At 44.1% G+C, this 72,089-nt stretch overlaps 2 protein-coding genes across 2 annotated transcripts; one reads left to right on the top strand and one right to left on the bottom strand.

Moving 5' to 3' along the window:
- The first annotated feature begins 31,164 nt into the window (after window positions 1-31,164).
- On the top strand, window positions 31,165-34,170 carry Fzd8 (frizzled class receptor 8). The gene has a single exon (XM_085681962.2). It carries the CDS (start codon window positions 31,209-31,211, stop codon window positions 33,261-33,263), a length of 2,055 nt encoding a protein of 684 aa, XP_085538088.1. The 5' UTR covers window positions 31,165-31,208; the 3' UTR covers window positions 33,264-34,170.
- A 20,181-nt stretch (window positions 34,171-54,351) lies between these two features.
- Window positions 54,352-56,974, bottom strand: Gjd4 (gap junction protein delta 4). The gene is made up of 2 exons (XM_048450126.3): window positions 56,911-56,974; window positions 54,352-55,364 (listed from the first exon to the last, which is right to left on the bottom strand). The coding sequence occupies exons 1-2, from the start codon at window positions 56,972-56,974 to the stop codon at window positions 54,352-54,354; spliced, it is 1,077 nt and encodes a 358-aa protein (XP_048306083.1).
- Window positions 56,975-72,089: the final 15,115 nt, after the last annotated feature.

The raw sequence follows: 72,089 nt of genomic DNA, 5'->3' as shown, positions 1-72,089 counted from the left end.
AATCAGTTTATCCCAACTCTAACACTGCAGGTATTCCCTGAATGTTATAAATGTGTAAATATTTAAGGCTGCAAATCTAAAGCAGTAAATGTGTTATACCGTTTTCACTGCTGACATTCAGCAGATACCCATTACACACTCATTTTCATAAAGAGATATAGACATAAATATATGAATAAGTTGGATTAAAAAGCATATAAACCCATGAGTACATTAGGTACATAAGTTTTTACTCTTTCAAGAGGAGACCGTTTGTGCGTGCCCAAATGTCAGATTTCAGCACTTGCCAGTAACACAGGATAATGATTAACTTAATGTTTTCCCTGTGTGTTGACTCTGAAGTGACTTTTGATGAGCATACAGCAAAGTATCTGTTTTGTTTGTTTCAGAAAAGGATTGGGAATGTATTCTGTCACTTAATCCTCCATTATCAGGGTCTGGTTTTTTCAGCAATCTATGGACATAGTTAAACACTACCTTAAATTTTTTAATATTCTAAATTATTTAAAATTTAAAATTATTTTAATATATGCCTCTGTGTGTGTGCACATGCATGCATGCACGCATGCATGCATACACACACATGTATGTATGGTCATTCATGTGAGAGTGTGGCATTGGTATGTTCCACAGAATGCATAAAAGGTCAATTTTAGATACCATCTCTCGCCTTCTGCCTCACTTGAGACAGGATCTGTCTGTTGTTCATCTCTCCATAAATCACAGTCTTCTGGGAAGTCTCCTGTACCTGCCTCCTGTCTTGCCAAAGGAGCTCTGGGATAACAATTGTGTACTGACACATCTGACTTTACAAGGGTGCTAAAAATCCAAACTCGGGTCCTTAATGCTTACATAGCAAACGCTTTACCCATTGACTCATCTGCCCACATAACTGTATTTTGAATTGTGTTTTGAACTGATCAAAACTACAGCTTTAAGACAACAAAATGGCCAAAAACTATAGCTTTATTCCCAATACACTTAATTGGGAATAATAATAAGCTTATAATAAGCATCACACTGATGAGATTTGCACATGACTTTAAAACACATCAACACAATCATTTTGAGAACACAACAAACAACAAAAAGAAAGAGGAAGATAAATACTCAGCAGTTATGGTCCTGGTTCAATAAGTTGAATGTGTTTCAAAACTAATTGCCATTACAGAGAGAATATATGATAAAGCGAGAAGACTGTCACCAAACAGTAATTGAATAAACAATGATTGTTAAAACAGGTATTGTGGAAGCTCATATTTTTGCTAATGAATAAGCTGGTTTCCTATGAGCTGCCTGTGTGGATAGTTAAGTGACTTCTGGAATCTCATGATAGGAGGCCTCAGTTCATCTCTGAGTATATGGGTTGTGCATGATACTTTATACATACATACATAAACAGTTATATGTACCCAAACTTTATGAAAATTATGTTTGACTGCATATAAGTGTTCTATAAAAATAGATTTGGTGATAAGCGTGGTGGGGAAGATTCTGAAAAGATGGTTCAGCAGTTAAGAGCACACACCACTCTTTCAGAAAACCTGAATTTTGCTCCCAGCACACAACAACCTATAACTCCAGATCCAATACCCTTCTCTGATTTTGTGAGCATTGCACTCGTGTGTATGCACACACATGCTCACAAAAACACATACACGCACACACATACAACTAAAAATAGAAATAGATCTTTAGAAAAAGAATGGCTGTTTTCTCCATGAGAATAGAAATAAAAGCTTTGTTTGAACTATATTATTGTCTTACTCTGGATTCTATGTAAGGAAAGTACATACATGACATCCACACTCGTGAACACATAAAAAGCTGCACGAAAACATGAGGGGAAAGTCCAGGGCTGAAGCCTTTGGCCACAAATCATAAAAGCTATCTCCTTTGTCTGGAAAACTAGAGATTGGTCTGTGTAAACAGTGCTGAACCCGCACTCCAGGCAGGGCTCCTTTCCTCGCTTGTATAATTCAAGTGACACAGAGTCATGCTAAAAGCTTTTCCTCCCGTCAGAGTAGCACGAATGTAAACAGTGGGAAAGGCCCGTCGGTGGGTTTAATCTAAACAAACAAAAAAAATTAAGAATTCAGCCTTGTTTTACTTTTCCCCAGAAGATAGACTCATAATTAAACTTTTCACCTTTCCAAATTATTCAGGCTGTACCCTGCAGAGTAGGTGGTTTTCACTCCAGACATTTTGACTATGACAGTGGAGGAAGCAGAAGTCTCTCTGTGAGTAGAATTTACAGCTAAATTTAACCAGGCATATTTTAATAAGATTAGCATATCTTTGTCTTTCAACACTAAGTACCTTACAATTAACTGAATTTAGACAGCATGTTGTTTCATCAGAAGTGGAATTTGAAGCCTTCATTTCCATATTTATTGATGTCGTATGTGGGGGTAAATCTGAGAAAAAGTAACTATGTCTACCCTGGACAAACCTCAAGTACACAATGGTTGATATTTCTAGGGAGCTCCAGCAGACACAGCAGCTTCCAGACAGGTCACCATGACTTTTTCTGGGGAGAGATCAAGGTAAGAATGTCTTTGCACAACTGTGGGTAGTCGACCAGTCAATATCAAGACTTAACAGAACTGTGTCAGCTCCTCCTAGAAATGTCTAGAATGAAAAGATCTTTTAGCGCTTGCTGTATTTCTTGTTACAATAACCAGTTGAAAACTGCCAAAGTAAACAAATCAGTAGATCTTGCATTCAAAGAATTTAAATGTAGCCAAGGATCCCTAAAGGACATCTCAGAAACAGGCTTTTGTTTTGCTTTGTTTGCCTGTGTGTGTGTGTGTGTGTGTGTGTGTGTGTGTGTGTGTGTGTGTATCTTCTCCCACCATGTGAATTCCAGGGATTGAACTCTGGTCCTCAACCTTGGTAGCAGGCTCCTTTACCCATATAACAATTCATTGGACCCAGAAACATGTGTTAATAGACCATAGAACTCAGTTCCCAGAGACCAGAAAAGATGACCCTTTTCCATCATGGAAAGAAGTTATTCAGTGAGGATCATGTGCACGTAGGTATTGCCTTCTGCGAACTACCTTGGAGTGGGGGAAAACTAACTTGGCAAATCTGTCAGTTCCTCACTAGCTGTGAGTACAGTCATGGTTCCCTGAAAGGATGGACACTGTTTGCTAAAGGAAATGAAAGACAGTCTGGAGGGATGGCTCAGTCATTAAAGGCTAGCCTTACAACCAAAAATATAAGGAAATAAAAGACAAAGCCCCACATATGGATTTGTCTTTATTGGCCCAATACTAAGAGGGCACATAGAAATCTCCCTCCCTTTCCCCCCAGAGCTAATTAGCAGTGTGCTGTGGCTAAATAAACCCAGAAGGATGTAAGTGGAAGTGAGGAGATTAGAAGGAACTGAAAGCTCTCACTCATAAATACCTGGGTCAACAATACAGCACACAAGATGGTGAAAGGAGTGTAGAGAATTCAAAACCAGTGTTTCTTACTGACAGGAAAGTATTGGAAGGTATAAAGAAAGTATTTTATATGTTACACACACACACACACACACACACACACACACACATATATATGAAGTAGTTTGAGAAATTCTTTCTTGGCCTTACTTAGGCAGAATGTCTGTCAGGACAAATGCTTTGTTTTCTGCTGCTACCAAAACCACAGTGCTACTACATGAGAATCATACCTCAGTATGCATCTCCTGCAAACAGTATTGCCCAACCCCATAACCCAAGCCCTCCCGCTTGGAAATCACTTATAGATCCCTATGACCTTCCCCAGATTTCTGATAATCTGCAGCAGGAACTAGCTCTACAGAAGGTTTGGTCCATTGCTCAGAGACTGCAACTAACCCTAGCTGAGCTGGGAGCACTTCTGATACCCCGTTCACACGTTAACGCTAAGTGGCTCCAAGACTGAACCCCAAGCTCTAGGCAAATTGCAGTAACAGCAGAGATGCAAATGCCCACCCAACGAAGACAAGACATATGTTCGTACCAGAAACACTACCAGTGTCCAAATCCAGATACCTAAATACCATTGCAAGTACACAAACAACTCAGATAATATATTTCCCCCAAAAGTCGTGTTCCTTGAGAGAAGAAACTTCTATGGCACACAAGACAATGATTTCAAAATAGAAATTAGAAATACCTTTAAGGGACAAAAGAACACCAATAAACAGGACCAGAAAGAACTGCCCCATGTCATGAAATAGTCAAAACACGAAATACTCAGAACAAAGAAAGAACATCAGAAGCAGCAAGAGGAAAGAGTAAGTCACAAATGAAATCAAGCCCGTGAGAATTTTCAATGGATACTTTGAAAGCAAGAAAGGATTTGATAGATGGTCTATGAATTGCAAAAGATTACAGACTATAGCCAAGACAACTATAATCAACAAAACTATCGGTCCTGATTGAAGGATAAAGAAAAACTTTCCATGATAAATTTAAAGAGATTTAGGACCATTGAGCCAGGCCAGCAGAGGACCATGAAAGGAATATGTCAGACTAAAGAAAGTAATAAGCATCTCCAAGATGTAACAGTGAAAAATAAATAACTATGTTAGGACTGAACCATGGTTAAACAAATGAAGACCAAGAAAAACCATAAAATCAGCAAAACATCAGGAATCAGTACATGCCTTTCAGTAATAACTGAACATCAGTGGTCTAACTCACTAGCCAAAAGGTGCAAACTAGCAAAATAAATTTAAAAAACAAGATCTGTCACCTTTATTGGCTCAAAAAAACATAGCTCACCTCCAAAGATGGAAGTGACCATAGGGTGAAAAGGTGAGCAAAGGTCTGCCAGACAGGGGCCAGGAAACAAAGAGAAGTGGCTATTCTAAAAACCCCCTCCCCAAAGAAGTAATCATGATCAGAGCACAAAATAATGAAACGGAAATTAAAAACTCAAGGAAACAATGAAGCAAAAAGTTGATTCTTTGTCCATATTAACAAGAGCATCAAATTCTTAGAATAATTAGTAAAAAGAAAGAGAAGATTAAAATAAAAATTAGAGACAAGAAGATATTACAACAGACACCAGTAAAATCCAGAAAATGAAAATTATATACTTCCAAAATTCTTATTCCATCAAACTGAAAAAGAAAATCTAAAAGAAATGAATGATTTCTTAATGCATGACATTCCAAAGTTAAACTAAGAAGAATGTTTTTTTAAAAATTACGCAGAAACAATACAAGCAGTAAGATTTAATCAGCAATAAAAAAATCCCCCAAATCAAAAAGCAAAAAACAAAAACAAAAATAAAAAAAACAGGTAAAAAGAAGAATGAGAAATAATGGAATAAGAAGGTTTAAGTATGGTGGGGTTGGAAGAACAGGGTAGAGGAAGGAGTATGGGAAGGGATAACTAACAATAAAGATCTCTGAAACAATCATATGGAAACCCACTACTATGGGAGCTTCCTAAAATACATGTATATAAAAAACTTTAAGTGGAGGTAAACTACAGCAGTGGGACAATGCCTCTACTAGATACCATATGCCACCAAACAAAAATCCCAGTGCTGGGCTTGAGCTACCACCTTTTGGGTTGCTGATCAGTGGCATTCAATAGACCACCTAAATATTATAAAGCATTGACATTGCTCTTTGATACCAACCAGAAATTGATGATAAACCTATTGCTAAAGTTATCACATACTCGAATCATAGGCAATGAAGAAATCAAGCTGGTACTGACCTGTAAACCTCACCCCTACTGGCTAGCTTTCACAGTGTTGCAAGTGCATGCTACTACAGGGGTGTAAATCTGTGAGCAGTCTTACCCAGCACCCACCAGGGAAATAGTGGTAGGGATGGTATGGTAGGAACCGCTTATGATTGGATGTAAGGCCAGCTCCACAAGACAGAACTCATATTTGGAACTTTTATTCAAGAACCCATGGCTAGGTATATCATAGACTCTAGGAAGGAGCCTACTACTATTATTCTGCTAAATGAACGTCGCATTAATCAACCTCCTAAGCACTTATCTTTATGCCCACAGAGTAGCACTTCTCTCAGCCCTCATCAAGAACGTTGTCACTGTTGCTTATTTGTTTGTTTTTGCATCGGATGATTATTATCAAAGATACCCAATACCCCAGCCAATCAAAGTGCACAGAATTAGGATCTGTGGAGCGCTGAGCCCTAAATGGACCATCTATATTATATCCCCTTCTCCCAAGGCTTGGGAATCATCATGCAAGAGAGGATGGAAACTTAAGAGTCGGGGTAAAGAACAACTACAGCAAAGTGGTGCTGCCCACATGGTACAGGGGTGTTGCCCACACGGTACAGGGGTGTTGCCCACACGGTACAGGGGTGTTGCCCACACGAATTCACAGTGACTGTGACTGCATGCGCAAGACCTGCACAAAATTAAGCTAGCCAAAATTCCACCATGGATGAGAGCGGGGATCACATAGTACCAGCCTGAACTGAGGAGCTATTGTAAATTGATAACTTCAAGGAGAGTGAGAGTCAGTTTTCTTCAGAGATGTGGCCCCTGAGATGCCACCCATGACCCTAACAGATAGCTCTACACTCATGGGCAGCACCAAGTAGACACTGTGGGGAGGAATTTCAGGTGATAGATTTTATAAAAATACATTATATATATTGTCTTGGCCAGTGTTCTACTGCTGTAAAGAGATACCATGTCCACAGGAACAACTCTGATAAAAGAGAGCATTTAGTTGTGGCTTGCTTTCATTCAGAGGTTTAGTCCATTATCGCCATGACAAGAAGCTTGGCGGCACACTGGCAGACATGGTGCTGAAGAGACAGCCGAGAGTTCTACACGCAGATCAGCAGGCCCCAGGAAGAGTGAGAAACTGGGCCTGGCTTGAGCATTTGAAGCCCCAAAGTCCACACCCAGTGACTCACTTCCTCCAACAAAGCCTCAGCTACTCCAGCAAGGTCTCCTATAGCTATTACACCTCCTAATCCCTGTCAAGTAGTACCACTCCCTAGTGACCAAGCATTCAAATCTGTGAGCCTATGGGAGCCATTTTCATCCACATCACCACAGACATGTATGCGAACCTCAAATAATGTAACATGACCGGCCGGCTTGTTGGGGTTTCTGTCCCACCCAGTACCCCAACAAGCCAGCAAGTCCCAAGGAAAATCACACGGAGTCTACATTAGGTTATAAACTGATTGACCCATTAGGTCAGGCTTCTTATTAGCCCTTGTAACTTATATTAACCCATTATTCTGATCTATGTTAGCCACATGGCTCTGTACCTTTCTCAGCTGGGCAAGTTACATGCTGCCTCTTCTGTGGTCTGCGCAGGAGTAGCCGAGGAACCTCCCTGCTTCCCAGAATTCACCTGTTCTCATTGCATCACCTCTACTTCCTGTCTGGTTTTCCTGCCTATACTGCCTGCCTGGCCAATCAGCGTTTTATTAAAATATGATTGACAGAATACAGACAATTCTCCCGCATCAAAATAATAAAAAAAATATAAACAGTAGGAAAAGAGAGTGCAAAGACTTTAAACCTGCAGCTTGTACATGGAAGTGGGCATTTTGGGGCTTCAAAAGCTTTTACATTAAATTTGGCATAGTGGTTTTAGATCTTCCCTTTGAAATATCGATATAGTAATATACTGTATATAAGCACATTAGCAGGACACAGATACCCAGTATCACAAAGCCAAGATCACTGTGCTGGTGTCATTAGGCCTTTCTGAAATGCACAGCTCTGCTAAACCTTTTGCTGTCCATGCTTGTTTCTATTTTGACTTCAACAATGAAGCCCTTCTTGCGTTCTCTAAATGACATGGACATAGCAAAGAGATAACTTGGGTATTTTTCCTGGCATTATCCCCTTCCCACAGAACCACGAAATGTTGGTACAAACATAAAGATAATAATTAAACTGTCAGTCAGTTCCCATATTGAAATTTTTGAAAGATAAAGGTTTAGACTGGAATGAACAGGAGCAATGATTTTATATGCATTTGTGTGAACCTCAAAATTACAGCCCAGGAGAATCTAAGTTTTTCAAAAAAAGGAGGTTGATGACAAACTCAAGCCGTATTAAAACTATTTGGGGGGAAGGGTACCACACCATTTGGCATGGTGTTAGCAGACAGGACTGATGCTGAACACATTTGAATTCTACTGGTTGGCCTTTTAGATCTCTCACTGGCTAGACTAAATGTTGTATTTTTACTGGTGTCAATCCCAGAAGCCTACACTTACTGGGATCTACTTTACTGAAAACTCTTTCAAGCTGTGTGTGTAACTAAAGCATGTATCTCCATGCTTAAGTGTAATACAGTCTCCAGTTAAAGTAAAGCCTGAAACTAGAGCCTGAGAATTGAACCAAGTTCTTCCTTTTCTTTAGTTTGAATTCAAATTTCATTTAAGCACATGATATGTATTGTATTTATTTTTGCAAAACTATACCAAAAAAATTCAAACAGGTTTTAGCAGTCACTCAACCCAGAACTTTTCTTTTTGTTTTGTTTTGTTTCGTTTTGTTTTGTTTTGTTTTGTTTTGTTTTTGTGAAAGGCTCTTACTATGTAACCTTGGCTGCCCTGGTACTCACTGTATAAACCACACTGGTCTCAAATTTACAGGAATCCTCCTGACTCTGCTTCCCAAATTCTGGGATTAGAGGTGTGTGTTCCCATACCCAACTTAATCCAGCACCTTCTAAGAAGGAACTGCTGATAATGCATCCACTGGTCCTTGCCCTTGCATGAAACTGTGTGCCCGGGAACCTGGAGTCATTCAAGTTTTGTACATGTTTTGGGATCTATGGAATGTGCTGACTCCAGACTGGATTTTTTTCACTTGAAGAAAAAAGTCAGACTAGAGAGATCAGATTAGAGAGATGGCTTAATAGTTGAGAGCACACATTACTCTCCCAGAGGACCATAGTTCAAGTCCCAACACCACATTAGGCAGTTAACAACTATCTGCAGCTCCAGCTCCAGGTGACTCCAACCCCTGTAGGCATTTATATGCACATACCTACACACACACAAACACACACACACATTAAAAATATTTTTAAAGTCTTTATAGGACCTATGCAGGAGCCCCTCCTGTTCTACTTTATGTGCTCAGGAACACAGGTATTTTGTTGTAGTTGCTATGGATCCTCATCAACACATGATAGCAGTTTCTACAATTAAGAGAAACACTAACATAAACCTTGCATATGATACTTCTTTCCCCCCCCCTCCCTTCTCTTCCTTCTCTTTATTCCTATTTATTGCTATTTTTAAAGATTCATTGATTTTGCTATGTTGTGTATATGAGTGTTTCATTTGCATATATATGTTTGTGTGTGTGTGTGTGTATCACATATGTGTCTGGTGCCTTTGTTGGTCAAAAGAGAACACTGGATGCCCTGGAATCACAGATAGTTGTGAACTATCATGTCGGTCCTTGGAATCAAACCTTGGTCTTCTGCAAGAGTAACATGTGCCTTTACCCACTGATACAATGCCTTTTTCTTTTCTGACACAGTTTCATAACTGTGCATCTCAGGGTGACTTCCAACATGACGAGTATTTGAGAGTGACCTTCAGAGCCTCCTGCCTCCACCTCCAAATGCTTGGATTACAATCATGTGCCACGGCACCCAGTTCATGCAGTACTGGGAACTAGACCAGGGTTTTGTGCATGTTAGGCAAATTTCCTACCAATTAACTGCATCACCAGCCTACCTCCTTGTCTATGTCCAACACACAACAGTCAATATGTGCAAGGAAGGATCCACTGATATAGACATCTAAGAATATATATTTTATGTCATGTTGCAGGAGAAGAGTGGCCAAGGAATGTTCTCTATAGCTAAGCATACACCCATTAACTCAGCTTTCTAGTTGTCCCAGCCAGTCAGTCAGTTTTCTGGTCTTAGCCTTGCCTGTGAGTCATGAGCAAGGACATGCCAAGTAGAAGCCTGCGAGGTGCCTGTGTGCTTCTTGTCTCCTCTTGCTGCTCTCAGAAGGCTGGTCCTGTGTGTGCAGAATCCAGTCCAATCTATAAAACAAGAGCCGCTGGAGCAGAGAACCAAGCCTAACAACACCCACTGCAAGCAAATGAAGGCACACTCTGTAATGGTCCGTCCTGTCCCTTTAAGAGACAAGCCCCACCCACTCCACCCCCAAAGTCACCCAGGCAATCTGATCTTCCTTCCTTCCCTCACTTCCTTCTGCTTCCAGCCTGAGCTCTCTTCTTCTCTCCTCTCTCTCTCTCTCTCTCTCTCTCTCTCTCTCTCTCTCTCTCTCTCTTTCTCTACTCTTTCCCCTTCTCCCCTTCTTCCCATTCCATTTCCCCTTCATAACCCACTAAATAAATATCTAACCTCACTCCACATAGCGTGCCTTTCCATCTCTGTCTCTCACCTGCAGCAGTTCCTCATGGAACTGGCTGACCTGTCAAGGTATCTCACCCCCATATGGCTTCCTGCCTGGGACCCACTGCCCCTCGTGGTCCGCTGTCCACTACCACCACTCAGGGACCTACAGTGTTCTATTTTTACCATTACACACTCCGTTCCTCAGCTGAACTGGTCTGAACTGCTCAGCTCACTCATAACAATGTAAGGCATGAGAAGTTTTATGCTTTGTTATGTTTTTAAATGGAAGTTGTCTGTTATACATTAATGCCTTAGCTGAAGTAGAGAGTCAAGCCGGATTCACCCCATAGTATCACAGCAAGCGGCTGTAAGAGGGTCAGTACCCTTAACATCATGTCAGGAAGAAATCCGCAGGTGACTCCCTCGAACATGAAAAAAACAAATGTTGCCAGACAACAGATAGACCCAAGAGTGTTCTGTTTTCTACAAACTGTAGAATTCTTCTTGCCTCTTAGAACAATTTTCCTGCCCTCGCCCGAGCTACAAACCAGTGCCTCTCAAGTGTATTGGCCACAGCTACCCTAGGAGGAGCACTTGACATAAGCAATGGGGAACAACTTCTGAGACCAAAGGAAACTTCTAGCTACAGTCTGTCTATTCATAGTAGGCCCTGGAGCTCAGACCACAGCAGTCACTAGCGGGGACTTCGAGGCTTATGCTAGCACATAGAATTGACAGCCATATTTTACAGGCATCAAGAATTTCATGGAAAAAGAAGTTGAAAAACAAATCAGTAGAGTTTCACTTTTTAATATAGTTCTATCTTAAATATTAATTCAGCAACTACTTTAAATATTTATAAAACATATTGTGAAGAGAAAACCGCAGCATTCTCAGAGAGTCCACAGAGAGACAGAACAAGACAATGCCAAGCATCTATAGAATCTATCCAGCACCTCAAAGGAAAAGACGGAGATGGAACGTGAACCTAAACTCAGAAGTCAGAGAAGTCCCCAGCACCCAGCAGCCAAGGGCTTATTCTACAGTCAGTGGGGAGAAAGACCCTGGAAGAGTTTTTTTTGGGGTTTTTTTTTTTTTTGCCTAAGTAAATAAGAAATGAGAAACACCCTTCCCCTTATTGGAAATGCAACTGGAGGACATTGTGCTAAGTAAAAAAAGCCGGACTCTGACAGTCAAATATCAGCCACTTTTCTCATATGCAAAATCTAGATTTAAATATCTTTAAGAAAATGACAAGTGATCAAAATGCAGAGGACGAATGGCTACCGTGCGGTGCCTGTCCCCACCCTGTGGTGCCTATCCCCACCGTGTGGTGCCTATTCCCAGCTGATACATCTACAAGACAACTGCACCTAAATCTCAGGAATTAATGCAGAAAAAGGGACAAAAAAAAAAAAAGATTGTAAAAGACAGAAGGATAAAGGCTTTGCTGTGAGAAAATAAGTAAGGTGTGTGTGTGTGTGTGTGTGTGTGTGTGTGTGTGTGTGTGTGTGTGTGAAAATATCACAATGATTCCATCATTTTGCATGCTACTAAAAATACTGATTTTTTGTTAAAAAGTCTCTTGGACTGGAGATGCAGTTCTGTTGGTAGAGATACCCAGCACACACAAAGACCTTGGCTCATCCCCAGCCAGCACACAGCTGTAATTTCAGCACTCACGGGGCAGAGTTAGAGAATCAGAAATTCAAGTAACCATCCAATACATAGCGAGTTCAAAACCAGCTTGGGACACATTGCACCTGCCTCAAATAAAGTTGAAGTAGAAATTTTAAATGCGGCGCTAGTCTGAACAGAGAGAATGGATAATGATTTATTTTTAATTAATTTTGTTCTTTGACAACTTCATACATGTGTATGATTTATTCTGATTATCCCCCCTCGTCTCCTTCCCTCCCTGTCAATTCCCCTCCTCATACTTCTAGTCTGGTTTCCAGATTTATGACTTTTTGTTTTGTTTTAGTTTAACCAGAGCCATCGGTATGACCAAACTGAAGGCAGTGACTCCCTTTGCCTTTGTCTGTATCAGCAGCAAATATTTCAGAGTATGAGATAGGGCCTCCCGGAACCCTTCCCCACCCAAGCCGTACTGCTGACAGGTCTATTTTTGTGCAGACCTAGTAAACATTCTTTCCATCTCTTCTTCTGCAGCCTTCTCTGAGCCTTAGAGGGGATGACATAAATGTCTTGTTTAGGTCTGAGCACTCGTACATCACTTGCCATGTATTTTCAGCTTCTTGTAGAGCCGTGAGTCTCTGAATTGACTATTATTCTCAGGAAAGGGAGACTTCTCTTACTGAAATTGAGTATGGTATTTGTCTATAGGTACACATGAAGATAGTTAGAAGACAGTTTGATGCTGTCAATTTAGCTAAACAATATTATTCAATTCCCACCCACCTAGGGCCTATGACTTTGGATTTTGAAGATGTTTATAGTACCTGGTATTGTTTTTCTTCTGTGGGTCAGGCCTCAAATCCAGAAAGAATTTGATATCTTAGTTATTTTTCTTTTTATGAGCATTAGTATTTTGCCTGCGTGTATGTCTGTGTGAGGGTGTTGGATCCCCTGGAACTGGAGTTACAGACAGTTGTGAGTTGTCATGTGGGTGCTCAGAATTGAACCCAAGTCCTTTGGAAGAGTAGTCAATGTTCTTAACCACTAAGCCATCTCTCCAGTCTGTTTTATTTTGTTGTTGTTTTGTTTTGTCTTGCGTTTTCTTAGTTGCTTTTTTAATGCTTCAATAAAACACCGCGCTTATAAAAGAAAGCCTTTAACTGGGCTTACAGTTCCAAGAGTGAGAGTTTATAATCACACAGTAAAGTTATGGCAATAGAAACAGGTGAGAGCTCACATCATCACAAACTGCAAGCAGGAAGCAGAGAGAAAGAGCTCAAAATAGGGCCTTGGGGACCTCAAAACCCACGCTCACCTCATGGGCTGGAGATACGATTTGGGAGTTAGGAGTGCTTGTTGCTCTTACAGAGGACCCGGGTTTCATTCTCAGAACCTGTGTGGTCATTCACAGCCATACTTAATCCCAGTTCCAAGGAATCTGATTCCCACTTCAGACCTCTATGGGCACCATGCACATGCTACATATATGTAGACAAAACGCTCACACAAATATGATCAAATCCAATGAAATATATTTTTTAAAATACCTGCCCCTGGATTCTGGCCCCCATGACCCTTCCCTAGGCCCACACCATCCCAGCTAGTCCCTGGCCTGACTGCTGGGCCCTGTTCCCAACCCCAGAGGACTTCAACCACTGAGGCACAGACCACACCAGCCAGAACCAGTTAGTGACCCTCTTGTTCTGTAGCCCACTGCCTCTCATCTCAGTACCAGCACCACTGCTGGGCCCTGCCCCCAGCTCCAGAGGTACCCCACTGCTCTGATACAGCCCTCACCAGTCGACAAGCAGGTAAGTGACCCGCCCGCCAGCTGGACTGCCTACAACCCCTGGATTCTGCTTCTCTAAAGCCTCCCATCCCATCATCCTCCCTTCTCCACATCTCTAGGAGACTCCAGAGACCCAGGTCCAGTTCACAACAGCTGAGAGAACAGCCCCAGCAGCTTTGCAGAGCTCATGCTAGACCTAGTACCCCAGGAGAAGACTTGGGCTTCACTGGAGGCCAGGCTGTTTCTAGAGACCCAAGAAGACTTCAGCTTTACTGGAGGCAAGGCCAAATCAAGGAACCCAAGGCTCCCCAAACCACCAAGAGACATTCCTACTGGACCCTAATTGCCTGCCACCAGAGCCCTTAGGCACTTAGGCCAGAAGATCAGAGAGGAAACCAAAACTAAGGAACAAAATACCCACCCAACAAAGGCAAATGCAGGAATCAATACCTAGATCTATAATCACCCCAAATCCAGATGCTTAAATGTCAGTGTAAGAACACAGTAAGAGAAAGGGCAATATATCAACACCAGAACTCAAAATCTCTCAAAGAAACTGAGGAAAAGACAAACAAAAAAATTGGGGAAAGTCAACAAATCCCTTAAAGAATGCTAAGAAAAAAACAAACAAACATGAAGAAACAAACAGCAAAAAAGGTAATGGAAATAGAAGCAATAAAGAGAAAAACAGACTGGGGGGATCTGGAAATGGAAAATCTAGAGAAGCAAACAGGAACTACAGATGCAAATATCAACAAAAGAATACAAGAGATGGAAGAATCTCCAGCCTTGGAGATACAATAGAAGAAACAGACTCACCAGTCAAAGAAAATGTTAAATCTAAAACATTCCTAACACAAAACATCCAGTAAATCTGGGCCTGTAATCCCAGCACTCAAAGGGAGATGTAGGGAGATTAAGAATTTAAGGTTATCATCAGTTTTGAGGACATCCTGGGCTACAGCAGATTCTGTCTCAGAAAGAAAAGAAAGGAGAAAAGAAAAGGAAGGGAAAGAGGAAGGAAGGAAGAGAGGTTGGGAAGAAGAGAGAGAGGAACGAAAGGAGGGCAGCTTGCAATAGTGAGTTTGGGTTTTAGAACTGTCAGAAACTGTTGGGACAGTCCCCTAGGCACTGAGACATCTTTAGAAAACCTTGGGATTTGATTCAGTCACCTTGAAGAGCAGCCAGGCAGCACTTGATGAGTTTCAGGGTGAATACGCACTATATTACAGTCATTCTTTCTCTAGGTATCTCCTTAAGGATACTCCTGAAGCTCGGAATGGTGGTTTATTCACAGAGTCCCTGCCATCCTGCCTGTGTGGGTGGGTGAAAAAACTCCTCCTCAGTCATGGAGCAGAGGATTAGGTGTGGAGCACCATGGCAATGTAAACTTTTAGCCACATTAATATTGAATTTATAAAGCTGTCTATTAAATGAGAGGTATGAGATGTCTTGTAAATGTTTCAAAATCTTTTCAAATAATATCACTCAGAGCAGAAAGAGAATCTAACCTAGCATGCCTGAGGCTCTGGGATCTATTCTCAACTCGACAAAGAACCAAGAATAGGGAGGCTGGAGAGATGCTTGCTTCTTTTTTTTCAGAGGACCCAATAAGTCCCCAATACCCAGGACAAGTGACTCACAGTAACTTTTATCTTTAGCTCCAGAGGATGCAATGACCTCTTTTGATCTCTGTGAATACTTGTACATATGTACGTGGACATACAGAGACACATACATACACATAATTCTTACATCATTTAAAAAAGACAAACAAGGATAGAGTTTATGTACAAATAAATATACAAAATTACCCAAAGGTCCAAAAGTATTTGAGATAGAACAACGTCTGGAAAAGGGGGGAGGGGCAGGATTGCAGGATATTGGCCATACTTGTGAAGTTCTATGTTAAGGAAGATAAATATGAAACAACTATGTCAAATGTTTACATATAAATATGACTTGTATAATTTGTTATAATTTCCATGTGTTTGTGACTTTTCAGTTGTTGTGTTTTGCATCCTATATATGTGTGTATTTACAGGAGCACTTACGTGAGTAGTAGTGACCGGAGATAAACCTCAGGTATAATTCCACTTTAGATGCCGTTAACCTTGTACTTTTGAATCTGTGACAGAGTAGGGCAAGGACGAACAGGGACTTTATAAACCCCAAGTTGTAAAACAAGATACAAGGCATCTGATAGACATTTTGTTAAAACTAAAAGCTTTTTGAGCCAATGAAGCTAATATTAGAAAATGTGGCTTTGATTTGCGGGTTGTGCAGCCCCTCATTCTGACTGCAGAACTGAGCAGGCCTATCCTTGGCCACTGGCAGTGCTGTGTCTGGTTCTGAGCAAACAGAACTCCCAGAAGAAGAGCAGAGTAGGCCAATGCACTACCAACGGCTCCTCCCTAAACCACAGCATACCCAGGCTACCATACCAGCAGAGCTGGGAGCTGCCAGGAGCTCATGCCAGTGGAGATGTTTCTTCTAGAAGATGGGTGGAGGCACTCCAAAATTATGTACCCTGTGCTAAACCAGAACCCTCAGCATTGGTTTGTGGTGAGAGATCGGCATTTGTGGGGATTCCTCCAAATAAAACAGCTATGCTATGCCTGGGGATAACTGAGTGTTTTCTGAGACCTCCATGAGGAAGCATATAGAGCAAAGACAGTCTTTCTGACCCAAGAAGCGTATCAGACGCCATGGATGCCACCCAGGCTGATGTGTTCAAAGGTCTGTGCCTTCAGAATAGCTCCACCGTGGTTTCTGAGATTTGTCTCCTAATTTGAACTTAAACTTTGTTGCTTTGTGTATATGCGTTTGTTTGACCTTCAGGGTTTCACTAAAAAAATGAAGTCCTGCTGTGTGCAAGCACTATGGTCTAGAGCTAGCTTCCTGAAGTGTCAGTGGCTTTCATCAAATGGGGTCACTGAACGTCCGAGTTGCCAAAATTTGGCAACATTCTAAGGCTTCTGGTTACACACCCACAAAATCAATCCAAAATCCAACACATAATGAATCTGAGCTGTTTCAGTAGCCCTGGCATAAGATACATCTACAGCAGGGGTCTGCAGTCTTGGTTGTACGCAGCCTCCATGGTTTACACTGTGAGTGCCATCACACCTATCAGCAAATGCCACCTGAAACAATGTTGCTAGGCTTGAGACTACTGTAGTCTATGGATGGCAGGATATTTACTATGTATACAAAGTTTTATGCTCTTATAGAAACAATGGTTTAATCAAGGAAAGCAGCTAACTCTTTCCTACAGCATTCCTCAGCAGGTTAGTATCAAATCAATCAAAATACCTTTGAGTGCATGGTGCTACACAAACAAACAGATCCTTCTCATTAGCATGCAAACTTTCTTCCATCTTTAATAAAAAAAAAGTGTGTGTGTGTGTGTGTGTGTGTGTGTGTATTTACTCATATGTCAATTCACGAGCTACAAGCAGAGAGCACAATAGGAATAGCATGGGTTTTTAAACCTCACAGCCTGCCTCCAGTGACGCATCTCTACCAACAGGACCTCACCTCCATAGCCTCCCCAAACAGTTTTGCCAACTAGGGACCAAGAGTTAAAACATACGAGCCTATGGAGACCATTCTCATTCAAACCACCACCAAACTTTCAAAAAAAAGTGTTTTAATAATCATTTATTCATGATCTGTTGTTATCAGTAAATGCTTGCTGTGTGTGCTCGTTTTATACAGCACTATACTTTGGAGTGAATGAAAATCTCTCCAAAAAAAGGGGTTTACTTGTGAAGAAGTCCTGAGCTAAGGAGTGTTGGTAGACTGTTTCACTTGTAAATCTTGATTTTGCATTTTTGTGTGTTTGTGTGTGTGTGTGCGCGCACGCAAGTACTTTGTACACGTGTACGTGGGTGTGGACACCTTGGGTGTTGTGTTGTCCTCTTTTTTTGTTGTTGTTTGTTTGTTTGTTTGAAACAAGGTCTGTTGCTGGCCTGGAGCTTATCCTGTAGATAAGACTGACTGTCCAGAAAAGCATGGGCTCCTCCTGTTTTTGCTTCCCTACCCTTAGATTACCTGTGGACCACCATGCCTGACTTTTTAGATGTGAGTTCTTGGAATTGAACTCAGACCCTCATGCTTTGTAAGGCAAGCACTTAACCAAGTGTGCCATACCCCCATCCTGACTTCCATATTAATATGCATATGTCCTGTGAGGCTTTGATTGTGTATATATGTCAAGGCAGAGATGGTTAGAGATGACAAAAGACCTGCAATGCAATGCCAGCTGCCAAACCAACATGAACTTCATACCCCCTTTTTCTTATTTGCTTTAACTCTATTCCAGTGTGCACCCTTCTCTGCCTTCTCTATGAGTGCCAAGGCACTCACAAGAAGAATTAGTTACCACTTCATGAATAGGATAATCTGCTGTCTTTAAGACAACTGTGAAAATCCCATTTGTACTGGCAAATTTTATGTCAACTCAACACTGTCTAGAATCATCTGAGAGAAGGAAAATCCAACTGAGACTTGTAGGCAAGCTTGTATGGCATGCTCTTAATTAGTGATTGATGCAGGAGGGTACAACCCATTTAGGGTGGTCCTACCTCTAGGCTAGTGGTCCCAGGTTCTGAGCAAATGATTAGGAACAAGCCAGTAAGCAACACCCCCTCTGTGGCCTCTGCATCAATTTCTGCCTTCGGAATCCTGTCCTGTTTGAATCCCTACCCTAACGCTTTCAGTGATGAACATATGAATGAAATAAATCCTGTCCTCCTGGGTTGCTTTTGGTCATAATGCTTTATCATAGCAATAATAAATCCTGAGAAAGTCTTCTGCTTGCCTGTGTTTGGGTTCAAAATGCAGATTTGGGGTTATTTAAGCAGCAAAACTTGCTAGGAGACTCCTAGGGCAATGCTTAGGGACACGGCAGCCTCCTTATAACTCTGAGGTCAGCACTATAGATACTTTGGAGAGGGTCCTGGAAAAGAAATATGAAGAATCTTAGTCCTTGATGATAGTTTGAAGACAGTACCCACCAACCTGGGAATCTGCCCTATTTCTGTACTTCTTGTTGTTCAAGGCAGCAATTTATATCTTCAGGAGTCCGTGTAAACTGGGATGCCTAGGACTAACTCTGGAATGATGTTTTAGAAATTAGGGTGAAGTCCAGAGCCTGGTACCAAAGAGGCATGCCGTAAGTGAGGGTTCAGGTTACTCTCTTCCAGCCCAGCCTAATGATCTCTCATACTGTCCTCCAGTATGTTAACAACCGAACATGGACCACAGCATATTCCATCCTTGTGTTGGTCACTCTTGTTCTTAAGCATGGTGTCCATTCCCTACAGGAACTATTAGCGGAGAGCTCAGACCTAGCAAGATGCTCTGAGTACAGGCTTCAGGACTCACATGGGGATTCAGGAACAAGGCTCACACTCATCGTTCTGCTGCTATGAATTACATGTTAGAATCCATTCCATTTAATCATTCCTACATTTTCCTTTAATAAGAAAAGACACTGGATGTATAATTTGTATAGATTACCTTCCCACCAAAGTTCTGGTGTCTCATTACTGCAAGGTAACCAAACCCTAACAAAATCCTAATAGAAATGAGTATTTTCAGATTTTTTCAGATAAGGTATAAGGGGAGTCTTTCTGTTCTGTGTCTTTTATAACTGAAGGACAAGGACTGGAGAGATGGCTTGGTGGTTGGGAACACTGACTGCTCTTCCAGAGGACCCAGGTTCAATTCCCAGCACTTACGTGGCAGCTCATAATTGTCTGTGACTCCAAGATCTGACATACATGTAGGCAAGGCACCAATGGGCATGAAATAAAAATAAATTTTAAAAAACTGAAGGGCAAAACCCAAAAAGATCAGAGTGGCAATTATGTCACGTTAAGTATAAGAAGAAGCACATTTTGGTGGGAGTGAGCACCATGTGTGTATGGACGCATGTGGAGGCCACTCTACCTCAGACAGGAGTCACCCACCTTGCTTTTGGAGACAGGGTCTCTCACCGATCAGGAGCTCACCAGTTGGTCTAGGCTGGCTGGTCAGCGAGGCCCAGAGATCCGTGGAGCTCCACCTCCCAAGTTCTGGAATTACAAATGTAAACCACCAAATCAAAATGTGTGTGTGTGTGTGTGTGTGTGTGTGTGTGCGTGCGTGTTGATGGACTGAGCTCAGTCTATAAAGATCCTGACTTTGTAGCCTGAGCTGTCTCCTCAGCCATGGAAAAGGCATACTTTATGACAAGAGCCTAGAGCTCACAAGGATTTCAATGGGAAACAGCATGACTAATAATCAACAAGGTCACCCAAAAAGGTGACACTTTGAATTCTTTCTTTTTAGCCCTCAAAACAACAGATCCTCCTAAAACACACAATGGTGAGACAAGTCTTCCGGTTGGAGACAGTTGCTCACTGAGGCAGGCAGAGGCCCTAAAATGGGGGTGGAATCTTGTAGGAAAGGTAATTCTGCAGGAAAAGCCCGCCCTAGCAAGCCCTCAAGCACATTCTCTGAAGAGACAAGACTCAGTAGCAAGCATCTTCCAAACTAAGGAGACAAGAAGGAAGATGGCCACTGAGTTCAGAAAGCGGATACTGTGCCAAAACCTTTTCCTGAGAACAGAGAGCGATGTAAAATAAGAATATGGATGGGTGGTAGTGCACACCTTTAATCTCAGCACTCAGGAGGCAGAGGCAGGCAGATCTCTGTGAGTTCAAGGTCAGTCTGGTCTACAGAGCGAGTTGCAGGCATATACTCATGAGGACCTGATTTTTATATCCAGGACCCACAGAAAAATCCAAGAGTGCTGGCATATGCCTACACTCTCTGCACTGGGGAAACAAATATCCATGGATCCCTGAAGTTCACTGCCCAGATAGCCTGACCTAATCAATGAGCCCCAAGTCCCAGTAAGAAACCCCCATCTTATGAACCAAGGTGAAGGGCTCCTAAGGCTGATCTCTGACTCCCACATATATGTGTGCACGTGCCCATGCACGCACGAGAACACACGCACACACACACACACACACACACACACACACACACACACACACACACACAGGGAGAGAATAAAATGCATTGAAAATAAAGAAAATTGGTTTGTGGGGTTGGATTGAGCAACAGCCTGGAACACCCATGTGGTTCTCTTGGTTCTGCACACTGCAAAATATTAGAAGCTATTCATTCCTCAGACCTTGAGTTTCTGGAAAACACATAGGTGACAGATAACCGTTCATCTCAGGCAGCACCTCACCCCTGCATACTTCCTGGCTGGGGAATAAGATATTCCTTTTATCACTACCCTACAGAGGAATAGGTAGTGAGGTGGGTCACAACCCAACACTGTATATTCACCCAGGTCCCTCTGCTCCACAAGTCTCTTTGTCCTTTGTCCAGTCCCACCACCCCATAAGCCATCATATTGCTAAAGCAAAGATTTTTTTTTTTTACACAAACACTTCATGCTCATGAGATAAACAACCAGAACCTTCTCAACAGAGTACACCTGCACATGGTTATGGTGAAAAGAGAGATAGGATTTCAGTCTGGCTAATAACATTCTTGGTGCAGAAATGCCTTCAAGGACTTCTGAGCTAAAAGACATCTGGCCATGGACAGCAAAGTGAGACCCAAAGAAGTGTTGGCCTGTGTTGATGGTTGTGGCATGCGTTGGCTTTGAGCAGATACCATGGTTACTACTAGGGCCACCCCACCACCCTTCTCCCAATTAACAAAGTCATATCATTCAAATGATGGCCATGGCCAGGCCAGAGCTCACTAGTGTGGTTTACCACGCCATTCTGGCCCATGAGAAGTGGTATGACGTTAATTTGACTCTTAAAAAAGAGGCCAAGGAACAGCAAGGGCCTCTCCCAGCCTCTGGACAGTAACATGTCCTAATGTCAAACTTGACCTTCAGTCACAGTCACAGGGGAGCCATGAGGAGAACAAACCAAACCCGTGGAGGCTGACAGGGAAGTTATGGAGAGAGTCGGGTCTCAATAGCTCAGGCCAGCAGGATGAACAGCCATCGTCTGGTCGAGATGGGGTGCTTTAGGACCTTTAGGCTTCTTGTTACCGATCATGAGTGGTCACTCCAGGCAACTCAACCAAGGGCACAGACTCAGCCAGGTGCAAACACAAGCAAGTGCTTCTGTCCAGGAAAAGCCACAGCCATCATACGAGCTAGATAAGGCCAGCTTACCTTCAGCCGCTCCCCCACGCACCTGGACCTCGTCTCCCTCAATGACTGAGCAGCAGCCAGGCCTGATTGGACCCTGGTTCAGCCTCTAGGAACATTTACTTGTCTCCTAACATCTTTCCTAGGTGAATGACTCCCCACCAGCTTTGCAGCTGAATATCTACAGTCATTCCACATGAGTTCCATATTAAAAAAAAGTCACAACCACGTGACCCTTAGCACCAGCCTGAGACTGAGTTGGTGGCCCTGTTTGGGAATGCTTAGGAGATATGGCGCTGCTGGAGAAGCAGTTTATTGTGTCCTGCTTCTACTTCAGCTGCCATGGCTGATGCTTGCAGTCTTACTTTCCTGCCACGATGGACTCTTATCCCTCTGGGACCATAAGGCAAATAAACCTTTGCTTCTGCCTTTAGTCATGGTGTTTCATCCCAGCAACAGAAAAAAAAAATAGTTAATGCAAATAGATTTGGCCACATTTCCAGCCTCTTCTGAGATTGTCTGGCCTGGACGTTGTCTTCTCTACATCACACACAGCCTTCTTCAGTCACTTTTCCTTGGCTTGTAACTAGTTTAATACTTTTGTGTCGACATGCAATATCAGGGGATGACCTAATGTCATAGGCAGTGGATGGGCAGCTTAGAAAAAAAAAACCAGAAGACTGTTCCACCAAGGATACTTGATGCTGGCACCACTGAGAGTTTTAAGGTTAGTTCTGTGGCCTCCCAACTGCAAAGGTAAAACCTTATCCCCCTTACCCAGCCCTTCTTTTCAGCAAAAACCACAGGTGCTCATTCAGAAGGACACTGTGGGGCAGTGGGTTTGGTCATCCCAATCAAAGAGAAAGACATAAACCAGGAAGTGGAGCAGCCAAAATACCTGAGTAATCTCTGATAACACATGAAGGGGAAGGTAGCTAAGCCACACTCTGCCCTTTGGTAATTTCTGTAAAAATGTACAAAATAACACGTATTAGATGTTAGCAAGGTAATTCCGCCCCCCGTGTGTGTGTGTGTGTGTGTGTGTGTGTGTGTATTCTTTGGGGGCCCAGCACCCAGCTTCCAAATAAATACATGGAGATTCATTCTTACTTATGAATGCTCAGCCTTTAGTTTGTTTCTAGCCAGCTTTTTGAACATAAATTCCTCTTCTTCTAGATGTTGCCTCTGGTCTTTTTCCCTTTCTTTATTCTATAAGTCTTTCTTCCCTTCTTACTCTGTGGTAGGTTATGTGGCTGGGTGACTGGCTCCTTGCATACTCCTCTTTTCCTCACTCCGAGCTTTTCTCGGTCCCATCTCTGGGGCCTAAATTTGTCCTCCTCCTCTTTCGTCTCTCTCCCTGCAAGCCCCACCTATCCCTCTCCTGCCTTGCTCATGACTGATCAGCTATTTATTTGACCAATCAAGTGTTTTAGGCAGGCAAAGTAACACAGCTTTACAGAGTTAAACAAGCGCACCATAAACGAAAGCAACACATCTTTGTATCATTAAACACATATTCCACAGCATAAACAACTGTAACATATTTTAAACTAAATTTCACTCTCTCTCTCTGTGTGTGTGTGTGTGTGTGTGTGTGTGTGAATGTGTCTACATGTGTGCAGGTGTGTGCCCTTGTTTGCACACATGGTGGAGGCCAGAGATTGATTCCAGGATGCCTTCTTCTTTTCCTTTTATTTGATGAACTCGGATCTTTTTCACTAAACCAGAATCTCAGTATTTTGGCTAGATTGACTGGCCAATGAGTCCCTGTTTCCAATCACTGGGGTTAAAGGCATGTGGCAACATCCAACATAAGGTAATTTTTCCAAGGACAAAATTTAGCTTGTTATTTCTTTCCACTTTCAAAATGTGTTGTTTGAGAATTTCATATATGGATCTGATGTGTTTTACCCAAATCTGCTTCCCATTCTCTCCCTTCCAAGTTGTCTGAATCCCCTACCCATCCTCATACACTCATGTGAAACAGCGCTGTCCGTACATCCGTGGCTGCAGGACAATCCACAGGAACACGGGCAGCAGCCTGTCAGAGGTCACGACTCTCTCCCTTCCCTAACAGCCAACCCATAGCTCCTCAGATATAGGTAAGATTTCATCCAGACAACTCCCACCTATGGTGGTATTTTGGCTGACTGGCTCTTGTGGAGTTCTTGTGCACATAGTCATACCCACTGTGAGTGCATGTGTGTACCAACCCTGCCATGACCAGAAGATACCGTTTCCCAGCAGTTCTCAGCTACCTCTGACTCTTGTGATTGTTCTGGCCACTCTTTTGGGATAATCCCTGAGCCTTGGATAGATCAGGTATTAAATAGATGTTCTATTTCGAGACGAGCACTTCACAGTCTTTTCTTCTCTGCGCCAAGGTGCACCACTGTTTGCAGTGGGTGGCAGTTAATACAGAGCCCACAACTGACCGATCATCGATTTTCAGGAAACCTCAAAAATAGAAGCTTGTTGGTATCAAAGTTTTCTTCAACATTTTGTTTTATTTTTTTCGAGACAGGGTTTCTCTGTGTAACCCTGACTTTCCTGGAACTCCCTCTGTAGACCAAGATGGCCTCAAACTCAGAGAGTCACCTGTCTCTGCCTCCTGAGTGCTGGGATTAAAGCCAAGTGCCATTAGCACCCAGAAACGTATGCCATTCTTAATTCATGACCCTAAGGAAAATATCCAGGACAGTTAGGGCTACTGACCAGTGATGATGCTTAAAAGTTCATTTCTTTGTGTATTGGAGGAAAGGCAGAAAGTAAGCATACATGCTCAGGTGGTGTGTATGTGTGTGTGTTTGCAAGTGTGTTCTGTATGTACTTGCTCCCATGTATGCATATGTGTTTGGAGTTCAATACTGAGTGTCTCCTCAATGTCTCTCCACCTTACATTTTGAGACAATGTCTTTCACCAGTCCTGGAGTTCATCAGTTTAGCTGAGTTGGTTGGCTAGTGACCTTCAGAGATCCACCATCTCTGCTCTCTACTTCCCCTGCCTAGCTTTTATCTGGGTGCCTGGAGATACGTAGTCAGATTTTAATGTTTGTGTAGGAGGTACTTTACCAACTGAGCCATCTCCCCACCTTTCAAATCTCATATTTTAATACATCAAATGTATAGCCGATACTATTAGTGTTCCCCTTTGTCCTTCTTTGTCACCAGATCCCAATGTCACCTAAGACTGGCGTTAACACTCTCAGAGTAGGGTACTCTAAGGAGAAGCAGTTCTGGTTTCAGAGCAGACTTTTTTTTTTTCTAAGGAGATAGGGGCTCCCAGTGCAAGCACTTGTCACAACTCCTGCTCTGGCTGGTGTTATCTCAAGTTTGACAATAAACTCCATGGGAAGCCAACAAGCTGGTGGCAGGCCTGACATCTGTGAATGACTTAAGGAACCAATACTGAGATTTCTCCTTCTGAGTTTACTGAAATCTGAGCTGCCTCTTGGCCAAAGCCAGTTTTCTTAGGTCTTTACAATACCTCAAATCTCCCAAACTAATACTTGGTGCATCTCATACAATGCATCTGGCCAATCTACTGTGAGTGACAAAAAGAATCATTTATTATCTCTTAAGACACATCCTAGAGTGATTGTAAGGTTGCTCGGGGCAGTGCCATCTCTGTTGCAAACATAGCAGGTATATGTAGAGTGAGTGCCAGACCCGAAGTAGTGTGTGTGCCACCCAGAAACTGACGCCCTCTTCACATGGACCTTGTCACACCAGAGACAGTGAGAGTCCTTCCTCTCACAGGACTCTCTCTAGAGGTGAAGAAAGTAGAGGGGAAGAGTTCTTAGTAGATCTTATGAAAATAGAAAAGTTTAAAAAATAAGAGCGCCTTTTATAGGGCTCCACTTCTTTTTATACTAACATGGATCTGCGATCAACGATTTAGAAGAGGGAACATGGATGGTATGAGAAGTCTTTCTGTATGTGTTGCTTTTTTTGGTTAATAAACAAGCTGCTTTTGGCCAATGGCGTAACAGAATATAGCCAGGCTGGAAAAGATAGAGAGAGAGTAGGTGGAGTCAGTGAGAAGCCATGTTGCGCCACTGGAGACAGATATACCGGAACCATGCCAGTAAGCCACAGCCATGTGGAGATACACAGATAATAGAAATGAATTCGTTTAAGATATAAGAGCTAGCTAGAAAATACTCTTAAGCTATTGACAAAACAGTACTGCTAGTAACATAGTTTCTGTGTGATTATTTTTGGTCTGGGCGGCCAGGAAATGAACGAGCAGCCTCTACCAACACATGGTAGAGTCAGAGATTAAGAGTCAGAGATTCTAGTTCATAACTGGTTGGGCCTATATGGCAAGACTGCATAGAACAGCATGGAGTATGTGCTGGAACAGAGTGCCTCACAGTGGTACCGAAAAGAGAGGAGACGACACTGGGGTCTCAATATCCCCTTTTAAGACCACACCCCCAGTGACCTAACTTCCTTTTACCAGGTTCAGTCTCCTAATGCTTCCACTACCTGTCAGTAACATCATGGTAGTGTCCAAATCTTTAATGTGCAGGGGTCTGGGCACACTGAAGACCAAACAACAGCATCTCTGTTCATTTAATCATATGTGAAAGTAAGACCACTTCATTCCAATTTTTCTTCTGCTTATGTCCTTAGAAAGACTGAATTTAAACATACCAAGACTCCTCACTCTTCATATTCTCTAGCAGTATAATGCTTGATCACTCTTCTGAAGGAACATAAGCTTTTAAAAAAAATTGATGTTAGGGATAACCTGAGAAATTTTGTTAGCTATAAAATAAGTTTCCATATACTCTTTGGAACATATCATTTTATTCATATATTTTAGGATCTCTCTTATGTCAGGATTTTCTCGTGTTTTGTTTTACTTTTGTTTTCAAGATGGGGATACTTGTAGCCAGACCTGAGCTCCAACTTGTAACATAGTCGAGGGCGATTTTGAATTTCTGGTCTTCTGACTCCTCTTCCCCCGCGCTGAGACTACAGACAGGAGTGTGTCTAGTATTATGGGTCTGGTGGGTCTAGAGCAACATACATGCTAAGTAAATTATATACATCCAGTCCCTTGTTTCTGTGGCATTGGGGATTGATCACAGCATGCTGAGGAGGCTAGGCAGGTGCTTCACCATGGAGCCACATCCTTATATCCTTTCCCCAGAAATGCTTAGACATCGATCAGACACTCTTGGAAGTCTCCAGAGTGGTCCACATTTCCTAAGCCTTTCTTCTCCAGATGTAGATGTGTGCCTTTTAACTTTGCTATCATGGGATATAAAATACCCCAACTGGCATCCTTAAAGATTCTCAGCTCAATGTGAACATGTGGTTAAAGGGAATTTATTAAGGGCCCCTTCTTTTCTGTCTTTTGTATTTCGACTATGAAATGAGTTCTGCCCCACACTCCCTGCAGTGTTATGTGGACTCACCACAAGATTATTGGGGTCAGCCCTGGACAGAAACCTGCAAAACTATGGGACAAGAGAACCCTTTCTTCTGTAAGTGGGCTGTCTCCTGTTTCTGATATGTATTAAATGGAAACTTCTGCTTTGTTTTGAAGTGCTGGAAATTGACCTGAGGAACTTAAAAACCCTGTCCCCAAACTGCAACCTCAGCAATAGTGGTGGAAAGCTAATGTATTTGTTACTGTGCTGGAGGACATGGAATATAAACTTTCTATTTTCTGTTATTCCTAAAACTGTTTTTACCCCTAAAATAACAGTTGTTGCACTTTTTAAAATTATTGTTTTCTTATACATGTGTGTGTAATGATTTTGATTTCTCTTATTGTGCCTGCCTTTTTATATGTTCACTGGCTCCAGACACTACTCTTCTTACTCTGAAATACTAAGTAGCCCTTTAGTAATATTGTTAAATGCTATTATTGTATTTTCTCAATTAAAAGTAAATTTCCATTCATTTTTTTTACATGTGCCTTGATGTCTCAAATCAGTTGTCTTCAAATAGCCCATGGTTTTGGAAAGTCTGAAGTTTTATCTGCTTGTTATTTCATGTGAACTTAATATTCTTACCCAAACTTTCCACATTCCACATCCTCAAGCTTCATTTTGTCTCTAAAAAAAAATTTAAATGCCAGTCGAAAGCCAAAATCAACGATTTTCAGCCTCAGTTTTCAAATGTCAGTTTGTTTTACCTAACTCTATTCAATTTATATACTGTAATTCTAAACTTCAGTATTTGACATTTCTCTGCTGAAGAAAAACAGTAGAAACTTCGCCAGTAGTGTGGCTTTTGGAAAGTTGGCTCCTCCCACCTGCGGTCTTTGCGCGGGGGTGGGGTGGGGTGGGGGTGTCCTGGCTTCTTGCGCCTGCGCAGTCCTTTGGAGGCGCTGCCTCCGCCTAAGAGCCGGATCCCAGATCCGTGTAGTGCCTGCGCCCATTACGGTGGGGGGCAACCCTGTGGGCACCCTGAAAATGCAGATCTAGGTTTTCCACGTTAGAACTCTCGTACTGGAACTCCAACGAAGGGAATGATCGACTGAAAAGTAAACAATAACAAAGTAAAGGCTTGGCTTTTTCTTCTGGCCCGTTTTCTGCTGAATCAGCTAACTTCGCAGACGCTTTGAATTCTGGATTCTAGAAGAAGTTAGTTCTTGTTTCCAAGAGTGGGAAATGTGTTTTCACTATGTGAAGATGCTAAGTAGATTTCGACTTTAAAATGATAAATAATTTTTTAAAAGATGGTGGGATGTACCTATTAACCCTGCAGTCTCGCATGCGAGGGCAAAATCCTGCTGGAAACCGCAGGGGCGGTATTTCTGCAAACCTACAGAAGGTGCTGTTCCTATGAGCCTGCTGCACTGAGCCGCAGAAAACAGGAGGAAAACAGAGTACTTTAACTTATGATACACCAAGGTCGCTAAGTTTGTTTTGCCACAAGGTTGTTTTTATAAAGTTAACTGCCATCTTCCCCCCACACACACTACCACCACAAGTCCACCCCCAAAACCTGCATGGCCTTGAATGGACCTGCAGTCCGCCTCTGTCTCTACTCCTGCGAAACTTTTGTTCTCTATTTCCACTTGTTCCTGGTATGAAATCGGACAAAGAGCAAAACTCCTGAAACAAAAAGAAAGGAAGGAAAAGAGGAAGGGGGAAGAGGGAAAGAGAAAGACAGGGAAGAGGCAGGGAAGAAGGAAGGGAAGGAGAAAGAGGGAGAGAGGGAGAGAGAGAGAGAGGAAGAGAGAGAGAGAGAGAGAGAGAGAGAGAGAGAGAGAGAGAGAGAGAGAGCCCGCGCAGCCGCCACCGCCACCCTCCTGGCTATCTGAAATGCTTATTCCCGAGATTACAGTAATTACAGCCGCAGCATGAGTTCCATACAAGCGCTAAATGAAACAGCACATCAATTAAAAAATAAACACTCCATTCTAGGAGAAAGACAACCCCCTGGGACGTCCTAACAAGCGTAACTGAACCTGCCAAGCCCTGGCCCCTCGCACCCCCCTCCCTTCTTAAGGTGGAGGCTGAAAGCGCTGGCGGCTGCTGAATGCTCCTCAGATTCTGGGTGTTGAGCGCAGTAAGGTCCCGGCGGCCCCGCTAGGGCGCGGCCCCGCCTCTCACAGCAGAAAAGGAGGCGCTTACAAACACATGTTAAGTTTTTAGATAGGTGGCGCATGGTCTTAAAAGTAGCAAGCGAATTGGGAATGCAGTGGTAGTTGTCAGTGTGTCTGTCTTAGTTTGTGTTTGAAAGGAGGAACTGGGTCCACGTGCTTCATATATTTATATATTTTGTCTCAACCAAAGATCAACCTCCCCAATGACATCAGTTTTGATCATTCCCACTTTCTAGGTAAGGAATTGGGATGCCCCAGCTCACACAGCAATGAACACTTATGTTCTTTGCACAGAGGCAGGGCTCCTAAGCACTCATGGGCTGCCCTTGACCAAACCTGATCATCTAGCCGCAACAGAAGTCGCACTATATTCCCAAATCTCCAAGTCTGAAAAGACCTTGTTATGAGAATCCCAAAAGGGCATCACTCCCCAAATACCCCAGCTCCGTGTCTGTATCAGCCTTGGAGCCCTCCTTGCGCTTCCAAGACCCTCCAGAAACAGCAAGTGTTGTTCATGGACCGAGACTAGCTGGATCTTAACAGGTTCAGAGAGTCACGGGAGGTGCACTCACTGCCAAAACACTGTCACGGTACCCAGGTGCAGACTCGGAGAAATGCGACCTAGATCTCTGAAGCGCAGAGCTCTGTGGAGATAGTCAAGGTAAAAACTCACTCGGCGCGGTCAGTCCCAAGGTGACCAAACTCTCCACCCGCCCAAAGCCAGAAAAGCAGTCGCGTAACTACGGACTTCCTTAAGGAAGGCAGAACCTTGAGAGCGCATAGACTCCGCCCTATCGCCCAGTGATTGGCGATTCCAGAAGGGGGCGGAGATCAAGTACAGGCTGTATAAATATTCATGAGCCGGCCTGGAGGCACAAGCCGACCAAAGCCGGGAAGTTGGGCGAAGGGAGCAGCTCCTGCGGAGGTGGAGGCAGCCGCTGGCGCGGACCACGGCCCTCAGGTGTCCCCTCTGCCTTTTGCTCTGTATTTGTTTTTCGGTCTCGCAAGAAGGCACACCCTGCACACCCTACCCGACTGTGGCCAAAACGCGACGCGGACTTTCGCTGGCGGCAGCTGCAGGAGGACCGACTGGGACCGACGCGGGAGTGAGAAGGCGGCGGCCTGATCAGCGGAGGGCCCGGAACTCTGGCAGTGGCGGTGGAGCCTGGGACGGACATGAACCCTCGGGGCCCGGAGAGGGACCGCTAGGTCTGACCCCAGAAGCGAGCGGCCAGGCACAGCCATCTTGACTGCGGCCCGAAAGGAAACTTGCTGCGCGCCGCCCTCTGAGCCTTCGCTGCTGGGCGCCACGCGAAGTGGCTGGGCGTGCAGGAGGACCTGCGTGAGCTCTGGACGATGAGCCCAGGGGCCACCACCTTGCTCTGGGAGGGCTGAGTGCGACCCGGAGGGCGTAGGACAGACCCTGTGGAACTCTGGCGCGCCTGCGGTCACCCTTGCCCCAGGAGAGGCACTGGGGGGAGGGCCGGACGACTTCTGCCTAGGCTTGCGACCCTGCTGCCACAAACGCTGCCCAGAAAGGGCTAGATTGTTGGCAGATTCTCGGCTCCTCAGGGAGAAGCAGCACAAGACCTGCTGGTCGCCTGCTTTCCCTTTCCTCCGATTTCTCTCTGGGTCCCCTACGGCCCTTCTGCGCGCCGTCTAGAGGAGGAGGACGTGGGGCCGCGGCGCGCAGCATGGAGTGGGGTTACCTGTTGGAAGTGACCTCGCTGCTAGCCGCCTTGGCGCTGCTGCAGCGCTCGAGCGGCGCCGCCGCCGCTTCAGCCAAGGAGCTGGCATGCCAAGAGATCACGGTACCGCTGTGCAAGGGCATCGGTTACAACTACACCTACATGCCCAACCAGTTCAACCACGACACACAAGATGAGGCGGGCCTGGAAGTGCACCAGTTCTGGCCCCTGGTGGAGATCCAGTGCTCCCCCGACCTCAAGTTCTTTCTGTGCAGCATGTACACGCCCATCTGCCTGGAAGACTACAAGAAGCCTCTGCCGCCTTGCCGCTCGGTGTGCGAACGCGCCAAGGCCGGCTGCGCGCCGCTCATGCGCCAGTACGGCTTCGCTTGGCCTGACCGCATGCGCTGCGACCGGCTGCCTGAGCAGGGCAACCCCGACACTCTGTGCATGGACTACAACCGCACCGACCTCACCACTGCCGCGCCCAGCCCACCACGCCGCCTGCCGCCGCCGCCGCCGGGCGAGCAGCCGCCCTCAGGCAGCGGCCACGGCCGTCCGCCAGGGGCCAGGCCCCCACACCGTGGCGGCGGCAGCAGGGGCGGCGGGGACACGGCGGCTGTGCCCCCCTCGCGCGGCGGGAAGGCGAGGCCCCCTAGTGGTGGCGCCGCTCCCTGCGAGCCTGGGTGCCAGTGCCGCGCGCCGATGGTGAGCGTGTCCAACGAACGCCACCCGCTTTACAACCGCGTCAAGACGGGTCAGATCGCCAACTGCGCGCTGCCCTGCCACAACCCCTTCTTCAGTCAGGATGAGCGCGCCTTCACCGTCTTCTGGATCGGCCTGTGGTCGGTGCTCTGCTTCGTCTCCACCTTCGCCACCGTCTCCACCTTCCTCATCGATATGGAGCGCTTCAAGTACCCGGAACGGCCCATCATCTTCCTCTCCGCCTGCTACCTCTTCGTATCGGTCGGCTACCTGGTGCGCCTGGTGGCAGGGCACGAGAAAGTGGCCTGCAGCGGTGGCGCTCCGGGTGCGGGAGGAGCTGGGGGTGCTGGCGGCGCCGCTGCGGCTGGCGCGGGGGCGGCGGGAGCGGGGGCGAGCGGCCCGGGCGCGCGCGGCGAGTACGAGGAGCTGGGAGCAGTGGAGCAGCACGTGCGCTATGAGACCACCGGTCCCGCGCTGTGCACGGTGGTCTTCCTCCTTGTCTATTTCTTTGGTATGGCCAGCTCCATCTGGTGGGTAATCCTGTCGCTCACGTGGTTCCTGGCGGCTGGCATGAAGTGGGGCAACGAGGCCATCGCGGGCTACTCACAGTACTTCCACCTGGCCGCGTGGCTGGTGCCCAGCGTCAAATCCATCGCGGTGTTGGCGCTCAGCTCCGTGGACGGCGACCCGGTGGCGGGCATCTGTTACGTGGGCAACCAGAGCCTAGACAACCTGCGCGGCTTCGTGCTAGCCCCACTGGTCATCTACCTCTTCATTGGCACCATGTTTCTGTTGGCTGGTTTCGTGTCGCTGTTCCGAATCCGCTCTGTCATCAAGCAGCAAGGAGGCCCAACCAAGACGCACAAGCTAGAGAAGCTCATGATCCGCCTGGGCCTCTTCACCGTGCTCTACACGGTGCCTGCCGCCGTCGTTGTCGCCTGCCTTTTCTATGAGCAGCACAACCGTCCTCGCTGGGAGGCCACTCACAACTGCCCATGCCTTCGGGACCTGCAGCCTGACCAAGCGCGCAGGCCGGATTACGCGGTCTTCATGCTCAAGTACTTCATGTGTCTGGTGGTTGGCATCACGTCGGGCGTGTGGGTCTGGTCCGGCAAGACTCTGGAGTCCTGGCGCGCGCTGTGCACCCGCTGCTGCTGGTCCAGCAAGGGCGCAGCAGTAGGCGCGGGAGCCGGAGGCAGCGGCCCGGGGGGCGGCGGTCCCGGGCCCGGTGGGGGTGGGGGACCCGGCGGAGGCGGGGGATCTCTTTACAGCGACGTCAGCACCGGCCTGACGTGGCGATCTGGCACGGCCAGCTCCATGTCTTACCCTAAACAGATGCCATTGTCCCAGGTCTGAACCCTGAGCGGACGCCCAGAAGGGGCGGAGAGGGGTGGGGGATGGGGAGCCCGAGGGCGGCTAAGGGACCCCAGACAGGCCGGGGTTCCCACCCCTTCACCGTGTTGATTGCTATTAGCATGATAATGAACTCTTAATGGTATCCATTAGCCGCTGGGACTTAAATGACTCCCTTAGAACAAAGTACCTGGCATTGAAGCCTCCCAGACCCAGCCCCTCCCCTCCGACGCTCCGGAGCGCCTCCCTGAGGCAACGGTTTCAGTCTGCTAGGAGAGTTGGAACCCTCCTGGGTACCCTGGCTGAGCCTTGAGGTCAAGCTGCAGACTTCACCGGAGGGACGGCTTCACCCTCAACTCCGCCTGCATAAATTCACTCCTCACACCCTGGAGGAGGGACGACTGCTACCTTGTGGGATTGCACGGTTTGGGTATTCTTAATGACCAGGCAGATGCCTTAAATAAACAAGAGATGTCTTAATTATACACCCCAAGTAAATACGGGTTTCTTACATTAGAGGATGTATTTATATAATTATTTGTTAAATTGTAAAAAAAAAGAAAAGAAAAAGTGTAAAATATGTATATATCCAAAGATATACAACGTGTACATTATTTGTAAAAAGTTTAGAGGCTTCCCCTGTAAGAACAAATATAAGTATTCTATTTTGTCAATAAAATGACTTTTGATAAATGATTTAAATACCACCCTGTCCCCCGAGTCTTCTGAACTGTCCCCCTGATGCTTGCTGAGGACATGTGGGGAAATGGACATTTTCTGGCTTGCCATTCTGTACACTGACTTTAGGCATGGACACAATTACCTGTTAATCTCTAGTTCTTAAACTGTTAGCAAAGTAAATGTCATTGTTGAATTGAAATCAAAATCGCGTTTTTGCACCTTCCCCAAAGATGGTGTTTTTCATGGTCTCTCTTTGCTGACCCGTGAGTGACAGCTCATCTTGGCATGTGTGGCGTGAGTGGATGGACAGTTTGCAAAGGCTGCCATTCCACCCAGCCCGTTTATTTGGCTGGTATAATGTCGTTTAATTTGAAACAGCAGCCCTACTTGATTGAGTATCTCCTGTCTGTGATTTTTGAAAGTCCTGACCTTTTACAGACGTGGCCACACTCTAAACTTTGGAGGTTAGTATTTGAAGCCACGGGTCATCTCTACTCTGTAAGTCACTTCACAATCTGGTGTAGCAGGGCAGGTGCTAGCTAACAGATTAAACGAATGGGTTAACTTCTTAATAGCGCTCCGTGCTTGTGTATTCCAAGTGTGCTGCTTTTCCTGGAGAAAAAAGCTATTGTTCCTCTGTCAAGACTAAGCTAATTTATTTGAACAGAAGGCTGTTGAATCAGCAGAAGAATGTGCTGGCAATTGTTGAACTTTTTACCTGTCTGCCCAGTGGCTCCGCACATCATTCCTTTAAGAGGAGCTAAATGAATAGGGTTAATCTGTAGGGAACTTGGTCTTTTGAGTTTGAAAAACTTTGATCTTTTCTCCTCTCCGAATGTGCTGTGTAGTCTGAAGTTTCTTTCCCTGCTGCCTGGCTCCTCTTGGTGCAGACCAATTGGCCACCGCAGAGCCTTACCGCTCGTCCATTAAAGGGATGTGGGACTTTTACTTTAAAAAGGAGAGGGAGAGAGGAGACGAAGACTTGTAACAGTTAGTGAAGACCAGAGGCGCAAGTGCGCGCAGCCTTTTCAGCAGCTTCCCAGGGCTTTGTTAGCCAGCCCGCAGGCAGCTAGGCCTGGGTTGTGCATTGTAGAAAAGGCTCTGAATGCCCCACAGGTGGTCTGTGCACATAATCCCCCAATTTAAAGCGGTTTCCTTTGCTGGACAATTGCATTACAAAACTCCCTTCTTTTTCACTCCTAATTGAACCAATGAACTATTATAAACTACAAGTTTTTCTTTAAAAAAAAAATCCTCAGTAAATTCTATTGACTAAATGTTGGTAAATTTTCTGAACTGGACCTTTCAAACCACTTGCAGGAAATGCTTCTTCAGCAGATATTTTTCAGATAATTTTCTTCTTTAGGCTTTTTTAATTTCTGGAAGATTAGCAATAATTTAAAAGTAATTGGTAAGGTTATATGTTCATATTGAAAAGACAGCCCCAGGTCCCCTATTAACCTGTCAATCAAGATAAACTGGCAGCTACCCTGCTAATAACTGGAGTCCAGCATTGTGGATGGGGAGGGGCCCTGGGTGCCCTTCTTAGCAGTTTGGTTTTCCTTTAGTAACTAAAATTCTGAATTCATAAGAAGATGACTACTTATTTTATCGACCTTCATTGAAGAAGTATTGGTGTTTTATTTTTTAATTTTCTATTCCCTTCCAAAGTCACTATTTGTGTTAACTGGATTTTTTAAAATTAGGATGTAATGTGAATACAAGCTTCAGCTGTCATGCCCATCTTAATTTAAAACATTGGGCACCTTGCCAGCAGTTTTATTCATTGAATAATTGCTGTTTTGTGGCCTAGGTACCTAAATGCACTCCCATCTAACTTACACACTGACTTGAGTGCTCTGTGTGTGTGTGTGTGTGTGTGTGTGTGTGTGTGTGTGTGTGTAAACTGGCCATGAACTCTGCAAATTCAGTAATAAGGTCAAAGTTGAGGGCAGGGCTTTATCATCTGTAGAAAAGAAAAGAGCTAAGAGTTGTTGGTTGACTTGGTTTTTCTGACATAATGGTGTTCTTGGTGATGACTTCCAGCTATGACTTTGGGGAGCTGTCATACTTTGAAGCTCTTAGCACACTCGCTTTCCATGTACACTCATAAAATGCCATATGTGATAACTTTTACAAGATGGCCATAAGTGTACACAACTTAACAAACTTATGAATCAAGAAAAAGCACTGTTTCCCCTCGGGGAACGGTCAGTGGAAAAGGCCCGCTGCTGCAATCAGCAGACTGACTGGGTTCAGGGACTGGCACCGAACCACTGGGCTTTGAAAGCCGAGACATGAATCAAAAGTTGTCAACACCCAAATGATACCCAAAGTTGATTGAGAGGGCAGGAAAAGTAAAGGACCTTTCCAGGCCCATGTGCATTAGACAAAGGACAGGGAAATAGCCCAGAAACCACTGTAAGCTATATAGGCCTGCCCTTAACTACTACATTTAAAAAGTGTTAAGACTTATCAAATCTCTGAGGGTAGGCAATGTGGTTGTTGTGTGCCCAGAAGAGCAAAGTAAATAAAATCTACTGTGATTAACGGCACCAGGAAGCCAAAGCTTGTTGAAGTCACTTGCGGGAGGAATCTTGCTGAATGCTTTTTGGTTTTGCTCTGCAGTAAAGGCAACCTGGAAGTGCTGTAAACAGAAGGTGCGGAAGTTAATAGAAAAACAGAGCCTGCAGCCTCATTTCTAACCGTCCTTGCTGACAGAGCTGTGGGCACCTGCAACACTTCAACATTTGAGGAGAGGAAATCAGGTTGTCTAACTAAGAGGAAATCATACAGAGCCAATTGCAGAACAGGATCAATTTGTGAGAGTCCTGCAAACATTTTGGGGAGGCTCAAGACAAGGGCCAGGAGCCCGTTATTGATTTAAAAGGTTGATGCTATACTGCCATCTTGTGGTACAACAAGGCTTCAGAAACTACAGGCGAGAGCAGTCTGATTTCTTAATTGAAAAGCCATGATGGAGCTGGGGGAAGTGCTAAGCTGTTCCAGGGCTTGCATAGCATGCACAGAGCCCTGGGTTTGACCCCCAGCACTGCATACTATGAATATAGTGGCACATGTCTGTGACCCCATCAGGAGTTCAAAATCATCATCAGCTACTAATAAAGTTTGAAACCAACCTTGGACTAAAGACTCTGAAAAAATAAAATCTTGAGAGTGTTGGTTCTGTTTCTCAGTGGACCTGCACACATTTGTATTCTGAATTCTATAGCCATCTTCTTAAGAAAAACACCCCAGACCTGTGTCAGGGTAAGGCGCCACAAGAGATCCCTGCCACACAGTCACAGTTTTATGAGCCTCAACTGAATTAAATTCTCCTGTGTTGACATCTCAAGAATTAAACTCTAAAAACTACTATTTATTTAACTATTTATTTAAGGAATGGCAATGTATGTAATGTCAGATACATAATGCCCCACTTCCATGGCAAAAGGATACCGTTTTCTTGCTTTGTGACGTGTTTTACAATTTCCTTGGAGAGAAGCAGATCTTCTGGCCCATGGGATGTCCTTCAGAGTCACACAAGGATGCATTCAGTTGTCATCCACCAGGTGTTAGGGAACACACCAAGGAGAGGACTGGAAAAGGAGGCTAGCCGTGGGGTGGGATGGGGTGGGGTGAGCAACTGTTCTGGTTTGCTCTGGCCGCCCAGGAAGGAGGACATACGGGTGACCAGGCCTGTGTGATCCACACACGATGATTTCTTTCCCGATTTTGGGGCCTAACTGATGGCAGCAGAAGGGGGACGACCCATCATCATGGGTCCACAGAACTCAGTGTCTAGGCCTGATTACACAGAAGCTGCAGGGGAAGCAGCCACTCACACATGTGTCAGTGCATATAAAGTCCTGGGGAGATCTCAGTTATGTTTCTGTTACCCTGACAGAAACATCAGGGCCAAGGCAACTCATAAAAGAAAGCATTTGATTGGTGACTCATGGTTCCAGATGATTAGAATCCATGACCATCATGGTAGGGAGTACGGCAGCAGGCAGGCAAGGCACTAGAGCAGAAGCTGAGAGTTCATATCTGATCTGCAGCCACAAGGCAGAAAGAGAGAGAGAAAGAGAGAGAGAGAGAGAGAGAGAGAGAGAGAGAGAGAGAGAGAACTGAGAACAGTGTGGGCATTGGAAACCTCAGAACTCACCCCCAATGACTTCTCCAACAGGGCCACACCTTCTAATCTTTCCCAAATAGTTCCATCACTTAAGCATGGGAGCCGTTCTTGTTCAAATTACCACCGGTCTGACATAGTCCTTGCTGTAGGTTAACAAAAAGTAATTGATGCACTTGTGAAAAATCACTCTATCTCGAGTAAGCTGGGCCTAGACTGTTTGCCCTTCCCATTTCTGTACCTGTTCCCACTGCCCATTCTTCTATCTAAAGTCCACATCTGTGGGCCACCATAACTAAAGAGTCAGGACTCATGGTACCAGCGTATCTCAGAGTCACACACTTTCCACCTGGTCTCTGACAGGCTTGACCCTTGGGTCTTTGGCTGACGGAGGGTACTCTCTGAGTCCTCACAAATCATGTTCACAGCCATCCTGTCATTCCCGATGGAGACTTCACTGGGAAGAAAGGCCAGATACAGAAAAGACTGCCCTAGCCAGCAGAGTCAGGCGCCATGCAGAGAGTGCCTCAGTGGGCCACGGGAGGAAGGCAATAGAGGGTTGGGAGGTGAGGCGGAAGGGCTCTGAAATGCCTGGGAGCCAGTGTGCAGGAAACAGCTGGAGCCGGCGACCACGCAGCAGCACAGGCTATCACCGTGGAAGTGTGCTGAGAGGATAGTGGTCCCTGGGAAGGACGGACACTAAACCAGAGAAAGATGCAGAGCCAGAGAGCAGAGATAAAGAGCCAAGGCCCAGCACAGCTGGGATGAACATGAACTGAAGAGCTAACTGTGCATGACTTTGCACGCTCTGGGACGACCATTGTTTTTATTACTTTATTGAATCCTCCAGAGAATTCTACACTAAGTTAGAAAGCCTGTATCTGCTGCTTTGCTCCCATAAAACCTGTTCCTAATTACACCATGCCCCAGCAGTAGTTCCTATTTCTGTTCACTTGTCAGAAGCCCTTGGAGTAATTTTTTTAACTCCTGAAGCCAGAGCCCATGGTGGTGACACATGCCTATAGTCTCCACAGTCGGGAAATTGAATCAGAGCCTAGGAGGCTCAGAAGACTGAGAACACGGCTGGGGAACTAGCTCAGTTTGTAGACTGTGTGTCTCGCACACACAAAGGTCTGGATTTGATGGCAGCATGTGTCTATAACCCCAGCACTCAGGAGGGAAAGTCAGCGATCATAAGGTAAAGGAATCCTTTCTCAAAACAAACAGAACAAAAAAATACCTTACTGCTGTCCAAGCTGTATCCTAGACCAATAAATTTAGAGATTGATTTTAGGGACTCCATCTGAGAATTAAACATTTTTTTTAAAACTACTGCTGGCAACTCTGATGAAAAATCAATAGATATGATTGAATAAAATAAATATTCATAGTAGAGATTATCAGCTGGTGTGGTGGTACAAGCCCAGCAACCCAGGAAGTAGAGACAGGAGGATCTCCATGGGCTCAAGGCCATCCTGGTCTACTTAGTGAATCCAGGCCAGGTCATACAGTGAGAACCGATCTCAAGAAAAAAACAAGAAAAGGAAAACTAGTGGTACTTAGAATAGTAGTATTTTCCTGTCACTGAGAAGTAATTTTTTATTTATTAGCATGTATTAACAACAATTTATTTCATTGTTGTATTTTCATACATGTAAATAATACATTTTGATCATATTTCTCATGCACACACCTTCCTTACCCCTTTTTGTCTCCTACTTCTAAGAAGTAAATTTTGGGAGAAAACAAGAGTGCCCCCATCTGGTGCAAAGACGGAACTTCGGAACTTTAGGCCTGGCTGTTCACAGAGCAGGCCAGTATTAAAGCCTTTCTCTTCTGTAATAAAACAAAGAATTATGCACACAGGATACACGATTTGTAATTTTTGTTAAGCTTATGAGCCTATGAGTAACATACCATTTTAATATGTTAATTAGTAAATATGTTGCTTAGTAAATCCGTATTTACTGAAACCAGTTCATCTAGACGTGACCACCAGCGCTGTGCCCTGGGAATGACATGACTCTCCAGTACCAGGAACAAACCCTGCAGTGAGTGGGGGGCCTCCCTGTCTCATCTGACATGGAATGTCATCACAGCTTTGTAATTACAGAAAAACATTACGTAAAGTGCAGAAATCCACTCTTTCTCTAGCTCTTCACTGAAGGTCCAGAAAGTGAGGCTTGCTTTTGTAAGCATTTTACTAACTGCATGGCAAGCCTGCTTTCACTTCTCAATTGCTAAACTTCCTCCTAGTTCTGTGGGAGGAAGCCTGGCTACAGAAACCAACCAAGGGGGTGCAGGATTTTTGAGAATCTGCTGATGTCCTACATCAGCAGGCTACAATGACAGCAATTAACTATTTCAAGTCCCTAAAGAGAGGGCCTTAGAAATCTCCAACAAGAGACTCTTCATGATTAATATGACTACAATAGTCTGGACTTTAAATGGTCCCCAAATGCCCACGTGTTAAAGGTCTGATCTCCACTTTAGCACTACTGGGAAGAAGCAAACTACTAAAAATTCTCGAGGTCACTGGGGTGCCTTTTCAGGGGACCATGGGACCCAGTTTGAATGTCTCTTTTCCTTCCCCACTACACGTGAGTGGTTCTGCTCAGTCACAAGTCTCTACCATGACCCACAGCCTCATCACAGGCTCAATGCAACAGGGATGATGTTGACATCTCCAAACTGGGAACCAAACAAACCTTTCTGTATACTGGTTTTAATCAAGTGTGCATTATAGTAACAGAAATTAGACTTAGACAGGTCACAAGTACAGCAATAACGCTGATCTGATCAGTACATATTGTTTGTTACACCATACCCCGTAAATATGTTATGGTTATGTGTCAAATAAGAATATTTTAATAAAAATAAGCACCCATTTGTTTTGTCTGTGCATTTGGGTGTGGAGAGTGGAGGACAGCCTTGGGGGCTCTCAGGCCTTTAAGGAATTTTTTCTTTTTTCTTTTTATTGAAAACAGGGTCTCTCACTAGCCTGAAATTCATGTCATAGGTAAATCGTACAGCAAGTCCAGGGAATCTGAGTAGCTGTGCCCACCTTCCTCCACTTCCTAATGCTTGGATTAGAAGTGCCTGGCTTTTGCTTGGTTGTTATGGTTGCTGTCAAACAGAAAAGAAACAACATTCTAATTGTTGAATAGCACTTTCTTCTGAATAAAAACTTTCCTTCCAGGAGAGAAGGGAAACTTTCACACATTTGAGGGAACAAATAGGATACATTTCCAGCAGTATAAAAAAGGGTAAACAACTGCTTGGGGAGGAGATGCTGACCGGCTGGAGTGCAGCCTGGAAGCTGTGTGGAGAACCTACGGTGGAGCTTCTGTGGTGTCAACAACCAAAAAAAAAAAAAAAAAAAAAGACAAAAAGACTTTATTGAGTCTTTGAAATTGTCACCTCATGCACCCCAATCCAATTCACTTCCCAGTTCCTTTATGTCTGTCCCTCACCTCTGCAGTACACCCTCCTCAAATTAAAGACAAACTGAGCAAAAGACCTACCTCGATCCTCCATCTTTCCAGCACCTCTTCATTCTTCCCAGTGGTATCAGGAGCTGCGGTGTCTCACACAGTCTACCCTTTTGGCCAATTAGCCCCACCCGCAAATGTCCATTGCAACGAATCACTGGTCCGGTTCAAGGCCTCTGGCTTCTGGTACATCACCACCACTGGGCCCTCGCGGAAACTCTTCTCAGATGTGCTGTTGCTGCCCAGAGTCATAGAGGTTCACGGTTATTGTTCCACAGAACCAGTTCCTACAAGCACTCCAGCAGGTCATAGATGGGGCAGATGTTACGGTGGGCCAAGCTAAGGCCCAAGATGAGTCTCGATGGTAGCTGAGCTGGTCAGTCTGGGCCATTCAGAGCCAACTCTCATAGGCTGATGCCATTGGGGCTAGTGAGGGGTGGGGCCATCTCTCCAGAGTTCTGGGCTCAGCTCTCCCTGTGTGCAGGGTGTTGCCAGCTCTTCTGCTGCAGTGTCCAGCAAGGGGCAGGGCCAGCTATCCTAGTGCCAATGAGGGCCAGCGCTGGCTCAGCACAGCCCTCGGATTTCAACACACATGGTTCCTATGACGATACTCCCCTCTCCCCGTGGTAAGCCGGGGTGGCATAGGTGACAAGGCGGGAACAGTGGTGGTGCCACCCTGTAATTCCAGAGTATAGGCAATTCCAAGAGGAGGATGGAGACTTAAAAGCTATTCTGGGTTCCATAGTGAAGCTGGTCTGGGTTTCAGGAGACATTGTCCCAAAAAAAGTCAACAAACACTAACAAAAACCTCACTTGCTGCAAAGATACGTTCACCCTGTTTGTTTGTATGTTTGCTTTGCTTTTTTGCCACAGGGTCTTACTATGTAGCCCCAGGAGACCTGGAACTGGCGTTTCAGTCTCTGCCTGGGATAAAGATGTGAACCACCAAATCTGGTTGCTTTATTTTTATCGCATTTTTTTTTAAGTATAGGATAAATTTTTACAGCTTAGCATTCCTGCTTCTTTTGTGATGCAGGGGCTCCCTGTGTAGCACAGGCTACCCTTGCACTTTGGTGGGCTTGCCTTCACCTGAGTGATGGAGTGGCAGGTGTGCACCATCACACTTCCTCAGGGCTACTTTTAAGAGCTAAGTCCTGTGATATTCACATTTTTGAGGATGGGCTCAATGACCTGTAGGGCCTGTCTACTCTTGCTCCCTGGGGTGCATCTAGAGGACAGTTTTGGTCAGCCAGCTAAGCTTCCTGCTAGTCCCTGTGCTCACTCTGCCATAGCCTGGTGATTTAGCTGTAGGGCATTGCTTCATCTTTGGTATGGTAATTTCCCACCTGCCTGGGAGGAGTTCCTGCGGTGCCAGGTTCTCCCCTGCCTGGAAAGGAATTCCTTTACTGGGGTCCTCGTATATTAGTTCTGCAAAAAGCTGAATAAAGTGGCATTCGGCTGATCTTTTTTCAAATGACCCAGGTCTCTTGTGTGTGTTTCTTTCAATCTCCAGGCCTTTGCCTGGACTCGTGATCTGTATGGAGGCGCCGAGAGGGTAACACAGAATCGGGTGTTACAATGACCAACGTCTTACAAAATGAGACGCTGAGGACACAGGCCGATTGGAAACCACTAGCCCCTTACACACAAAGCCCCAGGACAACCCTCAAGACCACTAAAAAAGAAGGAAAAAAAGCTTAGATAAAGCAAGCTTCCTTAAAACATAGAGAGTTACAGCAAAATGCTGCAGCCTTATCCTGGGCCTGCTACTCCCCATACCAGAAAAATTCTACAACCCTCATGCAAGTAAATTGAATCTTATATGAAGGAAATAACTGAGTTGAAGTAGTTTAGGTTTTAAATGGCTCACATACTCTTAAGATCAACAGGTGTTTATTCTGCCTTAAAAAAAATTATGATTTTTTTTAAGAGGTGGGACCTTATGGGAAAACCCTAAACTATTGAAGACACTATCTCAAAAGGGATTACAGGGCATTGATCTTCGGCTCCCCCTGTTGACTGAAGGAGCCTTTGTGCCAGCCTACACAGACGATTCCAAGTTCAATAAAGTCGGGGTGTAGCTGAAATTCATCAGTACCCCACTATAAAGAGCTCATTAGCTCCGGTGAGAAGACTCAAGGTAGCAACCAAAGGTTCTAATCCCAGCTAGATTGTCGGCTACTTCCCTCATACGATCAAGGCTTTTCCTGAGACTACAGGACAATGTTGCTGTGTCCTCTGCCTTGCCTGTTTCACCACACACATGCATCTGGGCCTACTCTCACCGCCACCTCCCCGCCCCTGCACCATCAGATAGGGGTGCCCACCACACTTGGAGTGAGAACCAGTTTGAGAAGTGAATGAAGCGTATCCCTGGTGTCCCTCCTGTTCTCCTTTTGTGCCCTTCCTTCGTGGGACCCCTACCTTCTGCACTTCTTCTCTCAGATATTATGTGCTGTCTGCATTTGTTTGTTTACTCTGTTTTGCTCTCCTTTTTTGACACAGGATTGTCTGTTTCCTAGGCTGGTTCAAAACCACTATATAACAAACAATGACCTTGACTATTTTTGTCTTTAGGGGAGATGATGGTTCATGAGCCTATGTATATGTGTGCATGTATGCAAGTGGAACCTTGCTCAATCACATTTTTTTGTTTGAGTTAGGTTATACTTGCTGCCTCCAAAGCCCCAGGGATCTTTCTGTCACCTTCACAGTGTCAGGTTATAGGCTCATACCATCACACCTAGCCCTTATATTTGGGCAGCGAGCATATTACTGACTTTGAACTTTGGATCTCTCTTCCTCTCCCTCCCACATCCTAGGATTACAGAATGCGCCCATATGCCTGGTATACAGTGTTGGGGACTGAACTGGGGGCTTCCTGTGTGCTAGGCAAGCCCTTTACCCATTGAGTTACATCCCCAGGACTGCATGCATTTATTAGAAAGAAGTTCCTTATGACTGTTTACTAGCCAAACCTAGAAAGACTCAGGAATGTGGAACAAAGTATATCCTCCCTGTTCTCACCAGGAGGGATGTGGGATATAAAGAAGGAGGAGACAATGCACTTTCTAACTCAGTAGTGTATAATAATATAATAAATATAATAAATAAGGTTCCAGGAAATGTTGGTGTTAGAAAAATTCCCAGGGTTATCAGAAAGGTCATGAGATAGACCTCTGCAGAGGTTCCTGGTAGCCCATAATCTCTGCATCTGATGCCCGGTGACCCTTTATCCTGTTGAACTTTGATGGTCCCATTAGCATATGTAATGCTACTAGCATCTCTGTTTATTTTCTTGGCTTCTAAAAGCCACAGATACATGAAGAAAGCTACTCCCTGACCTGCTACTCTTGGTATCTGAATCTGACTGTGCCACACACCATATTCTGTCACAGTTCCTGTGTCAGAAACCTTACACTCTTTAATACCTCGTGTTGTGGTGACGCACAACCATAATATTATTTTTGCTGCTCCTTCATAACTGTAATTTTGCTACTGTTATGAACTGTAATGTATATCTGGTATGCAGGATATCAACTATGCAACCCCAAAGGGAACTCAACACACAGGTTGAGAACCACTGCCTTAGCTTGTGTCTATAATTATGGAGTTTTGACAGTATTCCAGAGTTATTATTGAAAGGTGAATACTGATTGTCACCACGTTGATGACACTTGAATCATCATGTGTCATCATGACACATGATGATTCAAGTGTCAAAAAAAAAGATTGTACTTTTTTTTAAAGTAATTTTATTAAATTATAAAAGTTTCCATTTACGCCCCTCTTCCCAACACCCTCCCACTCCCCCCCTCCCTCTCCTCCTCCCTCTTTGTCCCTAAGGGCAGTCAGGGTTTCAAGCCCTGTGGGAAGTTCAAGTTCGTCCCTCCTCCCTCCAGGTCCAGGAAGGTGAGTATCCAAACAGACTGGATCCCAAAAATCCAGTATATGCAGAGGAAACCAGTCCCAGTGTCATTGTCAATGGCTTCTCAGAAAGACTCCGGGCCAGCCACACTCAGAGAATCCGTCCACATTCAGAGAATCTGGTTGGATCACATGCTCGTTCAGTCGCAGTCCAACTGCCCTTGGTAAACTCTCATTAGATCCGACCCCTTGTATCAGTGGGTGATAGCATCCCTCGCAGTCCTTTGTCATTTTCTTTGTCCTTCTGCTCCTCATTTGGACCTTGGGGGGCTCAGTCCGGTGCTCCAATGTGGGTCTCCGTCTGTATCGCCATCCATCGCCAGATGAAGGATCTATGGTGATAAGCAAAATATTCATCAGTATGGTTATGGGCCAAGGCCAGTTCAGGGACCCTCTCCTCTGTCCAGAGAACAATCTGGGGATCTCTCCTTGGACCTGGGATCCCATATATAATCAAGTTTCCTATAAACCCTAAAATGACTCCCTTAGTTGAAATATATTCTTCCCTGATCCCATATTCATCCTCCCTCCCTTCCTCCCATCCCGGTCAACCGAACTTTCTCCATTCCTCCCCTACTCCCTTCTCTCTAACCCTCTCCCCTTCCAACAACCCTCCCACCCCACCCACCCCCCCATGCACCCAAGGTTACCTGGGACTCTTGACTATTTCCTACCTCCTGGTGGATAGGTAAATAATCTTCATCAGGTTCGTCTTCTTATTTAGCTTCTCTAGGATCACGAATAATAGGCTCGAAGACCTTTAAATTATGGTTAGAATCCACTTATGAGTGAATACATACCGTGTTCCTCTTTTTGGGTCTGACTTACCTCACTCAGTAAAGCGTTTTCTATGTCCATCCATTTGCATGCAAAATTCAAGATGTCATTATTTTTTACCGCTGAGTAAAACTCTAATGTGTATATGTTCCACACCTTTTTTAACCATTCTTCTATTGAGGGGCACCTAGGCTGTTTCCAGGTTCTGGCTATTACAAATAGTGCTGCTATGAACATAGTTGAACAAATGCTTTTGTAGTATGCTAGGGAATCTCTAGGGTATATTCCCAAGAGTGGAATTGCTGGGTCCTGAGGGAGATTGACTCCCAGTTTCCTGAGAAACCGCCACACTGATTTCCACAGTGGCTGCACAAGTTTGCATTCCCACCAACAATGGATGAGTGTTCCCCTCACCCCACATCCTCTCCAGCATAGGCTATCATTGGTGTTTTTGACTTTAGCTATTCTGACAGGTGTAAGATGGTATCTTAAAGTGGTTTTGATTTGCATTTCCCTGATCGCTAAGGAGGTTGAGCATGACCTTAAGTGTCTTCTGGCCATTCGAAGTTCATCTGTTGTGAATTCTCTGTTCAGTTCAGTACCCCATTTTTTAATTGGGTTAATTAGAGTTTTAGTGCCTAGTTTCTTGAGTTCTTTGTATATTTTGGAGATCAGACCTTTGTCTGATGAGGGGTTGGTGAAGATCTTCTCCCAGTCAGAAGGCAGCCTTTTTGTCTTACTGACAGTGTCCTTTGCTTTACAGAAGCTTCTCAGTTTCAGTAGATCCCATTTATTCATTGTTTCTCTTATTGTCTGTGCAGCTGGGGTCCTGCTTAGGAAGAGGCCTCCTGTGCCTATATCTTGTAGACTACTTCCCACTTTCTCTTCTATCAGGTTCAAAGTGGACGGACTAATGTTGATGTCTTTAATCCATTTGGACTTGAGTTTTGTGCATGGTGATAGGTATGGATCTACTTTCATCCTTCTACAGGTTGACATCCAGTTATGCCAGCACCATTTGTTAAAGATGCTTTCCTTCTTCCATTGTATACCTTTAGCTCCCTTGTCAAAAATTAGGTGCTCATAGGTTTGTGGGTTAATATCCGGGTCTTCTATTCGATTCCAAAGGTTGATTTCTCTGTTCTTATGCCAATACCAAGCTGTTTTCAATACTGTAGCTCTGTAATAGAGTTTGAAGTCAGGGATGGTAATGCCTCCTGAAGTTCCTTTATTGTATAAGATTGTTTTGGCTATCCTGGGTTTTTTGTTTTGCCATATAAACTTGATTATTGTTTTCTCAAGGTCTGTGAAGACGTTTGATGGGATTTTGATGGGGATTGCATTGAATCTGTAGATTGCTTTTGGTAGAATTGCCATTTTTACTATGTTGATCCTCCCAATCCAAGAACAAGGGAGATCTTTCCATTTTCTGGTATCCTCCTCAATTTCTTTCTTCAAAGACTTAAAGTTCTTGTCAAATAGGTCTTTCACTTCCTTGGTTAGAGTAACCCCAAGATATTTTATGCTATTTGTGGCTATTGTGAAAGGTGATGTTTCTCTGATTTCCCTCTCAGCTTCTTTATCCTTTGTGTATAGGAGGGCCACTGATTTTTTGGAGTTGATCTTGTATCCTGCCACGTTACTAAAGGTGTTTATCAGCTGTAGGAGTTCTTTGGTAGAGTTTTTGGGGTCACTTATGTACACTATCATATCGTCAGCAAATAACAAAAGTTTAACTTCATCCTTTCCAATTCGAATCCCCTTGATCTCCTTATGTTGTCTTATTGCTATTGCTAGAACTTCAAGCACTATATTGAAGAGGTATGGAGAGAGTGGACAGCCTTGTCGCGTTCCTGATTTTAGTGGAAAGGCTTTGAGTTTCTCTCCATTCAATTTGATGTTAGCTGTCGGCTTGCTGTATATTGCTTTTATTATATTTAGGTATGATCCTTGTATCCCCAGGATCATACTTTAACAATCATGACACGTTGAAAACACTTGGTGTTTTCCTATGACTCATTTGCTTAACTTCTGCTCTAGCCGAAAAAAGCGAAAGCCATCTGGGGAGAGGAACCATAGATGATGCACATCAGCCGGGTTATTTTAATAATGTTGCATCACCTCCCTGAACTTTTATCTTCCCAGGGGTACAGGGAACTGGTCAGAGTCAACTTACTAAGTTCCTGGTAGATTCCATGGTCTTCACTGCTGAAACGAAGGGAAGGTTGTCAGAGGGCCTCCTGAAGGGCATAGTTATAGTCATCTCCCCATCTTTGTAGCAAAATACCTGACACAGCCTGCTTATGAAGTAAAGAGGGGCTCATTTGGTTCACAGCTCACACAAGAACTTCCACAGTAGTCATGGGAGTACCTCAGGAAGAGCATTCAGTCCCAGAAACCAGTGAGCAGGGGGAGCTAAAGGCCGACGCTCTATAATCCCTTCTGAGATCAGGTCTTCAACAATTTAGGGTTTTCCCATAAGGCCTCACCTCTAAAATGTTTATCACACCCCCTGATACCACCTCACTAGGCAACAAGCCATTACAGCCTTGGCCAACTACGGGTGCCTCAGTCAAACCTCAGCTGGACCATGATTACAACATGGAGTAATTTGTTGTGAAGGGGGCATGCAGAGGGAAGTGGGGGAATGTGTGATAATACTGATGCCTGTAACAGGAGGGGCTGCTTGTTGGGGTTTCTGTCCTGCCCAGTTCCCACAGCTGGCAAGTCCCCAAGAAAATCACACAGAGGTCGCCATAAGTTATCAAACTGATTGGCCCATTAGCTCAAGCTTCTTATTAGCTCTTATAACTTATATTAACCCATTATTCTTATCTATGTTAGCAACATGGCTTAGTACCTTTTTCAGTGGGGCAGTCACATCCTGCCTCTTCTGTGATCTGGGCAGACTGTGGAGGAATGTGCTTCCTCCTTCCCAGAATTCTCCTGTTCTCATTGCCCCACCTCTACTTCCTGTCTGATTGTCACGCCTATATGTCTTGCCTGGTTACTGGCCAATCAGCATTTATTTAAAACATAATTTACAGAATGCAGAATTGTCCTGCACCAGATGGCCTACTAGCTCCCTGATAATTTCCTAAGGGAAGCAGCATAGTCTTTTATTAATGCAGGAGGTAAGACCTGCCCTTCCCAGTTCCCAGCTGAGTAAGAGAGCAGCACAGCTCCCTTAGTTTATACAGGTAGTGTTGCTGTTCACTCTAATATGGCTTATTTATAGAATAGTGAAGTCTATGCTGAAACGTTCAGGTCTAAAGCATATGATTTGATTTGTTTTGAGTCTCTGCCTTGTAAGGCATTCAATACTCTGCTCACAAAAGATGACCAGTAAACACAGGAATAGGAATAACCTTGGCAATTTACAGGGTTCTTACTTCCTAAATCATAAAGGTTCTTCGATCCATGTAGTGTGTGTGCACATGTGTATGTGTATGTGTGTTTGTGCATGTGGACACACCCGCACACTCATAGAGAAGCCAGAACTCAACCTCCCAAGTCTTTCTTCAGGCATATCCATCTTGTTTTTGGAGACATGGCTTACCACTGGTCCATGAATTACTGATTAAGCTTTGTCTCTGGACATTGAGTCCCAGGGAACCAGCCACATCCATCTCCCTCTGTCCTAGGATTCCACACATGCACCACCATATCCCGAATTTTGTGCTGGAGAGGAAACTCAGGCCCTCCTGCTTGAAAGGCAACTGAGAAATCTCCATAAACCTGGTGTCTTGTTTCTCAGAATAGTGACTTTTTTTAATTTGTAAATGAGGGAATGAAGATATAGGCATGAAGATACAGACATGCTGATGTTCTAGAGGCCCTATATAATGAGAGAACTAAAAACAGAGTGGGGATCTGGAGGCAGAAGTTAATGCAGAGGCCATTACAGTACGGTGATTCTGACAGGCTTGCAAAGAACCAGGGCACAGTCCCAGTCTGAACAAAGCAAAACTATACTCCAATCGTGTAAATAATTGAATGCACAATGTCTAGGATTCACTCATGATATTCTGGGCTCCTCCAAGTGTCATGAGTCACTTCTTAGGCTCCACCCTCTGCAGCAAAGTCTATATATTTTCAAGTTAATATCATCATCATCATCATCATCATTCTGATTGCAGTTTCCCCTCCTTCCTCTCCTCCTAGTCCCTCACCTCCCCCTTCCCCTCTGCCTCCTTCATCTACTCCACTCCTCTCTGTTTCTATTCAGAAAACGGCAGGCCTCCCAAACATGGCATATCAAGTTTCAGTAAGATTAGGAACCTCCCTGCAATAGAGAGATCCTTAACTACAAAACTATTAAACGTATTGTTTCACAAGCCAGTGAGGAGAGCATTATGCATCTTTAAAGAAAGCCTTTTCGACAGGTTGCAGCCACAGGGTTCTTGTAGCTTCTTAGTGAACATCTGGAAGGGAGAGGGAGTGCCCCATTGTTGCATCTGGTCAAGAGCTTTCTGAGCAGCACACTGCAGGGTTCCAGCATAGCCAGCTCCTGCCATCTGTCTTGGGGGTCATCTATATTACAGGCCCACCTCTCAAGCTAAGTCCTTTCAGTTTAAGTGAAAATCTGGAAGAGGGCGCGGGGGGAATCAAATACATGTGAGCAAAATCAAAGGAAGAAAGTCAAAACTAGGAGCTCCATCTCAAATCCACGAGGGCAATCTCTTGTCTTGTCCAGTGAACTCCTTCCTATGAAACTAGAATGTTCAGTGTCCCACTCTCCCCTAATTCCTCAGTTCCAAGTCCCTATCCTATTGCTGACCGAAATCAACAGAATTCCCAGATGGACTATGGATAATTCTTAAACCCTGGTTTCTATGAGCAGAGAAGGTAAAGATGAAAAAAGAAATGAAGGGGCAGCGATGTATCAATGTGGAGAAGTTCGCATGTTGTTCTAGTGCCTTTAGCTATTGGATCTTAACTATGGTCCAAGAGCGGCCCCTGCTGGTAAGACTGAAAGCAACCAAAAACCAACAAACCTTACCCTTTCCAGGTAACATCTTCCTCCTCTTTCAAATGTCAATTCGTTTCTCACTCACTGTGACCTCAGCTCGCTCACTGTGACCTCAGCTCTTGAGCTATCTCATGGGAACACATGACTGAGTCCTTGTTCTGAGGCTCTATGGGTAATCAGGTGGGCTTCCCACATTCACTCAGTAAAGCAGATGTCACCTGCTCCCGTTCTGTGAGCCCTGTGAAGATAGGGGACAGTTTGCTGGGGCTGGAGTACTTGCGAGGCTCTGGACGTATGTGCCCTGGGGCTGAGCCCACTTCAGTGTCCTGGCTGCCCATGGCATATGGAGAGCGAGTTTCACGGAAAGGAAAAGTAGATTTCTGTGCAAAGCCAATGTTCCATAAATGCTGCTTTCTAAACTTGACTCCACAGATTTCAAAGTCTTGTTTGTTAGCCTGCTGAGGAACGTGTGTGTGTGTGTGTGTGTGTGTGTGTGTGTCTGTGTGTGTCTGTGTGTCTGTGTGTATGTGTGTGTGTCTGTGTGTCTCTGTGTGTGTGTGTCTGTGTGTCTGTCTGTCTGTGTGAGTGTGCTGTGTGTCTGTGTGTCTGTGTGTCTGTGTGTGTCTGTGTGGAGAAGCAGCTCTGTCTGAGACCTGCCCAGTGACACACAGATGACCCACTAGGACCTTTCAGTCGAAGAGGCAGATGGTAACCAGAGATTTGATTGGGGCACGCTCCGACCCCTCTGGGGGAAGAAAGAGACTGTTTCTACTAAAATCTAAGTTTTATTCAGTGTTTGGTTCGAATATATGTCCTCCTGCATACCAGGCAAGTGACACTGAGGTATACCCAATTGACATTTGACTTTAACTTTCTCAATTCCCTATAAAATGATTTTCACCTAGGTTCAACTTACAAAGCTATGAAATCCTAGCATTTCACCTCTCTCTGGGACCAACAATGGAGCTGGAGGTCAAGTTTAAACTTCTCCAAGGAAGGAATTGTTGTATAGATGTTGGGAGCAAGAAAATTACAAATACACACACACACACACATACACAGGCGCGCACACACACACACACTTGAAATTCAAGGAGGAGGGTGTCTGGCATCCACTTCGTTCCTAGGGAAACAAACTATCCCCCCCCCCCCCCAGCCAGCAAGGGCCACCAGAGCCTTGCAAAGCCGGTCCTGGAATGGGCATGGAGTGAGAGCCCCAGGATTTTCACTACAGTCCTCCCTTCTCTTGCCATAATGTGACACATGTCTCCTCTTTCCTGGAACTGAATCCACACCCAGGAAATTTGAGAGAAGTTCCCAGTGTCGATTGCTGCATCTGAGAGCAGGTAACTGACCAAGGGCATAAGTACCACTTCCTCGGCTACCCACAGACTGCTTGATAATCCTGTTGATCCTTATAGGATCTTTTGCTTTTGTCTCCACAGGCATCCAGCACTACTTGTTGCTATAACAAAATACCAGAGACAACAAATACTGTGCTAGTCTGACCATCTGCGTTCAATCCCTGGAATACATGGTGGAAAAAGAGAATTGACTCCATCCTCCAGCCTCCACAAGCACACACACACACACACACACACACACACACACACACACACACATACCATGTACATAAAAATAAATAAGAATCTTTTTTGTTTTCAACACAGAGTTTCTCTGTATAACAGCAGCTCTGGCTGTCCTGTAACTCACTTTGTAGACCAGGCTGGCCTTGAACTCACTGCCTCTGCCTTCCAAGTTCTAGGATTAAAGGCATGCCCACCACAGCCCTTTAAAAAGAAGAAGAGAGACGCAAGTTGGCACACTGATCTGCCTCTCTGTGAATTCCCTGTTGTGTTATGAAGCAGCTAAAAGGACTTCTCTGGTCTAATCTTGGAATTCCCAATCTCTGTGACTATAAAAAAAATACATATCTTTGCTTTATAATTTTGTCTCTGGTATTTTGTTATAATGAGGAAGAGACCTGGTCAGTCATCCTCATCAACTTAGATCATGAAACCCAATATGGACAAGTTCAACAGAACTGCCATATACAGGCTGCCCGTACATACTACAGCATTGACAGGGCATAAATTTCATTCATTCATTTTTTTTATAGTAACACAGACTTTTTTGTTATTATAGCTCAGCCTGCCAAAATCTATGCTGGGCAGTTAGCAAGATGGAAAGACTGCTTTCAAACCTTAGTATACCAGCATGCCTGAGGGCCATACTCTGGCAGGGTCTTCAGTTTGAAGAGCAACAATGAACACTCTACTCTAGGGCCCTCCAAGGAGAAAACTGAAGTCCAGACCAGTGGTGGGAGCTGGGGAGCATGGCAGACAATGAGATTAGAACTTTGATCCCTTGCGTAGAATATCGCCGTCTCTTGTGGCACATGGCTGCCCCATGACTGAAGTGTGTGTTGCTTTTGTGGGACAAATCTCAGGTTCTGATCTCTTGCTGTAGGATTTTGGTTTCATAGGCCACAGTCTGCTCCTGTTATAGGGGGCGCACCAGAGATAACCACTCAGACACAATTTATAGCCTTTTTTTTAAAAAAAAGATTTATTTATTTATTATGTATACAACATTCCTTCCATGTATGCTTGCGTGACAGAAGAGGGCACCAGATCTCATTATAGATGGCTGTGAGCCACCATGTGGTTGCTGGGAATTGAACTCAGGACCTCTGAGGGAAGAACAGTCAATGCTCTTAACCTCTGAGTCATCTCTCCAGCCATAGGGTAAAGGTTTTTTAAAGGCAAAGACCACATCTTGGTGTTTTGCTCTGCAATTGCAGAGGGAGGCTTTGCTTAACCAAGTGGTTTAAAAGCTAAGCAAAATGGATAGGTATAGGGGAGGCCTGTACACGCAGGCAGTTTAACGGAAGATGTGTTTGCTGGGGTATCTTGACCTCAGGTTCCTAGAATAGTGTTGGGTGAGTTTCCGCGGGATTCTCCATCAAGGAGATCACATTTCTAGTTAAACCTATAATGGTCTCAGCAAGAACATGGATGAAGGGACCTCTGCACCATCTTGCCCTGTCATAACGCAAAGGGCAGCGCAGTGCTGGGGAAAGGGTTTGTAGGTTCTGTGTGACTGTCCTCACACCCACTCAGACTTTTTGGGTCTCAGGTGGGGGGCGCTGCCCGATGTGGCCAGCCGACCAGGAGCCAGAGACTGGCTTGCTGAACAATGCCGAGCCAGGTGGCTCTGGGAGGCCAAGGGAAGCTCACTCGACCGCGTGTTTTTGCCCCCTAGGTCCGAAGAAGTCTCTCTGTGGGATCTAAGCTCATGCTCTGTGGGAGCCACCACCAATCTATCACCAGCTGAGGAAGTAGCCTCACTATCTGAATGCTCCACCCGTCCTGACACACTGACCTGACCAATGTGACTGTCGCCTGCCTGCCCTGCTGTGCACAAGCTAAGGAACTCAGGCGCACCCTGCTCCTCCTGGTCGCCTTCGTGGTTCACCTGACCCTGGCTTTGGCAACCCTGAGAGTCCTGTAAGAGACAAGGGGGAAGTGTGGGGACTTCGCAGACTGATCTGGCCTCGTCCTTCACCCCTTGAGTGGTCCCTCGTGACCTCCGCAAGCTGCAAAGCAGGTCCGCCAGACTGAGCAGGAAGGATAGCGCGCTCATGGCCCACACGAACAGCATCAGGAGGGACTTCTCCGTGGGCCGCGACACGTAGCAGTCCACAGTCCCTGAGCAGGGCACACGCGAGCAAGAAATTCGGTTGGGCACAGAGAAACCAAAGAGCAAGTAGTGCAGGGAAGCCAGTCCCGCCTCCAGCAGCGTGCGCAGCAGCAGATGCACCAGATAGGCGGTGGACAGGTTGGGCACCCGGGGTCTGCAGGCTCCCTGCGCTACCAGCTTCGCGCCGCGGTGCAGGGCGTAGGCGCCAAAAACTGCCGAAGGCAGGAGCAGCGCCAGGCTCTGCACTAGCCAGAACCGCAGCGGCGACACTGGAGAAAAGAAGTCGTAGCAAACGTTGGCACATCCTGGCTGCAGGGTGTTACAAACAAACCTCTCCTGTTCGTCCTGGTAGATAGGGGACCCTGCCAAGACCACCACCAGCATCCTCAGCAGGACCGCCACGACCAGCCAGAGAATGCCTAGGCAAGAGCAAGTGTCCAAGGATCAGTGTCCAAGGTACAGAAGACTGCCTCCACACAGTACTTAACTACTACACCCTGGGAAAACAGGAACACACAGAGCAATAGGGTCAACTATTTACACACGCGCGCGTGTGTGTGTGCGCGCACACCCACCCACCCAACTATTTACACACATGCACACACACACACACACACACACACACACACACACACTGGCAGTAGCGAGGATTACTACTAAACCTTTACTTCCTAAACCTTTGCTGTACTGGGAACAGCCCTGAAATGATTTGTGAGATGTTTCCAGTGAGCAGATCTGAATCAGCAACATGCACTAAAGATGCCTTTGTGTGGCCTGGACTAAAAGATCCAGAAAGCATTTTGGCTGACCAAATCTATGAAGTGGTTCGATCTCACCCTTCTCAGGGATTAATCTTTTTAAAGGACCTTAGCATATTTCCTTCATTGTGCTGAGCAAATGAAGGAAGGTGGGAATTTCAGTGTCTCCCTTATTTATGATACCAGCCTATAGGGTCCCTATCATCATAGGGCCTGTAGCTATTGTGACTTTGGGTTCTTGAAACTGAATTTCTTTAAAAATGTTGCCTTTTCTAGTCGTTCAAGATTCATTTCCTCTTAATCCAGTCACTGTGAACAAACAGAAGAAAAAAAGAAATAACTCCTATCGTTTATCAAGGCAGTCAAACCCAGAGAGAAGCTTCATGAGGCGATGAAGTTATGGGCTTCACCTTTCAACACCAGGTTTATTTATTCTAATTATACAAAATAAGATGGAAAAAAAAACCCTACCAACTTCACATCAAGCAAATCTCAGCCTTTTCTCCATCCGTTTTTCAGACACCCATGTCTCCCTGAAACTGACTTGTTCAGATCAATCTCAGGTATCTTTATTATTCTTTTGTTAAAAGAATAGCTAGGGCTACATATGGTTATGCAAGACTGCAACCCGGCACTTGGAAAGCTCTGGCGGGAGTTCAAGGCCAGTCTGAGCTATAAAGACAATGAATGTATCACAAGAGGCAGGGGATGCAGCTCAGGGTTTGAGCACCTTGCCTTAGAATATCGGCACCTCACGGACGAGGCCCTGAGCTCCAACCCCAAGACGACACACGACTAAATTAAACTTGGGATCTGTTAGAGTGCTAAGAGAAATTAGTCATATTTATAATATAATTTCAAAAATAAAACCTAAAAAGGTAGATGAGGAGGCACAAGAGAAGCATTACTTTCTCATTTATTATACCTGATTCTGCCTTCAAATTCAGAACTCAAATGCTGAGAGAACATATCTTTCCTGAGACTGATGCTGCCCCGCACACACACACATCCTCCTCCAGTGTTGATGGGAGCAAGGTATGACCCTGTGAAGTTAGCCAGGGTTCCCACGCCAACAGTGATATGCTGACTTTCCCTGGGAATGGGTCAGACAAACTGAAAATTGAAATCAACTTTTTAAAGGGACTCAATTTGATTAAGACAACAAAACCAGAACAAGATTTAGGATTTTCCCCCCTCCAAGACTCACCCACAATGGTCATGTTGCAGTTTAAGGTGATAATGAGGAACCCCAACAAGTCCAAGTTCTCCATGGTTGCTGAAAGTCACAGGCCTGGGCTGTTGGAGGCTCAAGAGGCCTGTGTGCTCCAAGAATGTTTAAAGAAAAATCAATGTTTTTTTTTCTTTTTTTCTACATCGGACTTCAAGGTGAGCACCAAGCTGTGGAAGGAAAGATGTGCTCCCACGCCTGGGAGGTCGGGTCTCCTGTCTCCACACTGAGATGTGCTCCCACGCCTGGGAGGTCAGCTCTCCTGTCTCCACACTGAGATGCTTGGCCCGATGCTGCTTGCCAACGAGACACTCCTGACAACTGTGGGGCCCAGAAGCAGGAGTCGTCCCTCTGTGTGGCTATTCTTACCCTCACAGGACATTCCAGTCTTGTAGCTGTGCTTGGACGTCTCCATCAGAAAAGCCAGGCATTTTAGGATATAATAGAAGCTACTACTTTTAGCCGAAGAAAGAAAACGTCTGTTAATTAGCCAATGAACTTTTTCTATTCCTGGAGTTGGAAAAATGTTTCCTGCACAGGTATGAGGACTTGAGCTCAAACCCCAGCACTCACATAATATGCCAAGCATGAGGGTGCACGCTTTTAACCTAAGTGTTGAGGAGGCAGACACATGCAGTAACTAGAGCTCACTGGCTGGGAAGCCTCACTTAATTGGTGAGCCCCAGGTTCTAATGAGAAATGCTGTCTCAGAAATCAAGATGAACAGCACCTGAGGCTGACACCTAAGGCTGATGTCTGTGGTAGTTTGGATGGTAATAGACCCCAAAGGTTCATGTATTTTATATATTTGGTCCCTAGTTGGTGGAACTGTTTGGGAAGGATTAGGAGGTATGGTCTTGTTGGAGGAGGTGTCTCTGTGGGTAGGCTTTGAGGCTTCAAAAGCCTTTGCTATTTCCCATTAGTTTTTCATCTCTGCTTTCTGCCTGTGATTCAGAACGTAAGCTCTCAGCTACGGTTCCAGAAGCATGCCTGCCTGCCTGCTACCCTGCTTCTTGACATGATGGTCATAGATTCTAGCCCTCTGGAACTGTGAGTCCCCAGTCAAATACTTTGTTTTATAAGCTTCCTTGGGCATGGTGTTTCATCATGACAATAGGAAAGACAATGGCAGACATCCATGTGCATGCATTTGTATGTACATGGCATCTATGTACACATGAACACACAGCCATTTCCTCTTTCAAAATGTCCACAGCCACTTGTGAAGGAAGTCCTAAAATGTTCATTTTGTCCCTTCTACAGTATAACTGGCACCAGCTACTGTGGTGTAGTGATTAACGCTCTGGACTTTGAATCCAGCGATCTGAGTTCCTATCTTGGTGAAACTGTTCCTTGAGGAAGAGACCTCGTCAGCTCAGACCATGAAACCCAATACAAATGGGCTGTCCATGCATGTTTCAGCATTGCCAGGGGCATGTTACACTCTACTGTATGAAATATAACAACTACCACCACCCCTACAGCCTACAAGGATCTTGGCCTTATTGTTAGTTTCTGCACCACTGAGGTAAGCACAGATCTGCACCTCAGTGTGGGTGCCAGGTCTAGACTATGACTTGGCCATCTTCATCAGCAAAACTCCACAAGTCCCCTACCTGTCAGTGAAATCATTGTATCTCTCCCCACCGCCGCATCTCTGCAATGAGAAGACTTTGTGTGTGTGTGTGTATGTGTGTGTGTGTGTGTGTGTGTGTGTGTATTGAAATAGTCCCACAGTGCAAGTATCAAAAGAATGTCTTTTTGTCTATACAAGCTGCTCTTGATGGTGTTCTTAAACAGAAAAACCCAAAAAGTTAATTATTGAGATTTTCTGTGGGACAGAACTGAGGTTCCAGTTTCCCAGAAAGCAAAAATGCCTCTAGCTGTGGAGAGAAAAAAAAAAAAAGACAATGAGGGCAGAAGTGGGCTTGAAGAGAAAAAAGCAAAAGGGACAAGGGTGGGTGAGAGGCAGGCTAGCCACTTAGAAGGCAGTGCAGAAGGAGAAACATGGTTGAGAAGCAGCCTGAAGGCCTTCTGTCAAGACCTCGTGATGCTTGACAGTCTAACTATCAAGTAAGCCATTAGCTTAGGCTTGTCCTACTAGCTCGTATAATTTAAACTAACCAGCCTCTATTCATCTGCATTCTGCCATGTGGCTCAGTTACCTCTGCTCTGTTCTGTATGTCAAACTTCTTCAGAGTCTCCTGGCATCTTCCCGGCATAAACTACAATGCCTTCCTCTCTCTCTCCAGAAATCCCACCTATCTCTCTTGGCCATTCAGCTCTTTATTAAACTAATCACAATGACACATCTTCACACAGTATACAAATTTCCCACAACAAGCAGTAATTAAAAATCTCCCAAATAAAAAAAGCCCTGGGCCAGATGAATGCAGAATAGAATTCTATTACATGTTCTAAGAAGTAATAACAATACTACTCAAATTATTCCATAAAAGAGAAAAGGAAGCAGCTCTTCCAAAATTCTTTCTATGGCTCTAGTATTATCTTGATACTGAAACTAGATAAAGACCCAATAAAATTATATTATAAGCCACTCTCTGCTGAACACAGATGCAGAAACCCCTAATAAGACGTGTATAAGCTGAATTCAAGAGCACATCAAAAAGATTGCTTACCATGTTAAAGTTGGTTTCATCCCAGAGATACAGACATGTTCAACACAACTTATGTAGATCAATAAATATAATCTACCACATGAATAGACTCAAGCCCAGAAACTACATAAATATCTCAGTAGATACAGAAAAAGCCTTTGTCAAAATCCAGCATCCTTTTCTAATAAAATTTCAGGAAACTGTAGGGATATGGGAGACAAAATTCATTACAATAAAGCCAATACATATATAATAAGCCTACACCCAACAGCATATCAAATGGAGAAAAATTAGAAGACTTTTCATTAATATGAAGAAAAAGACAGCATGCCCACTCTCTCCATTCCTGCCCAGTAAAGTACAGGAAACCTTATCCAGAACAGTAAAACACGTGAAGGAGACATAGGGGCTACAAGTGGAAAAGGGAAAAGTCAAGGTATTGTTGTTTGCAGGTGATATGACTCTATATATAAAATACCTTAAAGGTTCCCCCAGAAAACTCCTACAACTAATAAACACATTATGTAAGGTAGCAGTAAAAAATTAACACACAAAAATCAGTAACCAGATTATTTACTAACAACCACCAAATCAAAAAATAATCCGGGAAACAACCTCAAATTTACAATAGTTTCAAAAATCTTGGAGTAAATTTAACTAAAAAAGTGAAATATTTGTATAATAACTTTAAGACACTGAAGACAGAACTTGAAAAAGATATCTAAAGATGGAAAGACCTCCCATGCTCATGGATTGATAGGTGTAATACTGTTAAAATTGACATCCTACCAAAGACAATCTACATATTCAACATAATTTTCATCAAAATTCCAATACAGCTCTTCACAGAATTGAAAAAGTCTTAAATTTTATATGGAAGTGCACACACAGGAGTTCACGTGCGCGCACACACACACGTCAAAGCAATCCTGAACAATGAAAGAACTTCTGGAGGCATCACTAGCCCTGATTTCAAGCTGTACTGCTGAGCTGTAGCAACGAAAACAGCATATCACCATATAAGCAGGCACTTGATCGATGGAATCTAATTGAGGAATCAGATATAAGCACATGCTCCTACGGGCAACTCGTCTTGACAAAGAGGCCAAAGGTACACACTGGAGAAAATACAGCATCTTTAACAAATGGTGCTGGCCATGTAGCTATATATAGAAGGACAAAATTAGATCCTTATCTCTCAAACCAGCACAGCTCAACATCAGTTGGATCAAGGTCTTCAGCATACCTTTTTAAGAGTATCTTAAAGAGTCTGCATCTTTTTAAGAGTAGAAAGTAGGAGCTACGTTTCAGTGTATAGGCACAGCAAAGGACTTTCTAAACAGGACTCTGGCACTACAGTTACAATAACAACTGGCAGATGGGATCACGGAAATATACAAAGCTTCTGTACAGCAAAGAACACCATCGTGTGAGTGAAGAGACACTCTACAGAATGGATTAAAAAAAACTTTATCAGTTATACATGTGACAGAGAACAGTATCTGGAATACACAAAGAACTAAAAAGAGAAATAAGAAGAATCAAGGGAAGAAAAATAAACAATATAAAAATGCAGCATAGAACTAAACAAGAAGTTCTCAGGAGATCGAATAGAAATGGTAAATATTTTATAAATGTTTAGGGATTAGGGAAATGCAAATCAAAACTACTTTGAGATTTCTCTTACCCCAGTCAGTATGGCTAAGATTAAAAAAAAATGCTGGTATAGACATGGCCACACTTATTTATTGCTGGTCAGATGCAAACTGGTGCAGGCACTATGGAAATCATTCTGAGAGTTCCTCAGCAAACTAGAAATAGATTTATCAAGAGATCCAGCTGTACCACTCTTGGGCATATACCTAAAGGACTGTATAATCTACTGCAGAGATTGTCCATGTTCATTGTGCTTTATTCACGTAGCTAGGAAATTGAAACAACCTAGATATTTATTAACTGATGAGTCGATAACAAAAATACTGTATATTTACACAATGGAATATTGAGCTTTTAAGAAAAATGAAAATATGGAATTTTCAGGTAGAGGGTTGAAACTGGATACAATCACGCGGAGTGAGGTAACCTGGACTCAGAAAAGTGTAGCCTGCATGCTTTCTCTCATGAGTGAATGCTGCTTTGAATCTTTAGAGGTACGTGTCTCATTTGGAAGACTCAGACAGGTCAGGAAGCTAGTAAGGGGTCATGACAGGGGTTGGGAGATTTCAAGTGGAGGAAAATAGAATGCAGTGATCTACAGGAAAAAGTAAGTGGGAGAAAAAGTGTTAAATGGGGAGGGTATGGAAGGGCAGGGTGACGGAGGAAGAACATGGAAGAATAGCTAACATAAAAGACTCTTTAAAAGCCACATGTGAACCAACTACCATAGAAGTATTTCAAACACACACACACACACACACACATACACACACACAAAAAAGTTCAGATATCTAATAATGAGGATCAACACCCTCACTACATATATAACAGGCTACCAAATAAAAGCCCGAAAAGGAAAGGGTTGCCCCTTGGTGAGTTGTTGGCCTTTAGAGTCCCATAGATCTCTAACCATTGTAGGCTATTACCATAGCTCTTGGTTGTCCTCTAAAGTTTGGAACTAGAGCTCTATTGCTGAAGAGACTACATTCTTGAGTCACAGATTATGAAGTAATCAAGCCAGTGCTGATTTAGACTCTTCCCTGATGGTTAGCTTTCGTAAAATTGGCAGGTGCGACCCACACTGCTAGAGTAGAAAAGTAATCACCCATCTTTGTGAGTCCTCTGAAATAATGATTGGCCTGGCCAGATATGCCACCGATGTAACAGTGGCAAAATTACCGTGGGAATACTCAACCACTGTCTAACTGGACTTACGGTACACTGCTCGAAATGGAACCCAAACACAGGACAGTTGTAGAGGCAAAGAACCTGGGAGGCTGGATAGGTCATAGGGCCTCTAAGAGAGCGTACTATTTACTCGGCTAAGTGGTTATAATTTACTCTGTTAAGTGATTATAGTGTTAAATCGCATCCGTCTTGTTACTTATTGTTACACCTGTAGATTGGTGCATCTCAACGCCGGTTAGAGAAACTTCTTTTTCAATAGATGGTGATCAACATTGAAACTCACAAATGGGCAATGCACCAAGAATAAGAATCTGTCATATACTCAGCTCTAAATGGGACATCTGTACTGCAAAGTCTCCTAGACTCGATGTCATCATGGAAGATGGGTTGAAAGTGTGTAAGGGTCAGAGGCAGTGAATGACCACAACAATTCAGTTTGCTGAACAACAGGGCAGTTGTACATGTGTATTCACAGAGGTTGTGATAACCATGCACAAGCTGGAGCCAGACAAAATCCCAACACGGAGTGGGGAGGTGGGCACAAAGCCCCACCCCTACCTGAGGAGCTACTGGTAACTAACGGTTGCTGGGAGATGGAGAACTAGATCTTGCCAAGGTTATGACCTCTGCTAGACAGATGCTCCAGCATATGCCCCGCCTTTAAAGAGTATTTGAGTAACACAAATTGTACTGAAGAGTTTTGGTTTTGGTTTTTTTTAAAAAGGATTTATTTATTATGTATACAGTGTTCTGCCTGCATGTATGCCTGCAGGCCAGAAGAGGGCACCAGATCTCATTACAGATGTTTGTGAGCCACCATGTGGATGCTGGGAATCAAACTCAGGACCTCTGAAAGAACAGTCAGTGATTTTAACCTCTGAACCATCTCTCCAGGCCCTTTTCTTTTTAAAGGATACAACATTGGGTATTTAGGGAGATGGGGGTGAATCCAGAAGGTGTTTGGGGGTGAAAGTGAACAGGATCAAAGTAGGTTGCATGAAATTCTCAAAGAATCAAAATATTATTTAAAATAAATATAAACAGAAAAGCAAAAAGAGTGAATATGACCCTCCTATTCTGTAAGCTGTATCCTTCTAACAAACTCCAAGAGCAAGATTCAGTCTGTCATTCTTCATGCTTACATACTTAGTATACATACATACTTACTATACTTTACTATATTATACTATACTATACATACTATATTATACACACGTACTTACTATACTATACATACATACTTACTACACATATATACTTACTATGCTATACATACTTACTATGTTATACATACATACTTACTATACTATACATACTATACATACATACATACTTACTATACATACATACATACTTACTATACCTGTTGTAGGTTCTTGTTGTCACAGTAAAGGAGACAAGAAGGAGACTGAGATGCACATACAGAGAGAGACGGAGTAGGGAAGAAGGAGGGAAAAGTCAAAAGCAAGCAGGCAGGTATAGTTGGGTGTGATTATAGATACTTCAGTGTCACATGAATAATTCTTGTTAAGTGGCAAAGCCAAACCAAGGATGGTAGAACATGCCTGGTATCCCAGATAGCTGGAGGTAAAGGAGGATGATCACTTGAGCCCACGAGTTTGAGAACAGACTATGCAACATCATGAGACTTCGTATTGAAAAAAAAGTTGAAGATGGTTCAGTGGTCTGCACTTACCTAGGCTGAATGTGAATTTATACAAGGGACTTCACGGTCTCCATCTGTGTGATTCTATCTGTTCTCTTCCATGAAAGGTTAGAAGGTAAGGGATGGCATTGGATCTATTTTAAAACTCACAGCTGTTAAACACAACTCCCCAAATATTAATAGACACTTTGACTTGGGACAAGTGGTTAGCCTGTGTGTCACCACCATTGAATTTTTCAGAGCATAGCATAGTGGTGTCTGGAGGCTGAGAACAACCGTGACTTCATTCTGGAGACAACACTCTGAACAGTGGCAATTTGAAACCTCCTCAGGAGGTCTTGTCAATTCACTTTTTTTTTCTCCTCAGCAGTAGAAATAGAAGGTAGGCAGGAAGAGTCACTGCATTTATCCAGGGCAGTTGGTCTAGCCTGGGCTTCCACAGACCCCATAGTATGACCACCATGCTCTGTTTCCTCATACAAACAGACAGAAGACAAAGCCAAAAAGTTAAGTATGAAAAAAAATAGACAAGCATTTAAAATAGAATAAACGGGCCTGTGTAGCTTAGTGGTGATGTGTTAGGCATGTGAAGGCCCTGGGTTCCATCCCCAAAGCCGGGAAAACAAAAGAATGAGTAAATGGTAAGCAGATAAGAGCTGGATTAGGGGACACCACTCCTCTCCCATCTCTGAAGGGTTGCTTGTTACTAATAATGCTATTGTTGGTATTTCATCACAGTGCTAGGATTCACACCCGGGATGCTGAACATAGTAGGCAAGCTCTTTACACTGAGCAACACCCCGTGTCTAACACTTTAACAAGTGTCCTAGTTAGCTTTCTATTGCTGTGATAAAAACCAAACAGGAACTTGGAGACACGAACTGAAGCAGAGACCATGGAGGAATGATACTGGCTTTCTTCCCAAGGCTTGCTCAGTTAGCTTCTCTATACAACCCAGGGCTTCCTGCCTGGAGGACAAGGAATGAGGGAGCTGCCCATAGTGAGCTGGGCCTTCACACATCAATCATTAATCAAGAATATGACATACAGATTTTCCTATAAGAAGTCTCTCTCTCTCTCTCTCTTGTTTGTTTGAGACAGAGTCTCTGTGTAGCCCTGGCTGTCCTGGAACTCACTCTGTAGACCAGGCTGGCCTCAAACTCTGAGATTCACCTATGTCTGCCCCCTCCAAGTGCTAAGATTAAAGGTGTACACCACTATCAACAAATCGCCTATAGGCAGTCTTATAGAAACATTTTCTCAATTGAGTTTTCTTCCCAGACAACTCTAGTTTGTGTTAAAATGGCAAAACAAACAAAAAACCCAAGAACAATAACAAAAAAGCTGAACAGCACATGTAAGACAATGATCTGGGTAGGTGTAGGAGACAAGACACAGACACAGATGCCTATTCCCATCATAAAGCTTGGTGTTTTGTTAGGAAATAAATAATAACTTCAAAAGAGATGGTAGAAGGGGGCTAGAGAGATGGTTCAGTTGTTAAAAGCATTGGCTACTCTTCCAGAGAACACCCAGGTTTGATTCCCAGCATCCACATGGAGGCTAACAATTGTCTGTAACTCTAGTTCCAGGGAATTTGGTGCTCTCTTCTGGCTTCCCCGAGCATCAGATACATTGTGTGGTGCAGATTCTCACATGCCAGCAAAAACACTTAGACACATAAGATAAAAGTAATCAAGTCTCATTTTTTTCTCTTTAAAAAAATGGGGTTAAAATGACGAAACTAGCAACATTAGGAATAAGAAATAAAGAGCACGCAGCTGGTCATGAGATAACCACACTGGCCGGATGAGAGGAAATCAGTGGGTACTGGCAGGCTCTCACTCCCATAAAGGCCTGTTCCTGAGGAATGTATGCCCAGCATGGCTACCCTTTCTGATAATCTTGCTTCTAAAACAGATCATTGTAACAGACTAAATGGTAAGCGTAGCTTCTAAAAAGCCTCCACCTACCCCCAAAAAGAGACAGCCACATGGACAAGGAGCTGGAGTTGAGGTAACCAAGAAAGACTTGAACTCCATCTTGGTAACTGTGATAGAAGTTAGCTCCACAACACAGCAAACATAGCTGGTTATATAAACATATGAGCTTAGTCTAATTAGTAGTTAGGAGACCCCACCGAGCTCCAAGTTCAGCAACACAAGCAAGATCAACAAATAGCAATGCTGCTTTGGGTTAATAGCCAGCAGATACTCATCAACTAACAAAGCAGAAGTCAGAGACAAACAGAGTAGACTTAACCACAGAAGGCAGTAGTACTATATGAACCACATGTGGCCAGTTTCTTGGTCAGACCAAAAAAAAAAAACATGTACAGAGTGTGTGACCTCTTATCGGCCCAGTTTGTGATATGTTCTAGAAATTACCTCAGTCTCTGTACAGTTCTGCTACTCTCCTATGAAAACCCCTCCAGGTCCCTGGGATTTCTCCCGCTTTGCTTTAATTTTTCTGTATAGAGCTTGCTGGTGCTCTGTTTGCTTCTATGTCCCTACCAAAGTCAAGAATCACTATCGTCGGTTGAATTTAGATGACCAGTCAGTGTTTAGCACTCAGTGATGTCCCTATGTCTGTTGTTCTCAAAGACCTGCAGGGTGATGTAGATCTGCATCACCAACTTAAGGGAAGAAGTGGGGACCCAGGCACAGGAAAGCTATGGGTTCTACTTGTGCTAAAGTTTGCTCGTGTCTCCCCCAGATCATAACCTCCGCAGTGATGGTGTGATGGTGACAGGAAATGGGGACTTCAGGGGACAGTTATGTCTTGAGAGTGGGAACTTCATGATTGGAACTAGTGCCCTATGCAGCAGACCCCAGGAGCTGGAGAGACGACTCAGTGGCTAAGAGCATGTGTTACCCATACAGACACCTGACATTTGGTTCCCAGCATCCACATGTTGGCTCAAACTATCTGTAACTCCAGTACCAGGGAATCTGGCTCCGCCTTCTTACCTCTATGGGCACCAGTGCATAGTATATATACATACATGCAGGCAAAACACTCATACATGCAACATAAAATAACTAAATCTAAAAACCTTGTGAACTGTGAATGATAAACTGGTTGTTGGTAAGCCAATTCATGTTATCTTACTATAATCACTTCAATGAATTGAGAATTGATAAGAATATGAACTAAAATTTTAGTTCTTTATTAATTGTGTTTTGGTTTTTTTTGTTTTGGTTTTTTGTCTGTTTGTTTGTTTTTGCCTGTGGGTAGCCCTGTGGCTTTCCTTGAATACTAAGAATGTGTGGTTAGAAAAAGAGACCCAAATATTTTTGCTTCAAAACCTATTTGCATTTTCTCCTGTTTGCAAGGAAAAGCATGTTTAGGATAAACAATCTTTTCAAAACAATTGAAATTGATAGCAAAACATGTTTTCTAACAACTAGATTTATTTTTTGTCTCAATTTTTGGCCATTTTATTTCTGTTTTTGTACTGAGGGAAGGTTTCTACACACCCAGCTAACCTCATGCTCATGATCCTCTTCGTCTCCACTTCCTGAGTACTGAGGATCACAGATGGGTACACCATTACATGCTAGCTTTATTTTAATCTTGCCCAAATACTGTTTTATTTATTATCTCCTATTTCTCATAAATAACAATCTATAATGATAAAATCCCATGTCTAAAGCTTTACTGACTAAGAGACATTTTGGTACCTCAATAGCTTATTTTCTCCCACCCCTCAGAGTCCTTTCACACTCCGTGGTTCCTCTAATGTGGACTGTCCTTACACACAGAGGGTAAGTCCTCAGTAAGGATGTGGACACATTGTACATTCTTTCACAAAGAATACCCCTCCCTTTTTTGTAGATTATAATCAAAGCACAGCATATTGCAATAGTAAAAATAATTTTAACAAAAGAGCTCAAAAGGGAAGGATGGTTCACTCTATAGAATGTTCACTGTGCAGACATGAGAACCAGAATTCGAATCGTTAGTACCCATATAAAAAGCAGAGAGAAGTAGAGTCAAAGACTGGAGGACCCTTGGGGCTTGCTGACCAGTTAGTCTAACTGAATTGATAAGCTCTAGGCTTGGTGAGTAATACTGTCTTAAAAAAATAATATAGAGAATAACTAGGGACACCTGATGTTAACTTGTGAACTCTACACACATAAGCACACATGTGCATGTACACCCATACATGTGCGCGCACACACACACAGATGCATGGACACATCAGGGGGCATGCACAGAGTGAAAATCCAAGGTGGGCCCAGGCAGAAGAAAACCATCTACAAATCAAGGAGCCTTAGGGAACGAGCACAACTAGCAAAAATTTGGACTCCTCCATCTCTTCTGGGACTGGTATCTCTTCATGTAATCATGTAGCTGTCCACATACATTCACAGGTGCATGTGCACACAGCAGAGTTCACACATGTCAGGTTTCATACAACCTTTCCAAAACTATTTCCTGTGCAGTCCTTGAAGCCCTTAATGGGGAGTGGGGCTGGGGTGCAATCCAACAATCCCATACACTCAGGAAGCCCATTAGTGGAATCCAAAGTAGAAAAAGTTGAGTAGCACATTTTGTAGTTTTGGTCAAGAGTCCAGCTTTTAATAGCCAAACTATCTATCCAGACCAAGTAGTACATTCTAAATCGTGTGTGTGTGTGTGTGTGTGTGTGTGTGTGTGTGTGTGTGTGTTTCTAAGGCTATGCATTAGATTGGGCCTACGTGATCAGAAATGGAAGAATCTCACAATAGACATCATTGGGTTGGATAACCACAATTATCAGCTACCTAGCTGAAGAATGCAGAGCCTCAAAAGGAGAGCTCCAAGTGCTGCCCAGTCCAGCCTGAAATCTAAAGCTCACTTAAGAGCTATATTGCATGTCTTCATTCAAAGACTTTAGAATCCTAAACCGAAGAAATACAGTGACAGCCTAAACCTCAGTCAGGGAAACGTGATAGGAAGAGAGAGTCAACATTCCTTCTATCTTTGCAACCCAGCCACATGGGCTTGCTGGACAACACAGCCACATTCAAGATGGGTTATTGCCACTCAATTCACTGACCCACACTCTGGTTTCTGCAGATACCCTTGTCTCTCTATCCCCAAATGCTTCACATACTAGGGCTCAGGAAGACTATGCAAGGTTCACAGTTCTTGGAGTGCCCTTCAGTACACTCACATTCACACACAGAATGGACTACCATAGCCACTCCCACACTCCTCATTTCCAGGTTCCTTCCTCTTGGTGCAAGAACTAAAATCCAGTCTCTTAACCTGAGATGCACATAACAGGCATAGTTTGGTACCAGGAACATCATGGAGGACATGTTTCTGTCTTGAGTCCCCATATAGATCAGGAAGTAAAGAGGCCACTTGCTGACTTAGCTGTGAAAGGGACAGTAGTGGGTTCAAGGATTGTTTTTAAAGAATAATCTTGGCTGGCCTAGAGAAACATGTATCAGTTGGAAAGCTAACATAGGGAGAAGGGGAATTGTCATACAAAAAGAGCATAGTCTGGACAAAGGCTTACATCTAGAAGTGATCCTGGAGATCTTGTGGACAGTCCATTGTCTAAAATGATCATAACATGCATTGTGAGCAGGAGGGAAGCACACCAGGCTGCAAGCAGGGCAGAGCCTTCAGTGCTCTTTAAGGGTTGTACAGAATGTGAACTTTTGCTGCAGACAAGGAAAGGCCACTGAATATCTACAGTGGAGATGATACAATTGGGTTTGCATCTTAGGTAGATGGCATTGAACTGCTGAGAGGAGAGAGAATAAGAAAGGCAAGACTGGAGGTAAGTTCCTATAGGCTTCTAGGGGGACCTTGTTGAGAGGAATGGAGGTCAGAATGGGACTAATAAGAGATACACAGAAGCAAAGGGGCTGAATGGGATCAATGGAGAATGAGCGAAGATACACCTTGGGTTGGGGGCTTTCCTGAGAAGAGGGCATCTCATGAGTATCAACAGTTGGAACACCCTTTACTGTGATGGACACATAGGGAAATGTGTGTGTGGCTCGAGGGTGGCTTCATGTCAAGTAAAAATGTCTATGGCAGGTGGACATGAGAACATCCCAGACAGGAAACAAACATGTAGAAATTCTGAAGACCTTCCCTTGGATTTCTAGCAAGTGTATTTCTCCATGTGTCTCCAATTTTCACCTGATGCACTCTCCCATATATATATATATTTCAGGGCCTCCTGAAACCTAGTAGTTCCAGAAAGATGCTTAGAAGCAATAGGCATCTTACTTTGGATGGACCACATCCTAGGCAGAATTGGAGGGCTAAAGATCCTAGGTTTACCCTGAGGCGCTTCCTGCAAAAGACTCGGTCTCCATTAAAACCTTTGATGTTCCCTGAGGTTCTTCTCACAAATGGGTTGGCTCCTAAAAGGCTCATAGCTTGAACTCTGGGCCACTTATCTGTGCTAGTCTAGAATTTTCTTTCTATAGTAATTGCCAGACCTGAGAATTCAGCCTTGAGTATGGGTCCTGAGCAAATAAACGATGATGCTGGAAAATTCTTTTGCTCTAGTTATGTTGGGAGAATTTTCTGTAATTCCCTGTTCCTACTTGCTACAAAATGCAAAGGAAATCTCAACCACTGGGGACACTCAAATTTCCTCAGTATTTGGTTGTGAGAGATTTGAGCATTAAGACTCAGGGAAAGTTGCATAAAAGCTATGGGTCCTGGCCAGGGAAAATGGTGTGTAAGTGTGACCTGCACTGTTAGGCTAGTTGGGTGCTATGAACACTCATTTCCTGTGAAGTGAGTCAAGTTTTAAGGAAGAACAGGTGGGCAGAAAGGGAAAGATATAGAGGTGACACTGCTTCATTAGTGTCAACTTTCTTCTTTTGTAGTAGATTCCTTAGAACCTACAATTATGACTGTAATCTATGAAGCTTCACTATGGTGTTAGAAAAGGTTACTGTACTGGTTAGCTGGTTTTTTTTAATATTAAAGTTTTTTTATTATGTGTTTGGCTGTTTTGCCTGTGTGTATGTCTGTGCAACTCATTCATAGCTCATATACATAGAGGTAAAAAGAGGATATTGAACCCTTGGAACTAGAATTATAGACAGTTGTGAGCTAGACATCCTATGGGTGCTGGGGATCAACCAGGGATCCTCTGGAAGAACAAATTTCATTTTTAACCACAGAGACATTTTCCTAGAACCATGTTAGTTTTAACATGTTCATCAGTGAATTTTCTAATGAGAGTGTTCTATTGTGTAGGCATACCACAATTCCTTATCCATTCATCTGCTGATCAGCACTTAGGCTGACTTCAAACCTTAACGATTGTGAATAGTGCTGTGATAATGATATGTAAGCATGTCTGTGGCATGCTTAGAGTCCCACACTTAGATACACTTCCAGGAGAGGCATAACTGGTTCTATGGTAGCTCTTATTTTAGGTGTTCGAGAAACCTTCACACAGACTGTATCAATCCCCGCCGGTGGTGAACAATGCTCTTGCTCCCGCACATTGTTGCCAACATTTACAGTTTTCTTGCTCCATTGCCTTCTTCTATTTACTCATCCATCCTGTATGTTCATGGGGTGTGTGGTGCAGGCACCTTTCTAAGTTCTGGTACAAAAAACAAGATGAAGGGCCATTACTTCCATGGATCTCTGCAACTTGAACACAGGAGATTTCTTCCTCCAAGAGACTGGTTGTTACTATAGTCAAGTAACGGTAGTACTAGCTTTAACAAACAACCTTTAGTGCTAGCTTATAATAGCTGAATTCCCAGATTCTCCAAAGCTTTTATACTAGGACTTGGCAGAAAGTCATATACCAGCCACTGCTTCTATAAAATGCCATCCACAGGCCAGCCCCACCATCTGTTTGCTTTCTGCATTTAGCAACTATAAAAATAACAGAAGCACCCAACAGCAATTATGCATTTATAAGTACACTGTATGCTAAGTCTTTTTAAAGTTAGAGTACTGCAGCTGTCTCTACTCCAGAAGGACACAATTAGTGGGCCCTGGGTGACAGGTGTAGCTTGGCTTAGCATGGCTTGAAGGACAGC

The sequence above is a fragment of the Myodes glareolus genome, chromosome 22, assembly GCF_982192425.1.
Source record: "Myodes glareolus chromosome 22, mMyoGla1.1, whole genome shotgun sequence".
In the NCBI taxonomy this organism is placed as follows: Eukaryota; Metazoa; Chordata; class Mammalia; order Rodentia; family Cricetidae; genus Myodes; species Myodes glareolus.
The sequence above is the reverse complement of the archived record's forward strand: the minus strand, read 5'-3'. Positions and strand labels throughout refer to the sequence as shown.

Excerpts from the sequence above, each read along its gene's own strand:
- Fzd8 (XM_085681962.2), top strand. The coding sequence starts at position 31,209 with ATGGAGTGGGGTTACCTGTTGGAAGTGACCTCGCTGCTAGCCGCCTTG.
- Gjd4 (XM_048450126.3), bottom strand. The coding sequence starts at position 56,974 with ATGGAGAACTTGGACTTGTTGGGGTTCCTCATTATCACCTTAAACTGC. Across the intron at positions 55,365-56,910 it reads CTGCAACATGACCATTGTGG|GCATTCTCTGGCTGGTCGTG; the intron begins GTGAGTCTTGGA and ends GCTCTTGCCTAG.